Source organism: Vigna unguiculata, chromosome 5 (assembly GCF_037176805.1).
Source record: "Vigna unguiculata cultivar grain cowpea cultivar isolate G323 ecotype 2 chromosome 5, ASM3717680v1, whole genome shotgun sequence".
In the NCBI taxonomy this organism is placed as follows: Eukaryota; Viridiplantae; Streptophyta; class Magnoliopsida; order Fabales; family Fabaceae; genus Vigna; species Vigna unguiculata.
Genome location: NC_140796.1, coordinates 14,312,201 through 14,378,274, shown reverse-complemented (window position 1 = coordinate 14,378,274; position 66,074 = coordinate 14,312,201). Strand labels below are relative to the sequence as shown.

Here is a 66,074-nt window from a genome sequence, read left to right as displayed (position 1 = left end):
TAATTATATGCTTCTTTGATGGGACTACAAATACTTGATCTTCATTAAGTATTGTTATTAATTCTTATTTTGATATTTAAAAAAATCAAGTGATAAAAATAAATTTATTAGTAGAAAATATTAATCATTAAAAACATGCTTAAAATTTAATTTTATATATTTATACACTTTTTTATTTAGAAATTAAAGTTATTGTTAAAAAAATTAATTTTTAAAAAATTATACTTTGTGGTACAATTTAATTAAATATATATTTTACAGAAATCAAATTTATTTACAGTGTTTCACTATACAATTTTACTTAAACTATATTTTAAAATTAATTTTTTACGTAAGTTTATACTTTAAAAAAAGGCATTTAAAGCTAAAAATTAAAAGCAAAATATCTGCGAATATCCTTAAATTGACACAAAAAATAATGCTTTATCAATTAAAAACATAAAATCAAAATAAACGTTCCTGTAAAAATATGATTTATTTGGAAATGAATTCAGTGAGGATTATTCATATTAGTTGTGACAATACATCTGAGTCATATAATTAAGTGGTCATTAAAAGTTATTATATTTATAAGTTGGGTATTCTTTTATTTAAGGTGAAATATTCTTTTCTTACAAAAGCTTTTGATAATTTTTTTTTTTTCAAATACAATGGAAAAAAGTTTAGTGGTTTTCACACAGGTTTATTTTCGTGGAATTAAACAAGTTCTATTAACTATGTCAATAATTTATTTATGTAGTTGTTTTTAGTAGAAAATTAAAATCACAGGACAATAGTTTATTTGACAATTTTTCCTTTTTATATAATAAGTTTGGACATTTTCTATTTTTACTATGATAAAATTTAGGTTAAATTATACTTTTAGTCCCCATTTTCGTAGCAAAATTTGAATTTGGTCCCTCAATTCTTTTTTATCTCAATTTGTTCCCTATTTTGGGAAATTTGATGCAATCAAGTCCTTTCCGTTAGTGGTGTAGCAACGGTGTTAGATGGAATGCCACATGTCAGCTTTTGGATTTTTTGTACTTTTTATTTATTTTTTAAAAATTTAAAAAAAAATTAAAAATTTGCCACGTGTCAAGCTGACATCGTGTCACATGGCAGTAACAGTGCCATGTGTCACTATTATGCCATGTGTCATTTTCTCATTCTCAATTTGGTCCCTATTTTTTAATTTTTGTCTCAATTTAGTTCGTATATTTTAATTTTTGTAAAAATGATGTAATTTCATCCCCTCCAAATTGAAACAAAAATTATAAAATGTTATACAAATATTTTTATTAAATTTTATTTTTTTATTCAAATTGATTTTTTTATTATATATTTTCTATAAAACTAAGTTTATTTAAATTTGTTTCACATTCAATTTTACTTAAAATTGTAACACCCAATTTAATTAAGTACGCAAAATTAAAGGAAGCGTTACAAGAAAGATAACATAAAAGCGTGGTCTGAGAGTTTTAAACTCAACTCCTTACAACCTATGGCACACCACGATGCCCAAAAGAAAACTAGACGAATAGCTTAACCAAAAGTACATAAATCTAAGGACGATCAAATACGTGGGTCGCAACCCTAAAGAAACTCATACGTAAATATAAACCAGTCCACGCGGACTATGCAGCGGAATCTCCACCCCCTGTTGCCCGTGGGTGTTCCTTGCATCTGCTTACACCAACAAGTTGATGATCATCACAAAAGAGAGTACCACACAGCAGATCACACAACAAAGAAAGTAGGATAAGTTAGAGCACAAGAGATTTCATCCATCAAATCAGACATAATTTCACAACATCAACACTCAAATCAATTAAGCATGTTATGACTCATCAGGCAATACACTAGACTCGACTCGACTCATCCGGATACGTATAACCTGGTCGGATTCAGCGATTGCTCGCACTTGTGGTGGATACCTCTGCTCACCCTCGAGCTGCTCACCCCCGAACTATGTGTTACAAGTGTTACAATGAATCAATTTCCCTCACCACAAGGTTAGCCCTTAATGAATTTCAGGCCTGTTGCTACTCTCACCACAGGAGTCAGTCCGCTCTAGATGAGACTAACTGACTCCTTAGAGCGTCAAGATGCAACCTTACCTTGAATCCTTACCTAGTTATACCGATGGGGCACCACCATAGACACCCACTAACAGGGGTCATGGAATTACGTCTCGACCACTGAAGCGCGACCCTGAAAGTCTCACCTAGAGACTCCAAGGATTTACGCACTGACACAGACTAAACACGCTCAACCAATCAAGAAGAAATTCATCATACCGATTAATACATACACACCGCATACTAGTCCTTCATAAACCATTCCTTTCCCTTTTTCCCAGTGAGCTCAAACCAGTTCATCATTCTCAACCAACACAGTGGAATTCCATCTCATGCCAATGCCATGTCAATTCAATGTCAACCACCTCATTTCTTTCACATGCGAAGGTTCACACCCAAATCCATCATTCATAATTCATGGTTCACATCACTCATGCATATTAATTTGTCTCATGCATGTAATAGAATAATCCACACCCAATCAAGCATAAACCGATTCAGAAATTCAAAAAATAACCACAGGAACGCACTGTCTCGCCCAGTCCCTCGCTTAGGTCGAAGGGCCTCGCTCAGGCGAGCCCCTTTCGCCTAGGCGAGGGCTTGAAAAGGACGTTGGAGCACACGCGGGATCTCGCTTAGGTGAGACCCCTCTCGCCTGGGCGAGGTGTTCGCTCGCTCAAAAAGCCAAGTTGGTCGCCTGAGCGACTTTTCGCGCAAAAAGGGTTCTGGGCGAGTCCTTGTTCATCTTGCCTAGGCGAGACTGGCTCGCTTGGGCGAGATTAACAGGTCTCGCCACTGTTTTCCTGTAACAGACACACCCACCATCCCAAACAATAAATTCATGCTTTCCAATCAACATAGTATCATACTAACCACACAAAATTGAAACAACAGCCAAACAATCGTGGAAAACAGAATATATGAGAATGGCCTTAGCTTCCCTACCTGGAAAGGAGTTAACAGCTGGATTCCTAGGTGCGAACAGATAAACGCAACAGCTCCTAGGACGACTTAGTGAACTGGAGCACAAGGACAGAGCGACACAAAAATACTTAGCACAACTCTAGATAGAACTTGAAGCAACTGATCTAAAGGCAATAAGGTGTGGGATGGGATGCAACTTACATGGACTGAAACTAGCTCGAACAAGGGTGACGGAGCTTTAAGACTGAACCCTAGCGGAGCAACGGCTGCGGCTCTAAGCACCAAGAGTGTAGTTTCTGAAAAGTGCACAACTGAACAATTAGGGCAGACTTTGTTTTTATCCCTTAGGCCAGCCCTTAGGCCCAATAGCTTAAGGCATCCCTTACAACTTTAGGGCAGAAACTGGACCTTACAAAAATTGTTTTCAAATTTTAAATTTATTTGTTTTTTATTGTTACATAAACTAGTTAATTTTTCTTAAATTATATAATTGTTATTTTTATACCAACTAAAACATTTGTACATAAATTATTGAATTTTACACATTTTAAAAATATGCAATTATTTAAAATATAAATTCAAAAAACAATATTAAAGTATAATGTAATAAAATTTCAATATAATTTATGAATTTTTTTGTTATTTGCATTATTTTCTATTAACAACTTTAAAACAATTTTAAATAAAGTTTAATGTAAAATATAATTAAAATAAACTTAATCTTGTTAAAAATATTTACTTGAAATATCAATTTTGATAGAAATATTTGTGCACATTTATATATAAATTAAATTTGGTTTCAATTTGGAGAGGGACAAAATTGAACAATTTTTACAAAACTTGAGACTAAATTGAGACAAAACTTAAAATACTGAGACCAAATTGAGAATAGGAAAATGGCACATGGCATAATAGTGACACGTGGCACTGTCACTGCCACGTGACACGATGTCAGCTTGACACGTGGCAAATTTTTAATTTTTTAAAAAATAAATAAATAATTAAAAAAAATTAAAAAATCCTGAAACTGACACGTGGCATCCTATTTAACACCGTTACTACACCACTAACGAAAAGGACTTGATTGCATCAAATTTCCCAAAATAGGGACTAGATTGAGATAAAATAAAATTGAGGGATCAAATTCAAATTTTACTATGAAAATGGAAATCAAAAGTATAATTTAACCTAAAATTTAATGAATTTTGTTTCTAATGCAATGGTTAAATAATGACTGATCTCGGTAGGTCACGTTTTGGTCTCTCAATGGTTTAATGAATGATTTCAATTTTACTGTAATTTGTAATCAATTATGTGATGTTAGATTTAATAATATTTTATTAGGTTTAGTGTGACAATTAATTTTCTATCAATCATTTTCTTCTAAAAGTGATTTGGTAAAAATATTTATTAAAAGTAAACAAATTCTGGAGGCGAAAACTGCCGAAAATGTTAAAAGCAAACAAAACTTATTCAATTTATTTATTCCATTATTTAATTTTGTCTTTTATAAGACAAAAGGCTATAATATTTAATGAGTAAAAATCAATTTATTTTCTTTTCTTTACTAATTTCCGAATTCGAATTACTAATCGAAGAAGTTTTTGAAAAAAAAAATCAATAAATGGTCAAGGAAAATCTCTAAAATTTATCCCACAAAAATAATATTTATCTCATTGAGTTAGCGTTAACACCACGTCCTATATGTAATGTGTCAATTCATGAAATATTTAGCTTTTTATTTTTTTAATTTAAAAAATAAAATAAACTTTCAATTGTCATGACATAATCAGGTCACGTGGCAGTGGTAGTCTGAATTGGCAGTGACAGTGTCATGTGTTAATATTATTGCCACATAGCAGTCGTTGTTTTCAATTTAGTCCATCTAATTTAAAATTTTGATTCAATTTAGTTCCTCTATTTTTTAAACGATCCAATTTTTTTTTCTCAATTTGAGACCAAATTAGTAATTGAGCTTAATTAGAAATTCTATATATATGTTAAAATAATTTTTTGAAATTTATACATCAAATCACTCCACCTAAATATTCAAATTATTTTATTTTTTTACAAGTGTAAAATTGTTCAAGTGTAATTAAACGTGAAAAAATGTAAAAGATAAAATAACTTGAGTATCTAGATGGAGTGATTTGATGTATAAATTATAAAAAATTATTTTAACATGTACATAAATTATAAATAAGTTAATTACTAATTTGGTCTCAATTTGAAGAAAATAAAATTTGATCATTCTAAAAAATAAGGAAGACTAAATTGAATTAAAATTTTAAATAGAGAGACTAAATTGAAAATAATCACTACCATCACGTGACAAGGTCACTGACACATAGCAATTTATGTTTTTTTTAATTGAAAAAATTGAAAATTCTACGAACTGACATGTGACATATACGTTGTTAACGTCAATCTAATTGAAAAAACTAACTTGAACTTTTTTAAAAAAAATGTGAGATTAAATTGAACCTATAAATAATATGAAAACCAAAATAAATTAAACCAATAAATTAGATTACTAAATTACTAATTAAACCTAAATTTCTATTTTGCAACAATAACTTGCTTAGTCAAACACAATTAATTAATTGAGAATGAAATGTAATATTAGACAAACCAATGTAAAATCTTCTTGAATTTTATAATTTCTGGATTAACTTATCTTATTATATTGCATGTTATAATTTCTGGACTAACTTGAAAAGATGGAGTTTTCGAACTAATTAAATTTCTTAAAATCATTGTTAGTTTGTCTGACCAGTATAAATATATTATTTGCGAAATGCAAAAAAGGAAATTTAAAAAGAGTTCACACCTTTCTTCTTTTTGTTTTACTTATTTTTTTTACATTTACTATTAGTCTCATGATTTTTATTTTATCGTTAAATGATGATATAATAAATGAAATATCATAGCATTAAGACATATGTAATGTCACATTATAATAATAACGTATTCACTTTTAGTACCATATAAAATAGTCTAAATAATTAAAATATAAAAACCAAAAAGAAATAAAACATGTTTAAGATTAATTATTGAAATAAAATGACATATATATTTTTACAAATATATATAAACTAAATCCACAAAAATTACAAAGACCGAAATTATAGAATTGAAATTAAAGATACTATTAGAATTTTTCATATTTTATGAAAATTTTCTTGCAAATTTATTATAAAATTTCACAAGAAAAAACTTCTTTTGTCAATTTTTTTAATAGTTATAATTGGTAGTATAAAATTTGTAAGTATTTCCTACAAATTATTTTACAAAAAACTTGATAATAATTTTTTTGTAAGTTATTTTTCATATATTTGTAAGTATTTTAAAAAAAATAAAAACAAAATTAGAAGAAAATAATTGAAACTAACTTTGTAATTTAGATTTTATTTTTATAATTCAATGACGTATGTAGTTAGTATAAAAATTTTACACTTGCCACCAATAACAGTAATGATTGATATAACATTTGAAGATATCATAAAAGTCAATATTTAGATTAAGTACTCTAATTTTCTTAAACTACTCTTTCTAGAGAATAAAAGTTAGTAAAAAAGTGTGCGTGAATACTCTAACTTTTTAAAATCAAAATAATTCAATTAAATATACACAAAAACATAGACAATTCACTATAGATTCCTCCAACACATGGATGGAATATTATTGTGATGATATTTTTAGAAAAAGGAACAGAACATAGATTAGAACTATGATGTTGGTGTTAAACCTAGTGACAACAATGATAAACTCTGTTCTTTTGTCTTGAACGATGTGACGATGAGATTCCACTACTACGAACCTCAAAATGAATCAAAATATCGTTCTGCGTCAACATTCATTCGCAGTTGAAAAGTTAGAATATGAAAACAAAAGAAGAGATAGTGGCATTTTCTTGACGTCACCAAATTTTTAGGGTTTATGCATTCGAATCTGGACAGGAATCAAGCTTGATTCAGTTAGATACTTTTAGATGAAATGTCAACAGCAACTATGAACAAGAGTTGTGACGAAATAAGCTAAATGTGGGTTCATGTTTCATCAATCTAAATCATTGGATCAATGTTTAAGTGTATTAGGGTTTTAGGGTCATTGGATCAAACAAGAGAAAATTTCTTAGACAACCCACAATTTAATTTCATATATTTTACCCACTTTGTGAATTTGGTTCCTCATTTAAAATAAAGATATATTAGGTCACTTATTTAATATAAAAAAACGGAATCATAAGTTAACTTTTTTTTTCTACTTTTATTTCTTCTATTTTAATTAATTAAATGGTTTTTATATCATCTCAAATGAATATTGTGAACTTAAATAAAATACAAAATTAAAAATTTGACAAACGTTATGAATTTTCTGAAATAAAAGACATTTTTTTTTGTTTTAAAATAGAAAGTCAAATTTAAAGATCATAGTAGATAGGAAAAATAAAAATATACCTAAAATTTTATTTTTAAATCATTTAATCCAAGTTTATTTTTCAAATACCTGTGACCGAAAACCCCTAAAAAGTTAATAATTGACGGCTGTGCATTTTTCCAACTTCAGGAATTGGAATTGCATTCTTTTGGGATACGATTATTGTCACTATCATGATGTTGACGTTGAATGCCGATGTTTTAGGAATTTTATCGTAAACTGTGATTTTTAGTTTGAAATTATTTATTGTTTAAATAGTTGATCATCAATTCTGGTAAGTCAACCGAGAAAAGTGATTTTATTAATTTTTTATTAAATATTAAGTATTTTTGTTCCAAGTTTTTTAATTTTGAAATAATTTTATTGTTTGTTTTGAAGATAAGAACAGTTATTTATGTTTTTATATAACCATGAGATTAAGGATTTGAATGCAGAAGTCACGTGATTACATTATCTTGTAGGAATTGTGGTTGATTGAAAATGTTCAAATAATGTTATTGAATTTTGTTTCATGAATTGATATTTTTATTGATTACTTTAGTATCTAGATTATGTATGTTAAGTATATAGTATGTTGTTTCGAACCAAGCTTTAATTATGAGTTCGATAAATAGAATAAATTCCTACATCTTTCTTTAAGAGTTTGATGAGTGTAAATATGCACTCTTTTAGTTAAGGAACCAATGTTTATTTGTAATGAACAAACAATAATATTTGAACAAAGCACAATTTTTGGATTAGGCATTTGAATTAATTAGAAGTTGTATTAAGATATTTCTGGAATTATATTTGAAAATTTGGTTTCATTTATATTATACTAAATGAGGTTGATTTTTTGATATTTTGCTCAAGAAAAAAATTTTGCTCAAGAGAGCATATTTTCTTTCAATCCAAAATATTGTTGCTCAAGCTAAAATTTTATTTCTTCTTCTGGTCTCTTAACTCATTGAATAAAAATGTTTTTATAAATACAAAATTGAATGTTAATTTCCATATATGATTTAATTTATGGTTTTAGTTAAATGAGTTATATTATATAACAATATTTACTAAGGATGGAATTTACATGTTATATGAAAATTATTATCAAGATTGATGAAAATCATGTGAATTTCTAATCTTATATTTGTGATTATATGTGAATTATTTTTTATTTGAGTATTAAGTATTGACGCTTATGTTCTGATGGTCTAACTCGGATAGACTAAGATATCATGTGATAAAAATTTGAGGGGGAGTTCTTTTACACTCACATGTGTAAATGTGCAAAGGTTATAATAAACTTACCTTGATTATTTTTCCTAGATTCGCTTGCAAAATTAAATCTTGCGTATTATGTGTTAGTTTGCGATAGGACATACTTATCACATGTATTTTGGAATGCGTCAATTAATATTTTGTTTGTTGAATATCTTGATATATAGATACACATGGTTTATGTGGTTATTGTATGTTAGATTTTGAATGAAAATGAATTGTTTTGACTTATTAATTAAAATATATTTTTATATATTTTTCCTTAACTTACAAATTTGTTTCAATTTAAGTTTTGGTATTAACATTTTAAAATATTTATTTTAGTTATAATTTTATTTCAATTTCCATTTAGGTTTTAAAAGCATATTTTTCACATTATTTATTTAATGACCGAATCAAATAATTCACTATTATTATTTATAAATAGGTTATTTGTATTTATTATTTATTTCATTTGAAATTTCCTCTTTAAACTTATTCAGTAATAAAAAAATGTAACTACTGTAATGACATAATACAATCTTAAAGAGGTAGTCATCTGCATCGATATTCAATAAACTTCATGGCAAAGAGGGAATGACATGTCCCTAATGAAACTTACATGCCTCGTCTCAAACAATTTATTCATATATTATTGTTACAAAAAAAGTTGACATAAGTACAAACAAAAATGGTTAAATGTACCCTAGTATCTAAGAAATTGTCTAAATTAATTCCATGTCTATATTATTCTAAAAATTTTGGTAGATGCTCGTGAAATCAAACAATATCTAATCTATTCTTTGTCCATCTTTCCATCATATATACATTTTAGTATCTCCCAACATGATGATACTTTTGGCCCTTACACTAACAATAACACTGTTGAATGTTTAACACTTATTATTTACATGTGTGTCATAGTTAGCGATAAGGGTGAATAGAAATTTGGACCAATACCTAATTTAATAACAACCACATAAGAAATACATTAATAACCACTCAAATGAAAATTGTTCTTAAATTTAATGAATGCCTTACGAGTGTTTGAAAGCCTCTAGGTTAACTTCTTTAATATGCATCATTTCCCACTCTCATACTTGTGGATATGTGGTTGTTGTGTCTTTCACATCACATTCTCTAGTTTTTTTTTTCTAGGAACTTGCTATAAAAATTTTATTATATATATTGAGTGCAAAACCTTTTATCAACTTCAACAAGTAAAATTTTAGGGGTAAAACCTATATTTGATCAACTTCAAGTAAACCCCACCAGAATTTTACCAAAAAAATTAATCATATGTTTTCCGGTTGGGTCGAGATATTCTCAAAGGCACACTAGTCTTTTGTTTAGGTCGAGACATATCAGGTAGCTCTATTATCCAGTGTTCTATTTGTTCTTCAGATAACAAGTCTTCTTCACTACAGATGTCAGGATGTTCTCTTCCGATGAGGATGATGAGACCTTGGCGGGGGAGATTGCAAAGACACTTTCACGCTCAAGTTAATTACTAGCAATAAGATAACAAGATTGTAATAAATGATATCACTTATATACTTTGTGAACGATGACTATTTATAATACCTGGATTGCCCCTGCTTGTTGGGCCTAGGGTTACCTTGCTTTTAGGGTTTCCATATATGTTTACTTCCCTATGACTTATCATTTTGCTTATGTGGATTCGTACTACAGTAGTGATACACGTGTCCATAACTTTTTGGTGTAGGTCGAGCACAAAGGTGTACTAGGCCCATGTATGTACACTAACCCCTTAGAGTCGAGACGTGTTAGGTGAGAGTTTTGTTTAGGTTTCTTGGGGAAGTAGGACAAGCACCCTTAAGACCCTTGGATCTGGTCAGATTTGACGGTTGGGAGGCGAAGGGGTGCGACTCTTTACCTTTGGTCATTTCCCTATAAATAGGCTAGTGGGGGTACTAAGGGGCCACTTGTACTCGTTGTGATAGTTGGTGAGATTCCTAATTACTTATTCTTTCTACTTTGTAGGTATGTATCCATCCTCATCTTCTTCTGATTCTAGTTCCCTAGCCAATAATGCCCATTTAGATCGTGTTAGCATGTCTTCGGTAGTCTCTTCCAGTAGTTCCAGTAGTGTCACCACCTCTTTCACGGAGATACTAAGACAACCGAGCAGAGGAACAAACCTATGTACAACAGGTAGGGCTAACACATCCAATATGCTCCTAGGCACAAGGAGGCATCCTCTCATAGATGGTATTGTTGAGACGCTTCTCCCCCTTAGATGGAAGGCGCTCCATATGAATAAGTATATTGGCAATACTGACTCGGATGACTATACACATGTCTACCTTACCCAATAAAAATATTATTAAAAAAAAATATTGATGAAGATAAATTTTGTCACTACTAATATCCTATTTGTAACAAATTTTCTATTGTTACAAATATTTTATAATAGCTGACAAAATGAAAAAAAAAATGACATAAGTTTATTAAAATATTAAAATACAATTTTACTAACATGTAAATTAATAATTAATAATTAATTATTATTATTTATTAAAATATTTGTCTCAATAATAACGTGTTACAAATTATTTTATATTTAATAAAAAATTTATTATTATATATAATATTTGTGGAAAAAAATACTAAATTTGTGTTATTTTGTCAATGTTGTTTTTTGAGTAATATAGGTAACAGTGATAAATTTTGTATTTGTCACAAATTTATTAAAATTTATAAAATATATATATCACAAATAATTATTTATTAATGAAATGTTATACGATAAACTTATTTTTATTAGATAAAAATATAATTAATAAAATTTTTAAATATTTATAAATTAAAAATAATCATATAATAGTAATAATTATTAATTGCTAATAACAAAATTAAATTAAATTTGTTCTAACTTCACTAAAAAAAATAATTTTTATTAGCGTGTTTTTTGTTGAGGTTATACTAAACCGCTAAAAAGAATGTTATTTCTATTATTTTATTCTAACCGCAACACATTTATATCATTTAAATATTTTTAACTTTTTATTAAGATGTAATTTGAATATTTCACATCGTTTTTTTTTTCTTGTGTACCGTCTTCTTCATCTCCTTGCTTGGTTTTTACTTCTTGAGCTCATAATCAATGGACTCTCACATGTTTATTCAATTTGTTGTCTAAAGTTTTCAGAAGCTTCTGAAATTTCTGCAACCATCCAAAGAGGTATGTGATAATGTTATTTTTTTCAAATTTCATGTGAGATTTCTCATCTTCCTTTGAAGCAACGTGACCTATTTGTTATTGTCTTCGTAAAATAGTAGTAATTTTCTACTCTACTATTTTTTTTTATTTAGTGTCAATGTTTGTAACTTTCAATTCTATTGATTTTTTTTCATTTTGCAACAAAAGATCTAATCACGAATAAGCATGGCTAAGTATGGATTTATAATGAGAAATATAAATACATGCGACATGAGTCAGAGCTAAAAACATGCCAAGAAAAAAACAAACAAAGATAACACTCACAAAGTAATGTCTAGACCTCCGCTATCCAAAACACCAAGATTCACTAGGTACACCCCTTTGAACGCCCCCAAGTTTTTGGTACTACAGGAGGCTTTGCATGCCGACCTTCTCACTACCTTGAGGAAGGGAAACTCACCTCCCAATGCAGACACACTCGACAATGCTTTGCATGCCACTCTCTCCTTCACCAACACAGATTTTAAGGCCATAAATACTAAGCAGGATGACCCAACGATGATAAAGGTGGAAATAGAATGTTTTGCGATCAAGAAGGTGTTAGTTAATCAAGGAAGCTCAATAGAGATCCTCTACTGGGAAATGTTCAAGAAACTACAAATCCTGAAGGACATGATGTGTCCATACATTGATGAACGTTGAATTTTCAGGAGAAAGAGTAGAAACCTAGGGATATATAGACTTGTACACCACGTTTGGTGAAGGCAACACCAAGACTATATCCATAAAGTATTTTGTACTTGACGCAAACACTTCGTACAACATTTTCCTCGGACATCCCTCCATAAATAGCTTAGGAGCTATTATATCAACACCTCATTTAGCTATAAAATTCTTATTCTCGACAGGAGACATTATCACAGTTCATGTGAATCAGAAGACATCGCGGGAATGCTACATCGCTAGTTTGTAGCTTCCTACACCACAAACTCCTCCAACAACGTATAGAAAGATACTCCCTAGAATGAGCATGAAGCTAAAGATATCGACCCAAAGGGAACACCAAGTCTTTTACAATGATCCCAGAAAAGTGTTTACAAATTAAAACTACTCTCTCAGAACAAGATGAGGAAACGTTGGTTGTCGTTCTAAAAGACAATATTAAGTCATTCACCAGCATAGCAGCAAAACTACCCGATATACATCCTAGAGTAGCGTGTCACAAGCTAAGGAGGTCAAGCCTGTAGCCCAAAAGAAAATGTTGACTCAGCTCGACCTTCGGCCTAGACCAACTAAGGTCGATCATCAACCCAAGCCAACTCAAGTCGTCTATCAACTCAGTTGACTTAGCTCAACCATCGGTCCAGACCGACTCGGCTTGACCTTTGTCCCGGACCGACTCAACTCGAACTTTCATCTCGGGCTATGTCGTCCCAACCTACGAACCGACTCAAATCGTATATCAACCCTGGCCGATTTAACTTGGATCAACCATTGATCTAGATCGACTTGGATCGAGCATTGGTTAAAATCGTCTCTGCTCAACTTTTTCGTCATGTAATAACTCAATTCGACTTTCGCCACGTACTAACTTGGCTTGACTTTCGTCATGTACTAACTCGACTCGACTTTTGTCATGTACTAACTCGACTTGGCTTTCATTACGTACTAACTCGACTTGACCTCAATCTCAAGCTAACTCAGGTCGAGCTTCATGAATAGAGTGATAGTGAAAGGAAATGAGTGGATTTTTCAAATTTCTTTATACTTATGAAAGTATTTGAGATTCTTTTATTTCATTCATTTGAAATACTTCTAAATTTTCTTAAATTTAAATTTCTTTTTAATTACTTTATCCAAACAAGTTATTTTGGTATAAAATATTTTAAATTTTTCAAATAAATAAATTATCCTTCTAAAAACTTCATCCAAATACAACATTAAGAAAATTACCCCCATAGTTACAAATAAATGAAACTTTGGAGTCTAATTGATGGGTATATCTCATTTCCTTAAAAATCCCTAATATTTCCAAATAACCCCATCTATTTACGTTATAGGACCATGTAAATAACTAACAACATATTTCATTTCATACATATTAGCAAACTCTCCCATGGTCAACTTCGAAAGATCCCTTGTACCTAAAAATATAATAGTTATATAACACTCTCAGATACGAGAATTCACAAATAAACTATAAATATTATAAATAAAACCAATGGCACGTACACTGACAAACAAATAGTGAACCACTGACTAAAAGTATTTGGGTGTTGTGTGACAAAGTGAACTAAAATTACAACTCATAATTAATTACTCAAGCCAGCCAAAATCCTATCTGTGCACTATTTCAATCTCTTCGTTAAGCAGTGAAAGAAACATCACAACATTAATCAAATAGTCACAAATGATATTGACCTTAAGAAGTAAATGCAAAACCAGCGAACTCCACAAACCCATAACGACTCAAAGACACCTCAGATACCAAGCAACGACCACCAATGTATTCTTCAAAAATCTCACCAACAAACCACTGATCCAAAAATATTTGTACTTCACTTTAAGTGACCAATTAATTTCCACCCAGAAAACAATGTCAAATTACTATCACGGTTCACTCTATTGCTAACTAATGCAATGACATCAAAAGAAATTACATTAACTCCTTTTATACCTTGAAAATGCCCATAAGTTGACGCTCTTAAAGGTTAATCATGTGAGGCTCATGACTCTCCTCAAGATGTTGGAAGGATAGAATCTCTAAAGCGTGAGGGAATTGTCTTCAGCATATAAACTATATGCAAATTGATCACTAGCACATTGCAGGCAGAAAAGGACTTCATTAATTTATCAAAAATAAGACTAAATACACATTTTTTTAAAAAAATATACTAAAATATTAATTACTTAATTAACTTATAAGCCATTTAGTTTAATTAAACTTAACATAGATAATTATGAAAATAAAAGTTTGTAATTTAACAATTGAATTGAAAAAACATTCAGTTACTAATAATTTAACATTCGATAAGAATTTATTATACCTGTTAATTCAAACAGTATACTTTTTATCATTAACATTATTGTTCACATGAATGAGTTGCATTAATAACATATCACTTCGAAGCACTATGAATCTTAAACTACTTATGCATAGATGGAATTCACAATTTACAAGCTCCAGCGTCCATGAAGGCTGTCTTCGTAAAACATAGGAATACACATGGATTTATTTGAACCCCGTAAGTTTATCAAAGAAAAAGCTACTTTTTGATTAAAATAAAAGCCATATATAAACCAGATACAGATAAAAATATGGTGTTGGCAACCATAAAAGTTGAAATGAATTACAGCAATCATAACCAAGATGCTTTGCAACTAAATCTAAAGATGAACAAAACCTTGCCCATTTCAATTTCATGACAAATGAAACATAAAATACTGCCTAATAATGCTGGATCATGAAGCCACATCACACTATCAACACAGTATTCTTAAAACATTAACCCCACTGTCAAGGCAAGCATTTAGCAAGAATGACAAGAGCACCCTTCGCAATCATGCCTGGTTTGCACCACCCCTTGTACGTCCACCCATTCGGCCCCTCCCACGTCCATAACCCCTTCCTCCACCTCTGCCTCTTTCATAACCACCACCTCTTCCACCTTCATAACCACCACCTCTGCCGCCTTCATAACCACCACCTCTGCCGCCTTCATAACCACCACCTCTGCCACCTTCATAACCACCACCTCTGCCACCTTCATACCCACCACCTCTTCCACCCTCATACCCACCACCTCTTCCACCCTCATACCCACCACCCCTCCCACCCTCATACCCACCACCCCTCCCACCTTCATAACCACCGCCCCTCCCACCCTCATACCCTGCACCTCCACCCCTGCCACCATCATAACCTGTACCTGTTGCAAAATGCGACAGTTGAAGGATCAGATTAAACCTGGACGAGAATCTTTCAGGGCATACATCCTTAAAAATTTATAACAAGTTTTTCCTTTCTGATAGGATCGATGCGAACACTGAGAAAAGCATATACTTCAGGCATAGACACAAGACTAGGTCAAGAGTAGAAAAAAAACTCTATCCATAGACAACAGTTGAAAATAATCCCATAGATGGAAAACCTCATAACACATCACAAAAAATAGGGAGAATAAATATCTAATAAACTTACCACGATAACCCCAACCTCTACCTCGCCCACCACCTCGTCCCCGGTTTGAATAACCCCCATTATCTGCAGTGGACAAAGCACAAATAAAAATTCTAATAAAAGAGAAAGGTATATAAGCATCCAAAATTAAGATGAACAATCAAAGCAAATGAAATGCCCAATATATTGAAAAGTACATAAACCACCAAAAATAATATGAACAACCAACGCATTACAGCTCAATGAACAAAATGGATAATACCTTGATAATTTGCATAACCCCCCTGGTAGTATCCATATCCACCTTGATAATTTCCATAACCACCTTGATAGCCATAACCGCCTCTTCCCCAATTCCTTCCTCTTCCTCTCCCCCGACCCCGACCTCGTCCTCGCCCATATGAGTCTAAATTAAGATATTAGATGTGCTGAAAGTTAGAAATTATTGTATTTAACAATTTCATTATTAATTATTGTAGTAGCTATATCCAGAGCACCTTCATTTACAGCATTATATGGAACACGTGCTGGTTTTATAGGTTGCTGCTGATAATTGGTGTGTTGCTTTGGTTGTTCAACGTTACTTGGAGCTTGATACCTGTAAACAAAATTGTATAGAAAACATTCCAGATTTGTCAGATCAAACATCCAGAAGAGGATTCCAGATTTGTCGGAAAGACCATTTTTACTGGCAATAACTCAACCGAACAAAAAGATTGAAAATAGGGCCCCAATTTAGTTAAACTCACCCAGGAGAATTTTTGTTTAATTCTCTAGCTGATAAGGTGATTGAGATCATAGAAACATGTCGAGTCATTTCCACACTGCATTAAAAGTAGAAGTTCAATCTTAGCCACCAAACATACATAAATGCATGCAGGTTAAAACTTCATATAACACTTACGGTACAAGACCCTCTTCAATGGGTTCCCACACATCTGTTATGCTAACTGAGCTGATGCCAGTATCTTGGTGCAGCCTGGGAATTCTCTTCTGTTTAAGATGAGAGCCAACTATGAAAACCAACCTCGATTTTAATGTTTCTCATATCCTCTAGACTATATTATATGAAATTTTAACCAACAAGTTAATATAAATTTATATGCCTGGTAACTTTCCAATTTCCACAGCCAATTAACTTAGTTATTTGCAATTTTTGTGTTCAACTCCAATTCACAACATAGACCTAACAGTCATTTGCATGCATTTCAAAGTATATACAAGAAACACAAGGATATCTTTCAAGGAAAAGTAACCTTTAAAATCTCTGCAATGGCAACTGTCTTGCTGATTGCTTGTCCCATTGCCTTTAAGACAATCTCTCTTGCATGCTTTTCCTGGATAAATTACAACAGAAATCAATAAGAAAGGATAAGCATGGATAATAGGCATAATTAATTGAAGTGTATTAAACATGATAAAAAATACATGGAGAGATGCACGTACATGAGTGTATATAGTTTTAGTCATTCATGACTATGCAGACACAACAAATATACTTAAAAATAACTCGTACATATTATATTTACTACAAGGACTACGTCAATTTTATAACTAACCAGGCCAATCACAAGCTTCAACAAGTCAACCAAAACTTTTTTTTTTTTCCATTTAAAAAGTGTATAAAGCTTGAATCAATATATTTTCACAATCTAAGTTGAGGAAAAAGTGCTCACAATCAAACTAATATCATAAAGATAAATGTGAGAGATAAACTAACTAGAAATGTTCTTTTGTGAATGGAAAAACAAAACTTATCATATAACAGGTTAACAAAATGATATATAACTTGGAGTGTGTGTGTGTGTGTGTGTGTGTGTATATATATATATATATCAGTATCTGGACATAAAATGAACAAAAGATATCAATTCACAATAGCACAAATAACAACACATTACACCGGACCAAATGTTTACCAACATAGGTTTAAACAAGTTAGGCATAAGTCAAAACACACATTCATAAATCAGAAAATAAAGCAACATGCATGAATCTCGAGCAAATTTTGCATAATGTCAATTATGCAACAATATTAAGCTATGCCATTTGGAGAAGAGAGTTGGACAGTCGAGAAATAACCTAAATTTTAAGAGGATTGGAAAAACTAGCACAATCAACAGATTCTTTTATTGGCTATGTGAATTTTCAAGTGATCATATATGCTCATTGGGGAAACATCAACAAACTAAATGTTCTGTCAATTGTGGCACAGCCTGGGTTGGATGTGACCAATCAATTTAAAGCACTTAATGGTATTCTAACAATCATAATTACAATTTACAAAAGATTCCTAATTGAACTTCGGATTGGAATTGTTGCAATTATTTATTAGATTGAATTGGACAATTTGAATAAAACATTGTATATTATCCGTTACTGTGGTTATTGTTATTAGTGCAACAAAAGTGAAAAATGGAGTAAGGAAGTAAAATAAAGATAAAATAAGATTGGTAAAAATTCAATCAGAATAATGTAGAATAAACACCTATACATGAGAAGATCAGACTAAATCATAATAGAAAGTGTGCTAACGTTAGAGAACCAACCAAGGCATCAGTGCAAAAAATATCAATTTTGATCTTGTGAATTTCGTATCTGACAGGATTCAAAAGCATTTATTGATCTATGCAGCGAATGCCATCATGTGCAGTAACGTTTGACATATTGATTTAGTCCTGATACTTCTATCGCAAAACTTTCTAGTTAACAAACACAACATACTTAATTTGTACTATTCTCGGTCTGTATATATACACACGCACACACATAAATAACACGCACGATTGAATACATCCGTAATTAATAAGATGAATCTTAGAGAAACATAAAAGAAGTAAGGGTTGAGTAAAGGAAGAGAGGGTAATAGAGTGTGCTTGGTGGAGTTTGAATAGCAGGGGGCAGCAATCAGTAGGGTTGTAGAGAACAGATAATGCAGGTGTTGGCCATAAATAGTAAGGTGATCAGTGGGCTGGAGTTCTCGACGACGGATTTAAATTTGCTGCAGTTTGCTTTAAATGTGAATAGGGGAGAAAAATGAACACAAGGCTTAATGTTTTCTGGTGCCATATATGCTGGGGATGCTACAAAAATAATTTAAAACAAATAATATGGTGAAAAAAGTCAGTGAGAGCAAAATAGTGCTTCAGAAAGGATGCAATAGCATCGCAAAGAGCTCTGAAATGATGCAATTGACGAACAAGACCTCTAAATGCTTCCTGACTGAAAATCCATAGCGGCCACCAGCCACAAAGAGCTTCAATGGTATACGATTGGTCACACGTTTTAGCATCGTTTCAAAAGCTTGGCTGATATACAAAACCCTAATTCCATATCCATAGCACAGCCTTTTAGTGTACTTCCCCTAAGCCTTCGAATTGAAGCCACAATACTATGACTTTGAAGGCCTCCGCAATAGGATAGGAACCAAAATAGAAGCCGCATGTCACATTTTCCCAAAATTTTGGCAAATGCCAAACAACCGCTACGTCAAACCTTGACATTTCCTATTGCAAGGAATAACTGCCAATTTAAATCAGTCATGGAACAAACAGGCAAAACACGCACATCGTACATCACCCCATTCCGCAATTACCATATGTAAGCGCCCATGTTTGTTATCATCATAATAAAACATGACAAATCGATCATCGATCATCAAAACACGAACCCCAAATAGTGAAACAAAACAAAAACATCATATCAAAGCATGTAGCCAACAACCTGAACAATAAAAAAACCGAGACAATCTCCACACTCAACCCACAGAAAATGCATTCTAACACAAATAAAGGGTTTCCATAACCAAAGACCAAACAAAAACAAACCCAAACACAAAATGCCACCAATCACAAACCAAACCCAATCAATCGAACCCCGACACACCAGCATTGAGCAAACAACCAGAAGAACAAATAAAAAAAAACGAATCCCAAAGCCAGGAAATGCAACCCTCAAAGAAAACCCCAATCAGTAGAAAATGCGAGGGTTTCTCATTCAGCGGAATCATCGACTCATTCACCAAACGGTAACTGAACATCAAAGGACCTGAAGAAGCGAAGTGGCGTAGGTGATGTAGTTGCGAATAGCGCCCTGAGTCGTGATTCGGATCTCATTCTCGTTGATAGGAGACTCTGGCTTTGGTTTCTCCACCTTCTGGTACCTATCCATGGCTATGCCGAGAGAGAGAGAGAGAAACAGAGTAAAAGAAGAATAGAGAGTGAAACACTGAAACCCTAGCGTTAAAACCCTAGGGAAGAAGAGAAAAGAAAATAGAATAGAATAAAAGGGTAAAGTGTTTTCTTAAACCTCAGGCTCCGTATTATTCTCAGGTTTGTTTACTCTGCTTTGCAGGTGCAGGCGGGTATCTTATGCTCCTCTCTCACCCGCGCGCGTGCATTTCACGCACTGCTGCGATTCATTTTCATTGGGACCTTCTCTCTTGTTTTCGGATAAAGGACCTTTTATTTCATTCCTTTTGCGAAAACGGGTAACGGATAGGTTGTTTCGCAAGCGTGGTACATGTGCTTTCCTTTGTTAGACACATAATTTTACTCTTTTTTTTTCATTTTTAAGAGATTATGCAGATCATATATGTTTCAATTAAAAATCAACGTAAATTATGAAGTTAAAATCTTAATTTTCAATAAAAATCATTGTAACGTTTAGAAAATTCTACCTGAATTTCACGTCTTAGGTACAAGTTTAACAGACTTTATTTTTTATTAAAATAAAACGATTCAATTAAATATAAATTTTTTCCAGTACATATATTATCACTATCAAAATTCAGTTGTGACTTAACGTAAGATGATGAGATTTATATAAAAATTAGAAAGCACAAATTAACCAGGTATGGTATGTATGCAATTGGATTCAATTTTTACAATAAGAGCCAAAATCTAAAGAAATCACAATATTTTTTTAGGTATGACTATTAAAATGGTTTTCTTCAATTTAAGAGTCCCTAAAATTTTAACATAATTTTTACGAATTTTCTTGGAAGTCGAAAACTTGTGAAAATCTTGCCCCTTATTTAATTTTGCGCGAGTACCACTTTTATTTAATTAATTACAGTTATAATTTTGTAGTATGAACTTGTAATTAATTTTAACTAAGAGGACATGATCAGTTAAAAATGTTATTAGCGCGATGAATTTAAGTAATTGGAATAGATAAGTTGGAATAGTAAAATAGGAAAATGTTATATAACAATCTCTCTGACGTAATATTTTCAAAACTCGATTATTCACAAAGATTTATTGAAAATCAGGTGGCTTGATGAATCTTATTTTTTATTTAATTATTCTCCATTATGATCTTTTAGTTTTTAATAATTTTTTAAATGTTAATATAGATAATTTCTTAAAAGAAATGAGTTAGAAAGCATGATGCGCTACATTTCATTATATATATATATATATATATATATATATATATATATATATATATATATATATATATATATATATATATATATATATATTGGCGGAGGATTAAAAGGGCCTGTTTTCTTGGGTGGATTAAACTGTTCACAGAAATAACCGAGCGCGGATTGATGAATATAGTTGTGTTCCATTGCATTGATTTGGACGGATAAGCGAAGGCGGAGTTGAGGGATCTACAATTTTTTTCATCCATCATCCAAGGAGAAGATTAGCGAGTATTATGAGCACATTATCATATTGCCCTCGCTTTTCATTTCACACGCAGTACAATATTGCATGAGAGGTGTTGTGGTTGGGCTGTGATTGGTGTTGCGGGGTGGTGGCGTGAATGGTGTTGGAGGTGGAGTGGCGCACCGATGTGTTGGGGTGGTCATAGATGGCACTGGCAGGTGAGGGGTGGTGAGCGAGGCACCGGTGTCATTGTTGCGTGAGGTTGGATGGCACCAGTGTGGGCACCGGTGTTGTGAGTGATGTTGCAGGGGGCGTGGCAAGTGTTGAGGTGGTGAGTGGGTGGCACTAGCAGGTGAGGGTGGTGAGTGAGGCACCGGTGTCTTCCAGTGGTGGTGAGGTGTTGTGTATTTGCGTGAGGTTGGGATGGCACCGATGTTGTGCTGAGAAGAGAGAGGGACGACACCGGTTACGTAACCGGTGCCTTGTTTTCGAAGGGGTTACGTAACCGGTGTTTTCATAAAATTTGACTTTTTTTATTTTAAAATTTTAGGTATAATTAATCGTATAGTACCAAGTTTGGGGCTAGTGTGTCAAATAGGTACCCGGTTTTTAAAAAGTGTCAATTGCATCCCAATTTTTGAAAATTGCTTCAATTAGGTCCCTTTCAAACAGAGTTGACTAACGCCGTTAGTCAACGTGCCACGTGTCAATCTGTGGTTTTTTTGATTTTTTTTTTTTAAATTTAATTTTTTTTAATTTTTAATTTTAATTTTTTTTAAGAAAAATTAAAAATGCCACGTGTCAAGTCCCTGTGTGTGCCACGTGGCATTGTCAGTGCCACGTGACATTGTAATGCCATGTGTCAGTGTTTTCCGTTTCAATTTAGTACCTACTCATGTGTATTTGATTCAATTTTGACCTAATAATATTTAATAATTAAAATATTTTTTTATAAAATTAAAAGTAATTAAGTATAAAAGTTTTACAAAAATTAAATATTTGATATTTATATTAAAATTTAGTGGTAAAAGTTATTTTATTAAGTCATTTTTAATAAAAAAAAATTAGTATAAAATTCATACCAATAAAAATTTTGATTTAAAATTAGTAAGAGACAATATTGTTCTATTTTGAAAAAAAAATAAAAATTAACAAAACATGAGTACTTAATAAAAAAGTAATTAATAAAGTAATATGTTAAAAAGTCGTTTTTAATTAAAAATATTAGTATAACATTTATACAAATAATAAATTTGGTCTGAAATTGAGAGAAACATTATAAATATTAGTACTTAATTTTGTAAAAATATTTATACTTAATTAATTTTAATCTTATAAAAAATGGATTACAAAATATTTTAATTATTAAAAAAAAATTGGGATAAAATTGAATCAGATACACATACTTAGGTACTAAATTGAAACAAAAAGACATATATGGGGACTAAATCGAAATCAACACAATGACATCTGATAGTGACACTGACACGTGACACACACAGGGACTTAACACGTGGCATTTTTAAATTTTTTTTTAAAATTAAAAAAATTAAAAAATTAAAAAAAATAAACTTTTTTAAAAAAAATCAAAAAAATCATAGATTGACACGTGGCACGTTGACTAACGGCGTTAGTCAACTCTGTCTGAAAGGGACCTAATTGAAGCAATTTTCAAAAGTTGGGATGCAATTTATACTTTTTTAAAACCGGATACCTATTTGACACAGTAGCCCCAAACTGGGTACTATACAATTAATTATACCAAAATTTTATATAATTATAATATTTTTTTAATTCGTATTAATTAATTATAATTATTTTTATAACATCAAATTACAAAATCATTTTCTTTTTTTACACAAGAGTATTATGGTAACTTAATAAATATATCTATTTTAACATATAATTTTATCTATCACATCAATCAAATCTTTCACTAACTTTCATAAAAATTATCTCCAAATCTACTCACTTTACCCTCTAAATCCACTCAAAAAAACGCAAATATTCATCCACCTAAATCTACACAAATTCATCTTCACACTCTCCCCCATATCCCTCTACACAAAGGAACACACCCTAAAGGGGCAAGCAGGGGCCACGCCCCCCTCCCCCAATCTTTTTTATTTTTTTTTCATTATTTTGTATTTATTTTTTTAAAAAATTATATAAATTTTTAAAACTATTTGTATTTTTTTAAATTAAATAATATTATATTCAAAATTAATAAAAATTAAATTAAGTATTTATTTATTTATTTTATAAAGTACAATAATAAATAATAAAATATAAAATTAAATATATAAAGAAACAAAATTATTAAGATATTTTTTATTTTCTTTTTTATTGTCTTTTGAGTTTTTCATAAGTTGTATTCTTCTTTCATGCTTATTTATTTTCTTTTATTACTAGAAAAAGTTAGACATAAACTCAGTATTTTTATTCTCATCTTTTCATATTTTCTCTTCCATTATTAAATAAATAAATAAGGTAATTTTCTCCTATCTCACTTGATAGTGAACTATTTGTTTAACATTTAACATTATTTTTTATCTCATAACCTTTTTGTATATTCATTTTTTATTAATATAGAAGAAGAAACAATGTACTATGTGATTTTTCATAGTCGATTTTTAATTATAACTTGATTATCATAGTTTTTTTTTAGTAATTATGTCTCTCAACTTTTGATTAGATGATGATAAATTATTTTTTAGTCTTAAAATTATTTTTTAAATAGGTATATTAATGAAAAACAAAAGAATAAATTTATTTTTTTAAATTGATAAAGAAACTACTAGTGAAAATGAAAACATGATAATATGGTTATTTATCGCATAACAATAAAATAAAAGCTTGTGAATATTTTTGAATCAAATACATGTTAATAAAATGGAAGATGAATATTTTGCAGATAATATGGTTATTTACATCGAAAAAAAATTAACTGAAAAATTTAATTATAATTTAATTACTCTCAGTTCAAAAATATGAAAAAATGATAGACATTTCTTTATATATGTGTAATTTCTTTGATAATTATAAATGTACTAGATTATGTATTCATTTTTATTGAATTAGTCATAATAATATTAAATATATAAATTTTGAGTATATTATTTTGGCTACTCCAAAAATTTTGGTGAAGATCCGCCATTATATATATATATATATATATATATATATATATATATATATATATATATATATATATATATATATATATATAAGTTAAAGAAACAAGAATTAGTAATTTATATTGCTCACATATAGTTTTATAATGGTAGTTAGTTTATATTTCTAACAAATTATTATGACAAGTAAATTTAACAATTTTTTCAAATTTTAGTTTTAATAATTCTTTTACAACCCAAGTATCATCTATTATCAACAATTTTGCATAACCTAAATAAGATACTTTTAAATAATTATGATCATCTGTATTTCAAATGATTTTATCATTGTTTAAAATTTTGATTGTCGATGTTTAGTATTTATCATTGTTTAAAATTTCGAGTGTCGATGTTTATCATTGATATGATAAATATTAATAATATGAAATAAAAGTTATATATTTTTTCAAGCAAATTTTAATACATGTGTCTAGTTTTATTTCTTTTTCTTCGTAAATAATTTTGTGAGATAACAAGTGTCAAATTGACTTAATGTATATTATTTATTGTCAAAATCTTAAGACTGTAGGATTTACTTTGTTGTAATAAATTAACGTTTGATTGATATATGTTGAAGTTTGAACGTAATACTATTCCGTTAGTATTATCAATTTATCTCTTTTTTTAAACTTTAAATTATAAAAATGGATGTTGGTGAGTTACAACGGTAAGAAAGTGTTTAGAAGAGGTGACATTGCAACAATGAGAATCTCCATGATAGATATTGTCATAAACAACAATTATATTATCGGAGCCAAGTGTTGAGTATTAACAAAAAATCCACCTTGACTTGAGTTTGAAACAAATTTAAATGAGTGATATCAAGCAATTGTTAGCATGAGTTTGCTTTAAGGAATAGGCTTCATGAATATACCAATTGGATTCTGCTTCGTAACAATTTTTCACCCTTCAACTTGTTTATTTTGTGAGAAGAAAGTGATCACTAAGATTATTTAATTACTTAAGAAAAATAAAAACATATTTAAATTTATATTTAGTATTTAATTATTGAAAAATCATTCAGATATTACAAATTTTGTGAAAATTAAATATAGTTTTAAATGAAATTAAGGATTAAATATATTTTTGTCTCTCAACTTTCCCGATTAGAATTAGTTCTTTTTTGAAACTTTTGATCAATTTAGTTCTTCATCTTTATAAATGCATCGATTTAGTCTTTTAACCAATTTTTTTAAAAATTTATTTGATGTTTCAAATGTGTTTCTCAACTAACATTGAACTGAGTGCAAATATGTCAAACGGTGCAAACAACTCAAATGCTATCATAAAACGCGTTTGAAATGTCAAATAAACTTATCAAATGTTGGTTACAATGACTAAATCAACACATTTATAAAGATGAAGTACTAACTTGGGCCAAATTTGCGAGGAGAGACTAATTTCAATTTTCACTTAAAGTTATGGGACCAAAAATATATTTAATCCTACAATTAATGTAATAATTAACATTATTAACATACAATTTACACTATTTTTGTTTAATATATAATTTGTAAACAAAATATTTGACAAAGTATATTATATCACCGTGAACGATATAAATTATAAAAAAGAGTTATGTTCTTCCTATATGGCTATAGTGGGACAAGAAAAACATTCATGTGGAAAACATTGGCTTCAGCTTTGCGTAGTCAACGAAAAATTGTCTTAACAGTCGCATCAAGTGGAATTGCATCTCTATTGTTACAAGGAGGAAGAACAGTGCATTCAAAATTTAAAATTCCAGTACCAACACTAGATACCTCAGTTTGTAATATCCAACAAGGAAGTGAGGTTTCTGAATTATTACAGCAGGATGAGTTCATTATAAGGGATGAGGCACCAATGGCACATAAATTATGTTTCGAAGCACTAGACAGAACATTGAATGATATAATGAGAAAAGAAAATAAATCTAAGTTTGTATTTGGTGGAAAAGTAATAGTTTTTGGAGGTGATTTCAAACAAATTCTACTTGTTATTCCTAGAGGAAACAGATATTGTTCATGCAACAATTAATGCTTCATATCTTTGGGACCAATGTCAAATATTAACATTTACAAAGGATATGCGTTTATTTTAAAACAGGTTACAAAAAGTCAATGTAAGACAAATTCAAGAATTCTCTGAATGGATAGTGAAACTCGGAGATGGTAAATTATTTGAACCTAATGATGGTATAGCTGAAATACAAATCCCGCTAGAATTGCTAATCACAAACTTTGTTGATCCTGTTGAAGCTATAGTTACAAGTACTTATCCAGAATTAATTGAAAACTTCAGAGATCTTAATTTCTTACAATGTAGGGCAATATTGGCTAGCAGAATTGAAATAGTTGATCAGATCAATGACTATGTTTTATCGTTAATACTTGGAACTTTTACATGACATATCCTAAAATTTATTTTATTTAATGATATACATATTTATAAAAAAGTATTCCATATCAATAGCTTTTATTGACTATTTTTGCAGGAGAACAAAAGGAGTATCTTATCTCTGATATCATAGACAATTCTGAGGGAATAGAAGCCGATGTTTTTGATCAAATTACTCCAAAGTTTTTAAATTCATTAACCACATCAGGTATTCCAAACCATAAACTTAAGTTGAAAATTGAAACACCAATAATGCTCTTGAGGAACTTGGATCAAACTCAAGGTTTATGTAATGGAAGTAGATTGATAATAACAAGGCTAGCAAATCATGTTATTGGTGCAAAAGTTATCACAGGAAGCACAAGTGGTGATGAAATATATATTTCGCGAATGTCTATGTCTCTATCACAATCACCATGACCTTTTAAACTTATTAGAAGACAATTTCCTATCATGGTATCATATGCTATGATAATAAACAAATCCCAAGGTCAATCTTTAGCTTCAATGGGACTATATTTACCAACACCAGTTTTTAGCCACAAACAACTGTATGTTGTTGTGTTTAGGATTCAAAGCAAATATAGATTAAAGATTCTTATTCATGACAACAACAAAAGGGCTTTGGACTCTACAACTTATGTGGTTTTCAAAGAAGTTCTCCAAAATTTATAGCAAATAAGTACACACCAATAACTAAATTAATATTGCATAGTCTAACACTAATTTAACTTGATTGACAAATTTTGTTCTAAATGTAAAGGATTTTAAACAACTTCAACATTTACCAACATCCAATAAACATTACATGGTGCTCTTCTATTCAACCTCAAGTTATTTTATTCACAACATTACACTATTCATGGCGGTCTTTCAAATCCCTTGCTCATGAATCTTTGTTTGGTTTATATATACTTACCACTTACCATGTCTTATGCCTATACGAACTTAAAGATCCCCTTATTCTAATATGTGTAAAAATATTAAATAAAAATTAATATAATTACTGTTAATAAAATACAATAATATAGTAATAGTAAAGTTTAAATTAAAATAAAATATATTAATAAGTGAAAATTATGTTTTTTATACCTACCAACATCTTAATATTTTTTGAAAAATTTGGAAAAAGTAGATTGATCGAAGCAAGTTAAAAATATATGAAAAGAACTTTACCAAAAGAAAACGACGAGAATAATCGAGTAAATCAGAAATCAAAACCTAAGAATCCAATATGATAGACTTGCTTCCATTTATGATGCGTTCCTAGTTGTTGAAATCCAGATTTTTTGGTTTGGGTGATTCTTTGAGCGGCGTTTATTCTTGAAGAGCGAGATGGGAGAAAAGTGTTTTGCTTTTTACCTTTTTGAAGTAAGATCGAAGAATGTGCTATGTAATTGTTGAATATATTCAATTATAATAATGAAATTTTACAGTTGTTTATATATTTTTAAATTAGGTTAAAATACTTCGTTGGTCCTCGTTTTTGTCGCAAAATCTCAATTTGGTCCTCGTATTTTTATTAGTCTCAATTAGGTCCTCATTTTTGTAAATTAGTATCAATTAAGTCCTTTCCGTTAGTAGAGAACTAACACCGTTAAGTAGATGCCACGTGTCAGCTCCTCGTTTTTTTGATTTTTTTTAAATTTTTTTAAATTTTTAAATTTTTTTAAATTTTTATTTTTTTTAAAAAAATATTTATGCCACGTGTCATGTCTGTAGTGTGCCACGTGTCAATTTAATATGGTGACACGTGTCAAATTATTGTATGAATATCAATTTGGTCCTCATATTTGTTAATTTGATTTGATTTGAGTCCCAATTTTTTTTAAAAGTTTTCAATTTCAAGCACTCCATATTTAGACCAAATTTTACTTTTATATAATGTTATTTATATAATGTTATGATTATTTTTATTAAAATTGATATTTTTATTAAATTTTTTAATAATATTAATTGTATTTAATATTAAAATTTTAAATATATTTATTTTAATTTGTTATAAAATTATTTTAAAATTTTACATTTGAATTTATAAAATTGTTATTTTTAAGTCAACTCTAAAATATTGTTGATATTGAATATTATACAAATATTTCGAATATAAATTTATTAATCTATATATTTATAATTTTAAAATAAAATTCAAATAAAGTTTAATGTAAAATATAAATATAAATATAAATAAATTAAATATTGTTAAAAATATGTAATAGAAAAATCACTTATAATAAAAGTATCATCATTAAATTTATAAAAATATTAAATTTGTTCTAAATTTAGAGCACATGAAATTAAAATTTTTAAAAAAAATTTGGGACTGAAATCAAATAAAATTAACAAATATGAGGACCAAATTGAGATTCATACAATAATTTGACACGTGTCACCATATTAGATTGACACGTGGCACACTACAAACCTGACACGTGGCATAAATATTTTTTTAAAAATTAAAAAAAATTAAAAAAATAAAAAAAACGTGGAGTTGACATGTGGCACCGACTTAACGCTGTTAGTTCTCTACTAACGAAAATGACCTAATTGATACTAATTTACAAAAATGAGGACCTAATTGAGACTAATAAAAATACGATGAACAAATTGAGATTTTGCAACAAAAACGAGGACCAACGGAGTATTTTAACTTTAAAATTACTATTCCACTTTTTATACAATTACTTTTATATACTTATACACTTAAATGTTTTATTACCATGACTTATTTTTATACATTTACAAATTATAATTATAATTCTAAATGTAATATAAACTAAATTTAACATAGTGTAATAGAAATTTTAATATGTAAAATAATTATTTTTAAAATTACTATATCATTAGTTATTCAATTAAGTTGTTTTAAGCAATATGAAGATTATTATGTCACAATTTATTTTTTATTTTTTTATTTTTTCAAAAATCTCATTTAATAAAATATATATTATAAACAAAATTTAATATAATACAATACAAATTTTAATATAAATAATTATTTCTAAAATTACTAATACCGAATTAATATTATTAAACTATAACAAACATTTACCACTGATATCAACTAAATTACTCTTAATAAAAATATCTTAATAATTATACACAAAATATTTAAACAAAATCAATAAATAAAACATGAATTACCCGTGCCTAGTAAATTATAAAAACACATAACCTCAATAAAATATAAAATAATATTGAAACTTTAAAATCGTCATTTGATTGAATAAGGCATAAAGGCAAAATCTATTACAAATTTTGTTTTTCTAATATCCATTTCCTTTTGGTAATTTTCCACTTAAACTCAAAAGATTGACTAATCTCCCTTGCAATTCTATGAACTTCACTTTTGGAAGGATACCCCAATGGATAAGAGAACACCTTCCTCATGTCATCTGCAAAGTCATCAACTTTTGAATATTCCAATCTTTTCAACTTTAACTCAATATCCTGCAAACTCATTATCTTTTTGTTTAGATCATTCTTCTTGAAAACCCATGCATATCTTCCCACCATCAAACGCTTCATCATCGTCCAACACTGCATCCTTTTGCAATTGTCCATTCTCGTTGCATCTTCTACCTTCCATTTCTTCTCTCTTTTCTTCCACTCTTTCTGCGACATTTCCTTATCTTCTCTCTTATCACACTTCTCGTACCTAATTTTTTGATTACTCTCACAAGAGTTTGATGTATTTTTCACATCAACCCATATTGCTGTTGCATAATATTCTCTTTTATTCTTCAATTCACATACTCCTTCATGATTCTTAGGACATGAAGGAGAAATTTTTATGATGAGTTTCTTCTTATATTGTTGTGTTTCTTCCATGAAGAAAATGGGTATAGAAAATGAATAAAGAAAGTGTGAAGAGAATTCAAAATATTGAAAGCTATGAGTGAAATGAATATAATTATACTATGTTATTATATAGAGATTTAGAGATATGAAAATATTTACAAAATCATATTATCTACTTAAATATGCTTTAAATAATGATGATAGTGAACCTAAACGGTTAAATCATTCATCATATATAATCTAACATAATTTAGTTAGATACTGTAAGATTTAGTAAGTCATATTTCCGCCATCATCTTATCTAATCATATGAAAAACTTAATTAAATGGTATTCAATTAATAATTGAGTGTAACGAAATCTAGTTTAGTTAGATATAATAGTAATAATTAACCATATCTTTTTTAGGTAATTATCTTGTTAAATAATGTAAATGTAGTAACATGTATAATTAGTTATATTATCTAATCAGATTTAATTTAAAAATAGATTAAGTAATTATCTTTCGGATTAAAATTATTTGATTTCGTGGTAATTAAGTCAAATTAAAAATATTATTTGATCAATTGAAATCTAATTTGTATATGATATCGTGATAATTGGTTAAATTATCTTATGAATTTAATTAAATTGTATTTAATTTATTCACATGTTATAGAAATTTTATAGATGATTATGAGAATTGAACATTGTCGAGTACGTCCCTAAAACTTAATGGTCGACGTAGGATGAAACGACAAACACGTGTGTCACTGTTGCAACGGATCCACCTAGACAAAATGGTGAGTGACAAAACAATTAAGGGTAAGTTAACATGTTAAGCGAAACCTTAAGATGATCTAATCATGCATAATCCCATGCCTAACAATTTGGACCCATCCAGATAGTATAAATACGACGTTCACGATGTGAGAGACTGATCACATTTATTGCAAACACTCTATTTACTGCAGAAATTTACTTAAGCGTCAGAGTTAGGTATCCTCGCCGTCGAGGACTCTACCCTCTTATATGAAAAGGATATCTCATATAGAAGAAAATGGAAAGGACTAGTAACTTATAGAAAAGATTGAAGAGTGGACCCAAGTGTCGACCTGACCCGAGACATGTTGACCTTGATAAAAGGTTTGTCCCTTTGCGAACATTTTGGTCCTTGCAGGAACAATAATGTTTTTACTTTTCTAAATTATTACAAATTTATATTTTATTTTATTGAATAATAATATGTTAAATTCACTATATAAGAAACTAACATAGAATTAATATATGTGAATTCTTATTACATTTAAACAATATTAAATTCACCTTTTTCTTTTATCACAAAACACGGACCAAGTTAAGAAAGAAAGAGAAAATGATACCTCTATATTTCAAAGATATATATAAACTTTAAAAATATATGTATAATCATAAATAATATTTTATATTTGATATTTAATTATCAAGAACAATCTAAACATAATAAATATTAGAAATAATTATTTTAAAATATGTATGATGATTCAAGTCAATTTATTTTATTTTTGTTATCTTATTTGATTAAATAAACTTTAAAAGTTACTTCTTTAAACGTTATTTATTTATTTTTACTATTTAAAAATTACTTAAGAAGAATAAAAAGATATTTAAATATAAATTTGGTATTTAATTATTTAAAAATCATTCAGATATTATAAATTTTATGTCAATTAAATATAACTTTAAATGAAATTAATGATTAAATATGTTTTACTCCCTTAATTTTCCCAGCGTGAATATAGTACTTCATCTTTAAGTTTATTTGATAAGTTTATTTGACGTTTCAAACACATTTTATGATAGCATTTGAGTTGTTTACACCGTTTGACATATTTCCATTTTAATGTTAGATGAGAAACACATCTGAAACATCAAATAAATTTTAAAAAAATTTGGTTGAAAAACTAAATTCACTCATTTATAAAGATGAAGAACTAACTTGGGCCAAACGTGCGAGAAAAGACTAATTCCAATTTTCACTGAAAGTAATGAGACCAAAAACATATTTAATCCTAAAATTAATCTAATAATTTACATTATTAACATACAATTTACACTATTTTTGTTTAATATATAATTTGTAAACAGAATATTTGACAGAGTATATTATATCACCGCGAACGATATAAATTATAAAAATACATAACCTCAATAAAATATAAAATAATATTGAAACTTTAAAATCGTCATTTGATTGAATAAGGCACAAAGGCAAAATCTATTACAAATTTTGTTTTTCTAATATCCACTTATTTTTCGTAGTTTTCCACTTAAACTCAAAAGATTGACTAATCTCCCTTGCAATTCTATGAACTTCACTTTTGGAAGGATACCCCAATGGATAAGAGAACACCTTCCTCATGTCATCTGCAAAGTCATCAACTTTTGAATATTCTAATCTTTTCAACTTTAACTCAATATCCCGCAAACTCATTATCTTTTTGTTTAGATCATTCTTCTTGAAAACCCATGCATATCTTCCCACCATCAAACGCTTCATCATCATCCAACACTGCATCCTTTTGCAATTGTCCATTCTCGTTGCATCTTCTACCTTCCGTTTCTTCTCTCTTTTCTTCCACTCTTTCTGCGACATTTCCTTATCTTCTCTCTTATCACACTTCTCGTACCTAATTTTTTGATTACTCTCACAAGAGTTTGATGTATTTTTCACATCAACCCATATTGCTGTTGCATAATATTCCCTTTTATTCTTCAATTCGCATACTCCTTCACGATTCTTAGGACATGAAGAAGAAATTTTTATGATGAGTTTCTTCCTATATTGTTGTGTTTCTTCCATGAAGAAAATGGGTATAGAAAATGAATAAAGAAAGTGTGAAGAGAATTCAAAATATTGAAAGCTATGAAAAATATCGAAAGCTATGAGTGAAATGAATATTATTATAGTGTGTTATTATATAGAGATCTAGAGATATGAAAATATTTACAAAATCATATTATCTAGTTATATTATAAATTTAAATATGCTTTAAATAATGATGATAGTGAACCTAAACGGTTAAATAATTCATCATATATAATCTAACATAATTTAATTAGATACTGTAAGATTTGGTTAAGTCATATTTCCGCCATGATCTTATCTAATCATATGAAAAACTTAATTAAATGGTATTCAATTAATAATTAAGTGTAACGAAATCTAGTTTAGTTAGATATAATAGTAATAATTAACCATATCTTTTTTAGGTAATTATCTTGTTAAATAATGTAAATGTAGTAACACGTATAATTAGTTATATTATCTAATCAGATCTAATTTAAAAATAGATTAAATAATTATCTTTCGGATTAAAATTATTTGATTTCGTGGTAATTAAATCAAATTTAAAATATTATTTGATCAATTGAAATCTAATTTGTATATGATATCGGGATAATTGGTTAAAATATCTTATGAATTTAATTAAATTGTATTTAATTTATTCACATGTTATGGAAATTTTTTAAGTTGACACAAGATTAATATTTTTATTGTTTTCAATAATATTGTAATTTTTTAATTTTTTATTACATATTCTCTGAAAGTATTCTTGAATTAGCTGTTTTAATCATTTTGATTTGCCAAAAAAAATGTACTCATTTATTTTGTGTGATGAAAATTTTTCACGCATAAACATTTATTTAGCTACTCTATATTTCAGTGTGTGTAAAAGAAACATCACTTTTATAAATTTTATTCGTGAGGGTGATTCTTTCTTTTTTTCTTTTTGTAAAGCTCATTTTTTTCTCTTTTAAAGATTTGATTTTAAATATTTGATTCCAAATCTAATTTATCTTTAAGTAATTTAATTAGTTTTGAATCTTTCTTTAAGTATGGTGATTGTATGTTGGTGTCCTTGAATTTTAATCTTGCATGCTTCATGTCTAACAATTTGAACTCATCGATGTAATATAAATAGTATTGTTGATGTAATATAAATAGTATTGTTCACGAAGTGAGAGACTGATCACATCTATTGTAACCACCATATTTACTGCAAAAACTAACTTGAGCGTCAGAGTTAGGCACCCTCGCCACTAAGGACTCTACCCTTTGAAAAAGATATTTCAATAGAAAAAATGAAAATGACTAGTGACTTATAGAAAAAAATTGAAGAGTGAACCCAAGTATCAACCTGATCTGAAATATCTTGATCTTAATTAAAGATTTGTATATTTGACTCTTTGCGAACGTTTTTGGTTTCTTTAGGAACAATACTGTTTTTACTTTTCTAAATTGTTACAAATTTATATATTTTATTTTATTGAATAATAATATGTTAAATTCATTGTATAAGAAACTAACATAGAATTAACATTTGTGTACTCTTATTACATTTAAACAATAATTAAGCATATCTTTTTTAGGTAATTATCTTATTAAATAATGTAAATGTAGTGACATATATAATTAGTTATATTATCTAATCAAATCTAATTTAAAAAATAGATTAAGTAATCATCTTTCAGATCAAATTTTTTTTTTTTGGTGATAATTAAGTCCTTTTTAAAAGGTTTAATTATGCCTTTGGTCCCCATTTTAGAGTCAAAATCTCAAAATGGTACCCATATTTTTAAAAGTCTCAAAATAGTCCTCTTTTTTGTTGAAACGTAACGTTTGCCCTTGCCGTTAAGTCAAGGTTGACGCCGTTAGAGGAAGTGCCACGTGTCAGTTCCTCGATTTTTTGAATTTTTTTATTAATTTTTTTTTGAATTTTTTTTTATTTTTTATTTTTTATTTTGAATTTTTTTTAAAAAAATCAAAAAATTGCCACGTGTCAAGTTGTCATCGTGCCACGTGGCAGTGACAGTGACACGTGTCAGTATTACGCCAGGTGTCATTTCCTTAGTCTCAATTTGGTCCCTTTATTTTAATTTGTCTCAATTTAGTCCCAATTTTTGTAAAAAATGAGCAATTTTGTCCCTCTCCAAATTGAAATCAAATTTAATTTATGTATAAATGTACACAAATATTTCCATCAAAATTGATATTTCAAGTAAATATTTTTAACCAAATTAAGTTCATTTAATTAATATTTTACATTGAACTTTAATTAAAATGGTTTAAAAGTTGTTAATAGAAAATAATGTTCATAGAAAAAAATTCATAAATTACCTAGTTCATGTTACAATAAAACACATATAAATTTAAAATTTTAAAACAATTTTAAGTAAAGTTAAATGTGAAACATAATTTTAACTAAACTTAGCTATGTTAAAAATATATAATAAAAATATCAATTTGAATACAAATATCAAATTTAATAAAAATATTTGTATAACATTTATATAAAATTAAATTTTGTTTCAATTTGAAGGGGGACAAAATTGCTAATTTTTACAAAAATTGGGACTAAATTGAGACAAATTAAAATAAAGAAACCAAATTGAGACTAACAAAATGACACATGTCAGTATTATGCCACGTGTCACTGTCACTGCCATGTGGCACGATGACAATAAAAAAACTATTATTAAAAGAACATATTATACCCACATTTTCTATGTTATTAATAATACTATTTAAGGATGTAAGTAAAGAAAAAATATCAATAAGTATCAAAAATATATTTTACAATGAATTTAAGTAAATTTTTGAAAGGTCTCTTTTTCAATAACAATCAGGTATATCAAACATAAATCAATCCTAGCTTCACAACCAATCATTACACTAATTAAAAGTCAACCACAAAATTTTAAACTTTAACCTCAAATAAAATTTAAAATAATCATAAAATTCAAAAACACCGAAATACAAACACTGTACTCAGATAAAGATTCGAACCTAATTAAATAAAGTAATTTTGAAATCAAATATTTTAAATCAAATCTTGAAGAGAACAAAAACTCACAGAGTCTACAAAAAGAATAAAAATTGCAACAACTTCACGAAATAAAATTTATAAAATTGGTATGTATTTTTTATTAACACTGGAATATAAAGTAGCTAAATAACTGTTTATGCGTGAAAAGACTTTCATCACACAAAATAAATGAGAACAAATTTTCATTAAAATACAATGATGAGAATAGTTAATTAGAAAACAAATTACCACGTGTCATTAAAATAATATTAAAACACTTAAAACAATTTTAAGAAAAATTAAAAAGCTATAATTTTATTATTGAAAAAAAATAAAATTATTAGTCTTGTGTAAACTTAAAAGATTATACACAATTTATTTTAGTGAGTAAATTAAATATAATTTAATTAAACTCAAAAGATAACAATGGTTAAATATAATTATCACGACATCTTATTAAATTAGATTTCAATAGATGAAATAATATTTTAAAAAGGTTTAATTATGCCTTTGGTCCCTATTTTTATTATTATTTTTTTGAATTTTTTTTTATTTTTTATTTTTTTTTGATTTTTTTTTAAAAATTGTCACGTGTCAAGCTGTCATCGTGCCACGTGGCAGTGACAGTGACACATGGTATAATACTGACACGTGTCATTTTGTTAGTCTCAATTTGGTCCATTTATTTTAATTTGTCTCAATTTAGTTCCAATTTTTGTAAAAATTAGCAATTTTGTCCCCCTTCAAATTGAAACAAAATTTAATTTTATATAAATGTTATACAAATATTTTTATTAAATTTGATATTTGTATTCAAATTGATATTTTTATTATATATTTTTAACATAGCTAAGTTTAATTAAAATTATGTTTCACATTCAACTTTACTTAAAATTGTTTTAAAATTTTAAATTTATATGTGTTTTATTGTAACATGAACTAGGTAATTTATGAATTTTTTTCTATGAACATTATTTTCTATTAACAACTTTTAAACCATTTTAATTAAAGTTCAATGTAAAATATTAATTAAATGAACTTAATTTGGTTAAAAATATTTACTTGAAATATCAATTTTGATGGAAATATTTGTGTACATTTATACATAAATTAAATTTGATTTCAATTTGGAGAGGGACAAAATTGCTCATTTTTTACAAAAATTGGGACTAAATTGAGACAAATTAAAATAAAGGGATCAAATTGAGACTACGGAAATGACACATGGCGTAATACTGACACGTGTCACTGTCACTGCCACGTGGCACGATGATAGCTTGACATGTGGCAATTTTTTTTTTTTTAAATTCAAAAAAAAAAATAAATAAAAAATTTTCAAAAAAATAAAAATAAAAAAATTCAAAAAATCGAGGAACTGACACGTGGCACTCCCTCTAACGGCGTCAACGTTGACTTAACGGCAAGGGCAAACGTGAGACGTTTCAACAAAAAAGGGGACTATTTGGAGACTTTTAAAAATATGGGTACCATTTTGAGATTTTGACTCCAAAATGGGGACCAAAGGCATAATTAAACCTTATATATAATACTAATTATTTAATATAAATATATTATCATTTACTATTATAAATTATTAAATACATTAAAACATGAATAATAGATATAAAAAAATATTATCATTGAATAAAATAAAAATATTAAATCTTAACAAAATTTTTATTACTATTATTAATTATTATAGACATTTATATAAATTTTAGTTTTATTGAATATTATATACATTATTAAAAAAATATTATATATATTATTTATTACATCTATTATTAATTAATATATATATATATATATATATTTCAATAAATGTATTGTTTATTATATATTATTTATTACATCTATTATTAATATATATATATATATATATATATTTCAATGTATTATTAATTAGAACATAAATTTTTAATAACTAAAAAATATACTAATCATTATTAAATAAAATATTTATTATTATTATTTTATTATATATATATATATAAATAATTAAAATTATTAATAATTAATAATATACAATAAAATATTTATTGTAAATAAATGAAATAATAATATATTATAATTAAGAATTATATTAATAGATATATATTTATATAAAATTTATAGAGGGTATAAGTGAAAAATATTTATTGATCTTCTCAAATCTTTAAAAAATAAGTGGGATAGATTTTTAAATGTTATTGGCAAATCTATCCTCGTTTTTTCTTTCAAAAATCATGCAATGTGAACATAAATTCTTTTTAAATTAATCATTGGAAATCGTTATACACATTACAATCTATCATCCAAAACACAGTACAATCTATCATCCAAACAGGGTTTTAGGGCATGTTCTCATGCATAGATTTATTGTAGTGGATGAAATAAGATAGATTTATTGTAGTGGATGAAATAAGGGCGATGATTTAACAAAGATTTGATTGTTCATTTTTAGTGAAAACAAGTGATTGACAGGCGATGATTTGCAAGATTATAGCATGTGATCTATCTTGCTGTTTTAAAGAGATTAACAAGATTAATGTGCCAAATTACCACTCTATTCTTTTATTATATTGCAAAAAAATTAGCTCCGCGCTACTACTTATCTGATTACAAAATTTATGTATCCGATTCCATGCTTCAGTATCCAGATCCATATTAATTATATCCGATTCCACTTCTTTTTAATTTTTTGATTGTATTATGTGGCATGAAGTTTGGATAGTTCTAAAGGAGTTCAAAACACTTTTTTGTTTCTGTATTGAAAAAATTTAAATATTTTATTTTTCAGTTTAGATACATTAATTTTTTTTCAATTAAAATTTATCTTTAATATTTAAATTTATGTAGAAAAAAAATTCAAAATTAATTACCACTTATCTAAACATCATTTTATACTATATTTAACACTAAGGACAATTTGGTAATCTAACTTTTTCATACGTTAAATTTTATTTTTTATTAGTCACATCATTCAAATCCTACACAAATTTTTACAAAATTTACTCTTAAATCAACTCTTCTATCACCTCCAAATCCCTTAAAAAAAACAACACAAACTTCACCTTTAAATCTACTCAAATCAATCATTCCCTCTCCCTTAAATCAATCCTTTTATAAGAACACACCCTTAGGCAGTGTTTCTTTGTGCCATCCGCACTGTTTGAATGCATGCATTTCCGCTGATGGATTTATGTGCGGGTCGTTGTTCTTTTGAGTGAATATGAATCGATTTATAAGAGCGGATTTGCGGGATCCCTATCATATTCCATCTTTGTATATATGCAACGATTTGAAAATGTTATAATTACTTTTACCAAATTAACCTACAGTTTTACTAACATGTGACCAAACTTGTCTCTCATTGTTTGAAGGTGATGCACGGGTTTGGATGGAGTGAAGCAGTGGTGGTGGTGTTATGTAATGGCATGCATTGGTGTGGGGAAAGTGAAGTAGTGTTGGTGTGAGTGTGTGAGTGAAGGAGATGGGCAAGAGTGTGAGTGCATGTGAGGGTTTCAGAGTGTGAGTGCATGTGAGGGGTTGTGCACCGGTGCAATGCATTGTGTGCAGTGGCGAATTTTGACTAAAAATGTTGGAGGAGTCAAAGTAATATAATTTTAATATCATTATATTTCGTCATTAGTATAATGCTTTGAAAAAATGTCTTATCTACTAAACAATTTGATTATAATGTTTCAAAATATGTGAATTTATCTTATTTTCATCAATAATTTTCTTTTTTTTTATCACTTTTTAGTAATGAATTTATTCTTTTATTCTTTATCAACATATTTTTTTACATAATATTAAAAAATAATTTATCAAAATTTAATAAAAAATTGAGGCACAAAATTATTAAAAGAAAAATATATTATAGTTAAGTCACAATTAGAAATCAATTATGAAAAAATACATGATACATTTTTTTCTATATTCATAAAAAATGAATAAACAAAAAGCTAATGAGATAACAAATAATGTTTTCATTATCAAGTGACACAAGAGACAAGATAGGAAGAGGATAAAGATAAATGAAAGCAAAAATAATTTTGTGTCTAACTTTTATTTCTTAAAATACAAAAAGAAAATATATGAGATGAGAGATTATTACAATTTGTGAAAAAATTAAAAAGAAAATAAGAAGGAAAATAAAAATTGTGTTAATAAATATTTGATTTAAGTACTCTTTTGATTTATGTTTCCGTTTACAAATATTAAATTGGTCCTTCAATTTTTTAGTTTCAATTTGGTCCCAAATTTTTGAAAAATTAATACAATTTGGTCTTTTACTTAAATTTCTTGAAACAGGTAGATGATTCTTTCATTAAAATTGAAATTTTTAATATGAATGATTTACTTCGTTGATGTGATTAATATAATCCTAGTGTCAATTTTTTGACAAAAACAGGAACCAAAAGAAAAGTTAAGCCTAAATATTTTTATTCTTTACTATCTATTAACATTAAATATTGTGTTTTATAAAAGAAATAAAAAATACACCATTTAATGTAATTAATATACACCATTCATTGATGTGATTAATATAATCCTAGTGTCAATTTTTTGACATAAAAAGGAACCAAATGAAAAATTAAGTTTAAATATTTTTATTCCTTATTATTTATTAATATTAAATATTGTGCTTTATAAAAAAAAATAAAAAAACACACCATTTAATTTTCATCAATTCCTAAAATATATTACCTATAATTTAAAAAATTTAATAAAATTTTAATATTATATATATATATATATATATATATATATGTAATTAAAAAAATTTAAAATTTTGGGAAGACCATGGCCCCTCCCTACACTAATAAACATCCGTCCCTGATTGTGTGTTTGTATGACACCGGTGTAACCGATGCTTTTGCAAAAAAGAGGGTGACACCGATTATGTAACCGGTGTCGTATATTTTGTTTTGTTTTGTTTTTTTTTTACTTTTTTGTATTGTTTAACATTTATTTATATAACCAATTTTTTAATTTTAGTTGTACAATTTTTTTATATTTAAAAAATTTAAATTTTTTTATTTTATAATTTCATATAATTTTAATATTTTTTTAATTCATATTAATTATTTATAATTATTTTTATAACATCAAATTACAAAATCACTCTCTTTTTTTTATCAAGGGTATTTTGGTAACTTCCTAATTCTATCAATTTTTATAATTAATTTTATCTATTCCATCAATAAATCTAACTTTCATAAGACTTATCTCCAAATCCACTCACTTAAAACACACAAAAATTCATCTACCCAAATCTACACAAATCCATCTTCACACTCTCTTCCATATCCATCCCCTCAAACGAACATACCCTTGGGGTCTTAATCTATCCGTCTCTTGAAATCAGCTTGAATAATCAACTTAAATAGTGTAATTGGCACAAAGGAACACTACGTTAAAGGAACACTACATTAATGTTGACAGAATAGAATCCAGAAAAACCAGTCTCAACAAAAATCTTATATTTAAGATTGAACTGGGACAACGTTCATGTTGAAAGAGTAGAATTAAGAGGAACTAAGAATAGAATCAGAATAGAAATATGTAGAGATCCAACTATGTTACTATCAGCATTACCCAAAAATGATTTGAGTAATTCATTTTGATTGTAGACTGAAGTTTTCAGTTGAATAGTCTTTCGAACGGTGATACAAGAAAATGGATCACTCTTGCAATTTTAAAATGTAGTTATATCAACATGAAACTAAATAATTCACATGATTATTAATTAAAATTACAAAATGTCAACATCCATGCTTTGTAACAGCTAAACTAGACATAAAATACATATAGAACTATTGCCTATTACATACTTTATGTCAGCTTCTGTTCCTGATTCTGTCAATGTTGCACATACTTTTCGTAATTCTTCAAACTCATATTTTCTTCTTTCAGAAGTTGTGTTCCGTTACTTTTCTGATTAATAGATATAAAAGGAAACAACATCATATTGCTGAATGTTGAACAATTGAGAAATGGAGTACTTGTCTTAAAAAGGGAGAAACCAAGATCATAAACTTTCACAATGGAGTACTTGTTTTAAAAACCCAAGCACTTTACTACAACCCAGATGCTTCAATGTAGAAGATCATACACAAAAGCGTATTTCATACCCAGTTCATTAACAATTCAAACCTCTAAGGCTTATTTCACTAGTTCATATGAAAAATAATGAATCTTCACCATATTTCGATCATAAAAGGATTTTGTTCATCAAGAAAGATTGTTTTAGTCAATTCTAATTTTCTTCAGCCCTATACGGTAAAGTAGTGAAGATTAATTGTTCCTATGATAACAAGTGGGAACAATTCCCACTTCACATGAATACCCTTAAGCCAACTAATAAGAAACTTATCTATAATTGAACCAAAGAGATGATAAGATAATTGGGACTACAAATAATATCATGATCAAAAGGCACAAACAGAACATTTACAAACAAGGGCAAAAGAACACACATTTAACTTAATTTCACAATCACAAGCCACTATAATCATTGGTAAAACAGAAAAAAAAAAGACATTTTATGAGGTTAATTAAATTAAGTGCTCCCTAAAAAACTATGAACCGAAAATTGGTAATGTCAAGAAACAAAGATACCTAGAATTGAAGAGCAGGGCCTGGAAGTTCACGCAGAACACTATGCAGCGAAACTGTGGAACAAAAGCTACTAACTTTGTGAAACCTGTTCATCAGTGATGGCAACGGTGGCACTTTCCTCCACACACACCTCCCACTCTCCGCATCAATCTCACACACACAAGCAGGGTACATCCTATGATAATCCTCATTGTAAACATATATAAGATCCCCCAACCCAACACACTTCAAGCTTGCAAATTTATCATCCTCATCACCATCAAACAAGCTACAGAGCAAATCATGTGGCATGACATCAATCTGGGTGAGCCTCATGGTCCTCTCATCAACCTTCCACAGCACAAAGGAAGAAGATCCATGGGGGAAATTGCAGACCCCAGCAAGCACCAGCATCTCCCTGCAAGCGACCAAGAAGGAGAACACAGCCCCATGAGGCCTAAGGGTGTGAACCTCACTCCAAACCCTATGATGCAAGTCAAAAGAGGAAACAAAGCAAGAGTATATCCCAAAGACATAAAATTTCCCTTCGAAGAGGGCAGAGGATAGGGAAGAGGAGGAGTTTCCTGATCTGAAATCAGGAGGGAGAGGAGGCCCAAGGTCCCAATTCCCCAGAAGAGGGTCATAAATCTCCACATCCAAACGGTCCTCTATGTCAACAAGGTTCCCGATGAACTTGACCCCACCAACGACAATGAAGTTGGGGTGATTAAAGTTGGTAGCTTTAGCATCGTGGAAGACACCCATGAGAGGATTGATCCTGGGGAAGTGGAGGGGCGGGGCGAGGTGCCAGGAGGGGTGGAGGATAGGGGTGTAGAGGAAGTTGGGGGCGGTGATGAAGAAGAAGGAGTTGGTGCCGATGAAGGAGGTGTTGGGTTGGTGTGGATGGTGGTGTTGGGGTGTGGGGAGGAGGAACCAGGTGTTGGAGGAAGGGTCAAAGGCAAAGGTCTGGTTGTTCTTGGAGGAGATGTTATGGATGCCATGGAGGAAGAACCATGGGTGGTTGGAATGATTGGAGAGAGTGGAGAAAGAAGGAGAGGAGATGATGGAGTGCCATAGCTTGCACACTGTTGAGACTCTGATGAGGTTGGGGATTGGGAGCAGGGACAGGATCAGCTCTACGAGGTCGGAACTTAGGTTTGTGATCTCTGTCATCTCATCTTCATCAGATTTTGCAACACAGAAAAGGGAAGAAGAAGGAAAGAGAAGACTAATGGTGAGTGGTTGAAGAGATGATTGGTGCCGTGTTGAAGTGTGTCACACTTTATCATAAATTCAAGTTTCTTCCTTCTGGCAAGTTCTCTCGTCAGAAACCACACGTGTCTATTGGAAGCAGTTGGGTCTGATTCCAACACAATCACTGTGTGAACATGATCTGATTAGCATTTACTCTAGAACAATTCTCGCGTTGAAAAATAATGCGAATTTGCTTTACTATATTATACGATTTTTCAAAAATTTATATTTAAAATTATATTTTTTTAATGTTTTGATTTAAATTTAATTGTGATACAAAATAATATTTATTATTGAAAATTTACGAAAATTTAATTATCTTATTATAAAAATAAATTATATTTTCAAAAAATTGTTTATTTTTTTATAATTTATGTACCACACCTAGTCGGCTTAGTCGAATAATAACCAGAAAATTCGTCCATGTAACTACCAAGACTATAAATAATAACAATTACCATACACATGTTAGGGTACCCCGACTAAACCGCTCAGGGGCGACATTGATCAAACAAACCAACACAACAATAGCGGCTTAAGCCGCTAAAGGGTAACCGGCCTAGGCCGATAACTCCACGAAACTAACCAAGGACTTGGCAAAAACAAAATATTTCAATAAGATTCATCAAGCCCACAATAATCGAACTAAGAGCCTGGACTAGGGCCCAGGCCCATCTACAGCTCAAACAAGGGCCCAGCCCATGACGTGACCAGACATAATTAATAATCTATAAATATGTCTGGACCCCACAAATTAAAGGTACGCATTAATTACTTCCCTAATCACCAGATTTGGATTTGACTTTCTTAGAGATTTCGCTGACTTGAGCTTCGAAGTCCCTTCTACAGGTAACCCCTCTCGGGTCCAAACCGATCACACCGAGATACCCATAAGCGACATGTATCAACCGGGAAGAAGCCTACTGAGGAGATAGCGGACCAGGACAAGGTAATACCTGTGTCTAACATATCTTGTTTGTTCTCTGCAGGGACAATTTATAATAATATCATAATTTAAAAAAATAATACAAGTATTTAGCATGCATAACGTAAAAAGTACACACAAAAATCTTTTACAAAATAAATTTCCATTATTTTCTCTTCTGTGTTTTTTTTTAAATATATTTGAAATCTTGATTAATTTAGAAAGAATGTAGATAACAAATCTAAGAATTTAAGAATGATTAACTATAAGGTGTCATGTTTTATTAGATTTAATCAATATGATTTTGAATTGAGATTGAAATATTTTAGATATACCTGGAATTTTTTTAACTTATCTTTGTTATTATTATATAATGAAATTATTTTCACAAATATATAGTTTTCATAAATTCATAAGTTTTATATTTTACTGTTTTAAGAATGATACTCTAATAAATTATTTCCATGTAATTGGATAATTTTTTCATACATACAACTAATTGATTTTAATATATTTGGAAATTCGAATCTCTCTCTAGTTTTTAGTTTTTAGTAGTGAATTGGTGCTTTGTTGTTCAACCTCTTTGCCAATCATCTTTAGATATTACAAAACATTCTTGTACAAATTCTCAGTAGGAAAGTCATAAGTCAATACACAATACTATCAATAGTGTTATCGTTATCATCACCAAAAATCAATACAATTTCTATAAATAGATTTGTTTGCATGTTAAAATAATGAAAATGAGTTTTTGTGTACACTCAATCTTTTGAACAATAATTATGACCTTTCTTCTTTAATTGTCATTACTAATGTTATGACTTATTGTTGGGGCTTAAATATTAACCTGATGATTTCTTCATCAATAATGGTTTTTCAAGATTTTAATGTATGCTTTAACCCAACGTTGATATAAAATTCGTGTTTTTCAAAATTCATGGTATAAATAATTGAAACAAAAGCATGTGACAATGAGATAACACTACAAAATTACATAGTTTTGTAACTATTAGTTTTATATTACTAGGTTTTTTACAATAAATACAAATAAATTTGTTAGTTATAAAATTGATTAATTGATAATATATAATAATATTTTAATTTAACAATAATTTCAATTACATAAAATTTAAATAAACACATAACAATTAAATGATTATTACATTTTAAACCCTTATTTTCTACCTAATAAAGTCAAAATATTTTTCATGGTCTTTCCATTTCTTTAAAGCATGTTAAATTTATCTTTACGAGAATTTCATATGCCAAACACATTTTTTGTTTTTTTTTAATCTTTCGTGAAAATTTCATGTGTGAATGACATGATATTTGTCTCAACCCAACCATCAGTACAAAAAAAATTACATTTAACGAGGGTTATTTAGCAAAGGTTAATATAACCTTAGCAATGAATTAACTTAACTAAGGTTTTTAAAATCTCTGTTAAATTATAAAGGTTTAGTGTTAAACTTTTATAAAAATAGTGTAGGTTTTCAAAACCTCCGTTAAATTACAAAGGTTTAACTTTAAACCTCTAAAAAATAGTATACGTTTTTAAAACCTCCCTTAAATTACAAAAGTTTAGTGTTAAACCTCTAAAAGGTAGTATAGGTTTTTAAAATCTTTGCTAAATTACAAAGATTTAGTTTTAAACTTCTAGAAAATAGTCTAAGTTTCTTTCAAACTCCATAAAATGTATACAATTATTACTAATAATATTTTTTCCAAATATATGTAATGTTCCTTAAAAATTATTTATTAAAAAAATACATGTAGATTATTTTCTTTTAAAAAAAACCTTCCACAATTAATTCACGTGAATTTTATTATATAAAATTATCATAAAGTAATTATACTTATTATGATTTATTTTTTAATAATTAAATTAAGTATTGTTATCAAATTAAAGAAAAGATGTTTTATTTTTATGATAATTTTTATTTTAAGAAATATGAAAGTAATTTTATAATAAATAAAATTAATTTGCAGCAAATTAAAGATCCATTTTTTAAATTATAAGACATTCTTCCTCAAGCCAAATTTCCTCTCACAGTCAACCACCCGATCACATTATCAACCCTTCCAATCCTCTTTATCTCCATCCTGGCGAAAACCCGGCGATTGTTCATGTTACTTCGCTTCTTACCGAAAGCAACTTTTATCAATGGGAAAAGGAAATGATGGTTGCCTTAGAAACCAAGAATAAGGAAAGATTCCTCTTTCCTGATTTTGTTTGTCCTCCAATCTCCGACCCTCTACATGATGCCTGGAAGCGATGTAATAGAATGGTGATTTCTTGGCTCACTCGATCCATGACTCCAGCCATCAAGCATTATGTGATGTGGATGGAGACCACTGCTAAAATTTGGAAGGATCTCAAAGATCGGTTTTCCCATGCTGACAAATTTCGCATTGCTGATCTTCAGGATCAAATTCAAAATTGTAAACAAGGAGATTCTTCTATTTCTGAATACTATACTCGATTGAAAATCATGTGGAAAGAACTTGAAATGTATCATTGTGTTCTTTCTTGTTCTTATTCACCGCCCTGTTCTTGTGGCCTTCTTCTCAAACTTCAAAAAGAGCGTGAAGACGACCATGTCATTCGGTTTTTGCGTGGATTAAATGATACCTATGCGCATGTTCGTTCCCAAATTATGTTGATGGACCCAATGCCTACACTGGTCAAAAGCTTTTCTTTGGTTTTGCAACATGAAAGAGAATTTATTAGTATTTCTCCCAATATTTCTTCACAAGATTCAATAGCTTTCACTGCTTCCTCAAAAGGCACATCAACTTCAAACAAGAATGGTTCATCTAGCAAACCTACGGGTCGCAATACAAAATATTGTGACAATTGCAAGAAAACCAATCACACCATAGATACTTGTTATTGGCGTATTGGTTTTCCTCCTGGCTATTGAAAATCTGTTCGTAACACCATTTCCAACCCAAATGCTTCGACCAGTTTGCCAAACGTAAATTCAGCAACCTCCTCACAATCTCCTTCCTTGGCTGACAGTTCTAGTCATGATCACTTTCAATTCTCTAAAGAGCAATATCAAGCCCTCATGACCCTTCTCCAACAGACCAAGGATCCTTCTTCTTCCATCAACCATACCACTACTTCATCAAACACTACTTCAGGTGCTGGTTTTTATTACTCTCACTGGATCTTAGATAGTGGGGCCACATATCATATTTGTCCCTCTAAATTTTCTTTTGTTTCTTTACATTCTATCGCACCCATTCCTATAAAATTACCAAATAAAACTACTGTGTTTGCAAAATTTGCTGGCACCATTCATCTTGGTTCTTTAACTCTCAAAAATGCTCTTTATGTACCAAATTTTTCTGTTCATTTAATCTCCATTCCTAAACTCATTTCCACTCTTAATTGCATGATTTTATTTTGTGACATTCATTGTTTCATCATGCAGACATCCCCTCTTCAGATGATTGGTACAGTTAGACAACAACATGGCTTATTTTACCTACAACAATTCAGTGACTCGGTTCTGAACAGAAACATTTCTCATAAGCCTTGTTTTCCTGCACATTTTTCTTCTGTAATGACCATTGATAATTCTTAGTTGTGGCATCTCGCTTAGGCCATACATCTCATAAAGTGTTGAAACATTTATCTTCCATATATACTGATATTCCGTTTCAGTCTTTACCACCATGTGACACTTGCCATTTTGCAAAGCAAAAGAAATTACCTTTTTCACACAGTCATAATCGTGCTTCCAAGTTTTTTGAGTTAATCCATGTAGATATATGGGGTCCTGTTTCTCATACTTCTCTTGATGGTTTTCAATATTTTTTAACGGTTGTCGATGACTTCACAAGATTTACATGGACACATTTTTTAACTGTTAAGTCTGCTGTTAAAACTATCCTACCATCTTTTGTTCAACTAATAGAGACACAATTTACTGTCAAACTTAAGAAAGTTCGTTCAGATAATGGAAGAGAATTTTTCTTACATGATTTCTTCTCTAGCAAAGGTATTTTACATGAGGTATCGTGTGTTGAAACCCCTCAACAAAATGGGATTGTTGAGCGGAAACATCAACACTTGCTTAATGTTGATCGTGCTTTACTCTTTCAAGCTAAATTACCGATATGTTTTTGGTCCTATGCCATAAAACATGCCATTTATCTTATTAACAGATTACCAACTCCTTTTTTAAAATTAAAATCCCCTTATGAACTTGTACATGGTAATCCACCTGATTTACATCTCTTACGTGTTTTCGGATGTTTAGCTTTTGCTTCTACTATTAAGGCTGCACGCACCAAGTTTGACAATAGAGCCTCTAAATGTGTTTTCTTGGGTTTTAAAACTGGAATTAAAGGTTATGTTTTATATAATCTCACCCACAAATCATGCTTCATATCACGCAATGTTCTTTTTTATGAGACACATTTCCCATATGACAAAGCGGATTGCCATTTCCCACACACTGATCAGGTCAAGGACATTATCGATCCACCTTATTTTCCCAATTTGATACAATTTGAAACAGATTCTGTTACTACCCTTATACATGATGAGGTTTCTGTTTCTAAATATGATGCACCTTCAAGTTCTGTTCATTTTCCAGCCACTGAATCTGTTGCACGAGTTCCCACTCGAGTAAGAAAGCCACCTTCCTATCTAGCTGACTATCAATGTAACAATGCTTCTTCCCCTATATCTTCTTCTACTGTTCTTTATCCTTTGGATTCTTACTTATCTTATTCACAATGCTTTTCTAACCATATTGCTTTTTGCCTTTCTGTTTCTGGTACAATTGATCCCACTTCCTACAAAGAAGCAAGTCAACTTGAATGTTGGAGGAAGGCTATGATGGTTGAATTGCAAGCTCTTGAACGAAATAAAACCTGGTCGTTGATTACTCTTCCTCCTGGGAAGAAAATTGTAGGTTGCAAATGGGTTTACCGCACCAAACACCGTGCAGATGGCTCCATCGAATGTCATAAAGCACGCCTAGTCGTGCAAGGTTTCACACAAACAGAGGGGGTCAATTTTTTTGAAACCTTTTCTCCTGTTGTCAAGCTAACTACTTTCAGGTTTCTCTTATCTTTTGTTGTCTCTTCTGGATGGTTTCTCCATCAATTAGATGTAGACAATACATTTTTACATGGTGACCTCCATGAAGAGGTTTATATGCGTCTCCCTCCCGGGCTCCAATCATCCTCCCCCAACATGGTTTGCAAGCTGCATAAGTCTTTATATGGGTTGCGTTAGGCCAGCAGGCAGTGGAATGCGAAGTTGACATCTGCCTTACTTTCTTTTGGCTTTGTTCAAAGCACCGCTGACCATTCGCTTTTCACACATAATAAGGACCATTCTTTTACGGTCTTTTTGATATATGTTGATGATGTTGTTCTAGCCGGCAATGATTTATCCTTCATTAATCACGTCAAGCACTATCTTCATGCTCAATTTCATATTAAGGATCTTGGTGATCTTAAATATTTTCTTGGTTTTGAGGTTGCTAGATCTCGTCGTGGTCTTGTTCTCAATCAACGCAAATATTGCCTTGACATTTTATCTGAGTTTGGTCTTACTGCATGTAAACCAATCAACACACCTTCTTCACCCACTGTGAAGTTAAATGATGATACTAGTGATTTGCTAGATGATCCTATCAATTTTCGACGCTTAATTGGCAAACTAGTTTATTTGACGAACACCCGTCCAGATATATGCTTTGCTGTTCAACAGATTAGTCAATTCATGTCACAGCCGAGACAACCTCATCTTCAAGCTGCTTTTCGAATCCTCAAGTATCTCAAAGGTGCACCGGCCAAAGGTCTATTCTATCTCGTCAATAATCCCCACAAGCTTCAAGCTTTTTCTGATTCAGATTGGGCAACTTGCAACACCACAAGGAAATCTATAACTGGTTACTGTGTTTTCTATGGTAAATGTTTGATCTCTTGGAAGTCCAAGAAGCAGAATTCTGTCTCACGCTGCTCCACCGAGGCTGAATACAGGGCTCTAGCTTCCCTAGCTTGTGAATTACAATGGTTGAAGTATATTGCTGCTAATTTAACCATGTCCATTCCTATGCCCTTTGCAGTTTATTGTGACAATCAATATGCTATTCAACAAGCCAAAAATCCCTCATTTCATGAACGTACGAAACACATAGAAGTGGATTGTCACTTCATTCGATCCAAGGTTCATGAAGGTCTTCTTATTCTTTCTCATGTTCCCTCTAAACATCAACTCGCGGACATGCTTACGAAATCTCTCTTTCCCACTGCTTTTCAGACCAATATGAGCAAGATGAGGTTGCTTAACATCCACACTCCATCTTGAGAGGGGGTATTAGGACAAGATTTATAAATAACTGTTTTTCAGTTACTTTGTATATGGTTATTTTCAGTTTCGTTTCACATTTATTGTGTTGGGTATATAATTCATGTATCTTATAACTTTCTGTGTTCGTTGATCAATAATATTTTTGGCTTTTATCCTTTAAGCCATTTTTCATATCATTATATCTGTTTCTCCAATATGTGTCTATAATCTAGGTTTTATTTGTTTGAATTTGGATTTGTTGCTCCCCGAGTATACAATGAATCGATTTCAACTTCCTTTCAATTTCTTTATCGATTTTGCAGAGCTTTTTTGCCTTCATTGTCAATATTTAGTTCACTGCAAAAGTTTTCAGAGGGAGTATTTTAAGAATTCCTGCTTAGTAAGTGAAATTTATTCTCTTTATGTTTTGGAAGCATTTCTAATTTTGAATTGATTTTTGTTTGCTCTCTCTGTTGTCAGTTAATCAATTCGGCTGAAACATTTGGTGACATCGTTATTGATTATCCGTAAGCTATCAAATGTTTGCTAAATATCATTTTTTGTATTTATCTTTTATTTCTCTTACTCCACTATTTTAATTTTTTATTTTAACTTGATGGTTCCTTATGTGCTCTATAGTTATGTGGAATGTACATCAACAACAATTCAAGCTTTGGCATCATTTAGGAAATTATCGCCGAGAAGAAATACAATGTTGTATAGAGAAAGCCGCTGCCTTCATTGAAAAAATACAAGCTTCAGATGGTTCATGGTATGCTCCGCCTATTTGGGAATTTTCTACTGATATTGTGTATAATGGTAAAGTGTGTTTTTTGGGATATTCACACATCTCATATTTGGTCTATACGCTTTTTTCTTCCTTCCTGCTTCTGTTTCTGCATGGATTTGAAATTAATATTATGCATTGATTTAAGTTGTCAACATTCCTTCTTATTTTTTTAGCTAGTATCTTTTCATGTGCGTGTCTGTCTTTTGTTCTACAGACTAACAAGAGAAAAGACCCTTGTAGTGTTGCTGATTCAAGATTCTCAATATAATGTGGAAGTTAATTGAATCATTTTATGTTTTGAGAATCATTGCAGTACTTCATGATAGTTTTTGCTGACTAATATTGTACTTGAATTTGAATTTGAATTTGTATATTTGTTATACTTTGATATACATTTAGTCATCTATAAATAATTTGTCAATTTGATGAGTTTATATCTATTTATGTATAATTTCATTAAATATAGATTAAAAAAATAAAATAAATGTAAATAATTGTGATTGAAAAAATATATATGAATACATAAATGATAAATGAGTAAAAAAAATATAATAATAATAATTTAAAAATCTATGGTACTTTACGGAGGTTTTGAAACCTATAGCATTTTACGGAGGTTTTGAAACCCAGGGTATTTTAGGGGGTTTTGAAACCCATGGTATTTTATGGGGGTTCTGAAACCTATGTTATTTTATGGAGATTCTAAAACCCATAGTATTTTATGGAGGTTTCAAAATCCACGATATTTTACGGAGGTTTCAAAATTCATGGTAATTAACCGGGAGTTTTAAACCCACAAAACTTAACTAAGGTTTTAAAACCTATGTTAAATACAAGAGGATAAAAAATCTCCGTTATTGATTGGTGTTTCCTGGGGTTCGTAGAAACCCCGACTAACACATTCTCCAGGGATGACTTAGCGGGAGAAATCGAAACCCCGGGTAAAGAACTTAGTATAGATTTTAACCCTGGGTAATGTAAAAATAAACCTCCGTTAAAAATATTTTTTCTTGCATTATTCCTTTATTGATTGTTTCTTTACACTTAGTTTATTTCTAACAAAAATAAAAAAAATATACATGTATATTTTTCTTTTCTTAAAAAATTTTAATATTTTCATTTGAAATATAAGTAGTTTTCTTTTTAATTAACTTCTCTTTAAGAGTAAAATGGTAAGTCTAATTTGAATTCTATTCTTAAGTGATAATTGATCTCAACTCTTTACTAAGAAACAGAAATGACTCGTCCGTAATAATAATGGAAGTTATTTTTAAACTATTCGTATGATTGTATATTATCAGTTACCGGCTATAAATCTTTTTTTTAATCACTGACAACTATAGAATATATCTTTTTTTTCTTCTCATTTTTTGTTTTATTAATAAATATTTATAACGATATATACCTAAACATGTTCTTAAATATCTCCACTTATGGTTATAAATATCTTTGTGATAATGACCCTTTATTCTTTAACTTCTTATAACTTATGTTTAAAAAATAATAGTCACCCTCTCAACATATCTTAAGAGTTTCAAAATTAATAAAGAACTTTTTATACGTAATTTCAAGAATGCCAACATTTTTTCTTTCGGCTTATTTGTTAGGTAGAAAAAAAAAGACAAATATTCAAAGAAAATTAAAATAAAAAATAATAAAAATTATTAGAATAAAGTAAATGTAAATTAAATTACATAAATAAAATATTTAATAAAAAAGGGGAAACAAAATAGAATTTTATGAATTTTATTTGTTAATCCTTATTTATCTTTTTTTTTTCTCTCGTTTTTTTTTTTTTTTTTTTTTTTATGTTTTCCAACAGAACAATACAATTACTAAAGGCCCACATTTAATTTTGGTATGGATAACCTTAGTTTGGTTATTGCTTTCTGCACCACTCAATTATTAACTGTACTTGTGTAATAAGATGAAAAAAGACAAACACTCTTTATCAGTGTCCCACACCATCACTATTGGGTTTTTCTTCCTGCAACCCCAATATTTCTTCTGCACCTCCAAACTTTTCATAAATTCCAAAACTACCCTTTTAGTATTTTAAAATCTTAAATCAATCAATTTCTATTTCTCTCTCCTATTTAATGCCTCACTTTCTTTTCACTCAACCCTAGCCGCCGTACACCCTCCAGTCTCTCATCTGCCCACTTTCCTCCTCTCTAACGTGCCCCACTGCTGTCTATTTTTTTATCCGCTCTCCCTCTTCCCTTCACCATTCCTCTCCAACAGGTAAGTAAACCTATCCCTGTTGTATATTTTAATTTTTTAATTTTTTGTTTGTTTCTGCCATGTTTGTTGTATGGTATGTAGTTATTTTTTTATTTGAATATAGATTTGTAAAAACACGGGAGTCGATTACGGAAGTAGACTTCCATAAAACCAATTTCGGTAGTGTAGACGACGCAAAAAAAAATGGCACTTACGGAAGTCGACTTCCATAAGCCATCAATACCGGAAGTCGACTTCCGTAGTTAAAACTGAGTGACTTCCGTAAACATTATTGACTTCCGTAAGAGCATATGATCGGTAGAGTGTGGTGCGACTTTCGTACGCGACTTCCACTTCCGTAACGACGTGTTGCGTTATTTTGTTTTACTTAATTTTAATTTTAATGTAAATAATTTTGATATTAATTAATTTTAATTATTATTAATTATAATTAATTATAATTTTAAATAAGTAAAATTTAGAATAATTAAAATTTTAGTTATTTACGATTTTGAATAATTTTAATTTTATTTAATTTTATTATTGAGTAAATATAATTTTAAAAAATTAGAATTTTAAATAATTAGAATTTTAAATAATTATAATTTAAAATAATTAAAATTATAGTTATTTACGATTTTGAATAATTTAAATTTAAATTAATTTTATTATTGAGTAAATATAATTTTAAATAATTATAATTTAGAATAATTAAATTTTTAGTTATTAACGATTTAGAATAATTTTAATTTTAATTATTTTTATTATTGAGCAAATATAAATATAAATAATTGTAATTTAGAATAATTAAAATTTTAGTTATTTATGATTTTGATAAATTTTAATTTTAATTAATTTTATTATTGAGTAAATATAAATTTAAATAATTATAATTTTGAATAATTAAAAATTTAGTTATTTACGATATTGAATAATTTTAATTTTAATTAATTTTATTATTGAGTAAACATAATTTTAAATAATTAAAATTTTAGTTATTTACGATTTTGAATAATTTAAATTTTAATTAATTTTATTATTGAGTAAATATAAATTTAAATAATTATAAATTTAAATAATTATAATTTTGAATAATTAAAATTTTGGTTATTTATGATTTTTGAATAATTTAAACTTTAATTAATTTTATTATTGAGTAAATATAATTTTAAATAATTATAATTTTGAATAATTTTAATTTTAATTAATTTAATTATTGAGTAAATATAAATTTAAATAATTATAATTTTAAATAATTATAATTTTGAATAATTAAAATTTTAGTTATTTACGATTTTGAATAATTTTAATTTTAATTAATTTTATTATTGAGTAAATATAATTTTAAATAATTATAATTTTGAACAAATTTATTTGAAATTTATTTTAATATTAATATAATATAATATAATTAATTAAAATATTAATTAATTTTATTTATAAATAATTATAATTTTGAATAATAATAATATATTATAATTTTGAATTTAATAATTATAAATAATTATTATTTGTAAAAATTATAATTATTATTTATAATTTTGGATAATTTTAATTAATTATATTGTTCGAATAATTTATTTTTAATGACAGACATGGCTGGGACAAGAGGAGCACATCGTGGTGGCTCAAGTTCTTCACATGCTGAGGCTTCTGAGCAAGAGCCTAGGCAGAGACCTACTGCATCTGTTCGTAGAAGAGGTAAGGGTCGTCATAGAGAGAGTGGTCCATCATCTCATGGGGAAGCTGGTTCATCAACTGGTCATGGAGAAGCTGGTCCATCATTACCAACTCCTACAGATATTCATGAGGAGCAAGAAAATATAATTCACCATGAGAAGGTTGTTGCTAGGCAGGACCACGATGTTTTAGGAGGATTTCCTGGAGGACCCGAGGATACATCTTTGTTGACCGAATTTGCTGATCATGTTGCATGTGCTATTTGGGATGACCAGGTTAGTATTATACTTTAATAATTTATTTGTTGAAATTGGTGGATGAATTTAAAATATTTGTATAATGGTTTTTATCAGGACCGAGTGGACATGAAGTTAGTGTCCCATGGCAAGAATACGATATTAAATGCATTCAACAATTTAACAGAATTAGGATGTGTCCAAAACAGATCACTAACCACTTCAGATTCTTCTTGACATCTACTCTAATGGATGTAATTATCACGATCTAACAACATCATCAAGTGTTGTAATTCAGTTCTTGAACCTCTCAACGATCGTTTATAAGTGTATCTTGCATTATAAATTTGCTTTATCGTTGTGACATTACACTCACTATTTTCTTTGAGAGTGAGTAGAATATTTGCTGGCTTGACTTGACTCTTGGACATGTCAACAAGCAAGGATTGTTCAGAAGATTTTAACCTCCCAGCAAATGGGTGACCAACTAGTGTATGAGACACATCATGGTTATGATATCCACACATTACCTTCAACATCCAACCATCTCCATTACAAATTGGTTTGCCTATGAGTTTAAATGGACAATCACATTTTCTTGTGCCAGAGACACTAGGCTGAACATCAGATTTATACTTCCTATACTTACCACCCCTTTCACAGCCTAACAATACATACGTTTTCCTCCCAGGTTGACCGGTAGCTTTGTCAGATCTGATAGTGACAACAACAAAACCAAGATGAAATGCTATTCCTCGAATCCACTGAATCAACTCATCTCGTGTTGAAAATATCTGATCAGTCGTAAAATTATTTGTATAGTCTCCATCACTCATCTCATTTATAAAAGAAGAGAAATCTGAGATGAAACTCGAATTTACTTGTGAATCCATGAAATTTAAAGGGAGATCGTCCATCTTAGATAACTTTAACCACCTATAATCTAACATTAGTAATCAATACCACTTTTTACAAAATAAAATAAATATAAAAAAATTAAAATATTCCTCAAACAATTAAATAAATATAAAAAAATTAAAATATACATAAACACTCAACCATAAAAAATCAAAATAAATAAAATTAAATCAATAAAAAAATAAAAATATTCATTCAAAAATATAAAACAAACACACAATAAATAAATAATAAACTTAAACAAATAATAATTAAAACACACAAAAATATAACAATAAAAAATATATAAACAAAAAATAAATATTCATGTAAATAAAAGTTAAATAAATAATATAAATAAATAATAAATAAAACATAAGTTATTATTCAAATCCTAACAAAATTATAAATTACAAAATAAAATAAATTAAAATATCACTAAGACTAAAAGCATGGAAGTAGAAAAGTGAAAGAAAAAAGAAAAAAGAAAACTTAGTGTAAAAGCATCTACGGAAGTGGAAAACTGAAAAAAAAAAAACAAAGTAGTCTAAAACCATCTACGGAAGTGGAGTGGAAAAGTAAAAAAAAAAGAAACCATCGGAAGTGGAAAAAAAGAAAAACAAGATAAACCATTAACTACGGAAGTGGAAAAAATTTACTCACCACACTACTTACCAAATAAATACTCGACTTCCGGGCGAAAAATTCACTTAACAGACCGGAAGTCCACTTTCATAACAGTCTAAAAATTTTACTTCACCGGAAGTCCACTCCCGATTTAATCATACACTTCCAGAAGTCGACTTCCGTTTCACACATACATTTCCGGAAGTCGACTTCCGTAGAAGGGAAAAAATAATTTGATTTCGTGAAATTTCACTTGCCTTCCGGAAGTCGACTTCCGTTTTACATATACACTTTCGGAAGTCAACTTCCGTATATGGAAATAATAACTTGACTTCATGACACTTCCGTAAATAAAAATGACTTCCACAAACGTAAGAATGAAATATTAAAAACGCAGCAACATAAGCAACATTTATCTGAGACATAAACTTATCAAATATAAACTTCTATTCTAAATGCGCGTACCTTTTTCTGAGAAGAAATGAAGCAAATGGTAAAATAGGAGTGGACCCTCGACTGAAAATTACAAACCTCAACCACCAACGAAATTTTTTACAGTGAAAGTGAAAGTGAAAATAAGTGTAAGTGAAAGTGTAAGTGAAACTGAAGAGCGGGTGCAGGGTATATAAACCACTGGCTGGTAATTAATTCAGGCTGCCAACTAACTCTGCCATTCATTATTGTTTAATTATTGTGTCTACCTAATTAAACTTTTTTTATTTATTTAATTTTCCAAGGGCATAAATGGAAGAGCATGAATATTTGGAGGTGCAGAAGAAATATTGGGGGTGCAAGAAGAAACCCCCCACTATTTCTCTCATTACTATCATCATTGCTGCCACGAATCTAGGGGTGGCAATGGGACCGGCCCGACCCCTTTAGGCCCGACCTGCACAACGTGAGCTGGCCTGCCCTGCCCATTTTTTTTTTTTTAGTTTTTATGATAAAACTTTCAATGTTTAAAAATTGAGAAATTTTAAGAAGTTCACAAAATTAAGTAAAGACTTTGGGAAATTAGATGATAAATTGATAATTCAACATTTTCATCATATTCATACTATGACATACACAATGTATTCTTTAAATTTTAGCACATTAAAAGTTACATAATACTTGTCTTTTCCAGTTATACAAGAATTTGAAACGTTAATACAATAGTTCATAAAAAAAGTAATTAATATACATAAGTGCAATTTTTTTTTAATTTTATGTGGGCTTGCAGACCGGCCCGTGCAGGCCTATGCGGACCTGCAGGCTCACTACCCTGGTCCGCCTCGACGGGCTAAGCCATAATTGCCACCCCTAGCCACGAACATCACCATTGTTGCAGAGGAAGAAGAAGAGTGAAAGAACGCCAACAGAAAAAGAAGGGAGAAAATACAAAAAGAAAAAACTCTCTCTTTTATGGTAACCATGGTGGGGATGTTTTTGGTTTCCGGTGGTTGGCAAAAAGTTGTGTTAGAACTAAAGATGTTCAAGCTAAGTAGTGTGGTAAGTGTTATTATGTAATTCACAAAGCATCTTGATTAATTATGAAGTTTTTGACATTGATTTTTATATTTTTCAAATTGTGTAATTCATACTATTGTATATCGGATAATCTAGGATACTAATTAAGATGATTATTGTTATGAATTTTACTTTCTGAAGTATGAATGTAATCTTCTGAAAATTATATATGTAATAATAACATGAGATTTTTTTTAATAACTTTATTTAAGAATACCAATTAAAGTATTTCAGATTATGCAACCTAATTTCATTTTTTAAATTTAGAATAGGTTGATATAAAAGATAACTCAAAAGGGTTATATTGGACAATGTAATTAGGTAGATACTTCATAAGGCATTTATTGATTATTTAATCTCTTAAATATGTTTTTGTCTTTTAATTTTTATCGAAAATTAGAATTAGTCATTCTTCAATACTTTGACCCAATTTAGTCATCTAATCTTAGAAATGCGTAGATTTAGTCATTTTAACCAGAGTTTGTTAGTTTATTTAACGTTGAAAATATGTTTCTTAGATAACATTGAAGAGACATTAAAGCGAAAATGTGTCAAAAAATATAAACAACTCAAATGCTACATGAAACATGTTTGAAATGTTAAATAAACTTAACAAAATTTGGTTAAAAAGATTAAATTCACGCATTTTTAAAGTTGGAGGACTAAATTGGGTCAAAATTTCGAAGATGAATCAATTTTAATTTTCACTAGAAGTTGAGGGGTCAAAAACATATTTAACCCTTACTTAATCTTAAAGTGAATTTATGACTTTGAAATTTGTCAATTGAAAATATATTTTGATAATTTTGTTTTCACCAATTGTGTCATGGATTCTATAATCTAGTTGATTTTTTATAATTTTGAATTACATGTTTTAGAATGTAATTTGTTGTATTGTATTTCATTTGTTTGATTAATAAATTTTCGAATAAAATATCAAACAAAGTTGATATATGGAATGGTATGAAAGTTGATGATGTTATGACATGTGGTTCAACAACAAAATAATTAGTTAAAAGGTCATAACAAAAATTACTTTAGCAACAACATAAAATCATGGTTTGAAGTATAAAAATTGTGGCCTAAAGTTTAGGCAATGTTTTTTAGTCATGGTCTGGATTTGTGTGGTTGTAGGTAATATGCCATAGTTTTTAATATGACAATATTTTCAAAACCGTGGCTTAAAGTTCTAAGAATGACCATGGTTTCTAATGGACTTTAGACCACACTTATATGTGTATTGCCTTTGAGTTTAGGCCATTAGTTAAACTCTTGTTTTATACTTTAGACCACACTTACAAATGTGTTGTCTTTGGATTTAGGCTACGTTTATTAAACTATTTTTTTTATGTGAACTAAGTGTTTTTAATTTTGTATGAATCGCTCATAGAAGACTTGAAGATGGACAATTTATTAAATATGTTTTCAAATCACAACATTACACAGCTAAAGGCCACACAACATTAAGTGAAAACAACACTTAAATGTTCATAGACAAAATATATAAAACTGAATCCATAAATTGTTGAAAATATATTTCAAGGTTATAAGAACCAACATGACATGACTAAAATGGTTGTCTTCAGCGGGAAATCTTGACCAATAAGTTTGGGAGAGCCAAAATAATATACTCAAAATTTATATTTTTAATTATTGTCACTAATACAATAAAAATTAATACATAATTTAGTATAATTGTAACTAGAAAACAAATCACACATATATAAAATATTGTTCTTTCTTGAACTCATCAATAATTAAATTAGAACTAAAATTTTCAACTATTTTTTTCCAACTTAAATATGAAAACCTTTCCAAAGAATTGATACGAAATTTCTCACTTGTAATTTATTGAACATTAAGAGAAAGGCTCATCTAATTGAACGATATGATCATTAGTATTATGTTTCAGAATATGTAAAAAAGATAAATTTGTTTTGTTTTCATCCTCACAAGTAGTTTCCCTTTTATCACTTTCAAAAATGAATCTATTATTTTATTTTTCATCAATATTTATGACAATCTAATCAAAAATTGAGAGTTCCTAAAAAAAGTTTAAAATAAAAAATAAGTTATCACAATTTAATCAAAAATTGAGAGTTCCTAAAGAAAATCTATGAAAATCAAGCAACAATTAGAAGCCGGTTATGAAACAACACATAGTACATTACTTTTACTTCTATATTCATAAAAAATGAACATAAGACTCATGAGATAAAAAATATGCTAACTATTAAACAAATATTCTAAGATCAAGTGAGACCAGAGAATTACCTTTTTTTTTTCTTTAATAATGGAAGATAACAAATGAAACCAAATAAAAAATAATGAATGTGTCCTGTTATGAATTAATGATTGTCCATTAATTTGATACATTTACTCATATGATTGATAGATTGATACTCATATGATTCATTACTCTTTATGTAAATATTTTGTTTCCTTTATGGATTACATGTTGTATCTATAAATAGGACTCTTCCTATCAATAATAATACACAGATGAGTTGCTCCCTATTCTCTATTATCCATTGTTTCTTCTCTTCTCTATTATCTATTATTCTCTCTCTATTATTCGCTTTATTTCATAACACGTTATCAGCACGAAGCTCCAACCAATTGAGGACTAGTGGAAGTTTTTTATCTCTAACGATAATGTTCTGCATGTCTCAATTCAGGCTCTTTCTATTCTTTTCTCAAATTATAATTTTACCTTATATTCTTCCCCTTGTGATAGAATTGTTTGACTTTATCAATTTTCATCTCCATCTCCATCTTATTATTTTTATTATGACGGTGATTATTATTATTATTTTGATGATTATTATTATTAATATTATTATTTTATGTTATAGTTCTAAACACGCGGAACGTTGCAAAATTTGGATTTGTGACCCTTTATATTACAAAAAAGAATTCCTTATATCGGATTTTAAATGTTGAAATACATTTAGATGCAATGGATATTGGGATACCATTAAATAAAGAATTAAAGCATCTAAGCAACTAATTTGCTCATGAGACAAAAATATTGTGAAAAGAGATTTCACAAATATTATGAATCTATTTCATGCCTATGTATGGTTGGCTGGACAAAGCAATAAAGCTTTTGATGAAAAATCATGAAACCTGTCCAAATTGGTTCTGCTCCATTCCCAGAAGTGAATGCAACAACATTTGATTTATATTTTCATGATCGTGATCATGATCTTGATTTTGGACATGGTTATAAAGAAAATTTCAAAGACACATTTTGTCACTAGAAGTGACACAATAATGTGAAAAAAGGAAAAAGAAAAGGAAAATGTGAAAATATTGACAAAAAGATAAAAGTATATATTATTATTACGGTGGTAAAGGCCATTTGAGTTGTACTTATTGTACACCAAAGCATCTTACAAATAATGAGAAGAACATGGAAACACACTTTGCGTATGAAGATGGTGATTCTGATTACGACCATATGGATGCTACTCATCTTGATATTGTTATTTTCTTTGCTAAAGAAAATGGGAGCATTGATCACCTCATTGATTATGCGAGTGTTAAAAAAAAAATCTCATATTGATATTTATGTTTATATGAAAAATGAATGTTTGCACTAGTACCAAAAGATATGTGTCTTATTGATAGTGCAACAACTTATACAATTCTCAAGAGTAATAAATTTTTCTCTTGTTTGATAATGTGATACATCGATGTTAGTATTATTTATAGTACTACATATATTTTAAGACTCTAGAAGAGCTATTATACTTCTACCAAGAAGTTGAATAGAAACTTATTAAGTTTCAATGATATTTGTCTAAATGGATATTATATTGAGAAAAACAATAAAAAAATATGAAATATCTTTATATCTCTATGATTGAGTTGAAAAAGAAAGTGTATTGGAGAAATTATCAACATTCTCTTATAGTTTGTACTACAAGTTTATTAGTACAATTGAAATGCATGTCATGGTAAACCAGAAATTTACAAATCAAAATGATTGCCTTGTTTGACATGATCAGTTATTATGATGCGAAAAAAAAAGGTTGAAAAACTCATGTGGACACGTTTGAAGCATGGTAGACCTATTGGTTCCAAACATAAAAGCTCTTGAATGAAAAAGGGAGCTAATATGTAAAATGACCTAATCGAAAAGGTTGAAATCCCAAAAAGATTCATTTGACATAATTAATGGTTCGTTCTAAAAGAACCTCAGGTACCTGAAATGGTTGAAAATGATGAGATCTCAATAAATTATGTCATGAATCATATAATATGGAACCAAAATGAAGTCAACATTGATGAAACTTTTACATATAATATAGCGATGAATGCTATGAATGACAATGAACATCAATAGCCAATGATCATTGAAGATTGTCGACAAAGACATGATTGGCCAAAATGAAAATATGCAAAGAAGCATAATTGCTTGCTAAATGAAAGATTTTTGGACCTATAGTTCTCACACCTGAATGTGTGAAACCCGTTGGGTACATATGGATTTTTGCGCAAAAATCAAATAAAGAATGATAAGATACAAAGCACAATTGGTTGCTCAAGGTTGTTCACAAAACTTTGTATTGATTTGTGAAAAAAACATATTCACTATTATTGGATGCAACAACATTGCAATATTCGATTATCCTAATTGCACAACAAGGTTTGCATTTACATCTAATGGATTATGTTACAACCTATTTGTACGGTTCTTTTGAGAATCATATTTATATGAAAATCCTTGAAGGATTTTATTTGCCTAACAATGCAAATTTTAAAGAGGATTATTCAGTAAAATTGAATAAGTCCCTTTATGGATTGAAACAATCAAGACGTATGTGGTATAATTGTCTTAGTGAGTACTTGTTAAAGGAAGGGTATAAAAATGACTCTATTTCTCCTAGTATTTATATGAAAAAATTTGAAAATGAATTTTCCATAATTATTGTTTATGTAAGTGACATAAACATTGAAACTCCTAATGAGCTTACAAAGGCAATTGATTGCTTAAAGAAAGGATTTGAGATGAAGGATCTTGAAAAGGCAATTTTTTTTTGAGATTACAAATTGAGTATTTAACAAAGATGTTTTCATACATCAAGAGGCTTGTATAATTAAGGTGTGTAAAATGTTCTAAATGGACAAGTCACATTCATTATGCACTCTAATAGTTGTGAGGTCGTTAGATGTTGATAAATGCTCTTCTTAGACCTCTAGAAAATGAAGAGATCTTCTTGGTCCAGAAGCACCATATTTTAGTGTCATAGAAACACTAATGTATCTTGCTAATTATACTCGATATGATATTGCATTTGCTGTAAATTTGTTAAGCAAAATATATTTCTTCAACTACAAGAAGAAAATGATTTGGAGTAAAACATATGTTTCATTACCTTAAGGGTACTATGAATATGAGATTATTTCATCCAAATGATTTAGAATCAGACCTAATGGGTTATGTATATGCATGTTATTTTACATATTCTCACAATGTCAGAATGGTTGATCACAACAAGATGTTTGTTCACATGTGGTAGCATAATGGTTTCATGATGGTATATGAAACAAACCATAGTAGCAACATCGTCTAATCATACAAAATTACGAGAAAAGTTGTGAATATGTTTGGTTAAGGTTTATAATTCAACATGTGCAAGAAACTTGTGACTATCCCCGACAAAGATGGAATCAACAACCATATATGAAGACAACAGTGTATTATTCAATTGGTTCAATTGAAAGGATGATATAGATATCCAAAAATTCATTCATCTGAAAATATGGCAGGTCTATTTGTAAAGTTTTTGCTAAGAAGAACTTTTGAGCAAATGACTCACAAGTTTGAACTCCGTCACCTTAATGATGTAAGTTTATATGAGGGGAAGAAATAGAATATGTGATGAACAATATTGTATTAAAGAATACATAATGTTGTACTCTTTTTCCTTCACTAGGTTTTTTATCCCAACGGGTTTTTCCTAGTAAGGTTTTAATGAGGCACATTCTCTTATATCAATGGACACTTAAGGGGGAGTGTTATAAATTAATGATTGTCCATTGATTTGATACATTTACTCATATGATTGATAGATTGATACTCATATGATTCATTACTCTTTATGTAAATATTTGTATTAACTGATTTGATTTGTTTCCTTTATGGATTACATGTTGTATCTATAAATAAGACTCTTCCTATCAATAATAATACACAAATGA

The 66,074-nt window shown here is 29.2% G+C and overlaps 5 protein-coding genes across 7 annotated transcripts; 1 reads left to right on the top strand and 4 right to left on the bottom strand.

Moving 5' to 3' along the window:
- Window positions 1–15,094: 15,094 nt before the first annotated feature.
- Window positions 15,095–20,338, bottom strand: LOC114183027 (Alba DNA/RNA-binding protein). Its single transcript, XM_028069858.2, has 8 exons — window positions 20,072–20,338; window positions 17,281–17,361; window positions 16,929–17,017; window positions 16,774–16,848; window positions 16,522–16,622; window positions 16,287–16,430; window positions 16,046–16,108; window positions 15,095–15,773 (listed from the first exon to the last, which is right to left on the bottom strand). Exons 1-8 carry the CDS (start codon window positions 20,192–20,194, stop codon window positions 15,406–15,408), a joined length of 1,044 nt encoding a protein of 347 aa, XP_027925659.1. The 5' UTR covers window positions 20,195–20,338; the 3' UTR covers window positions 15,095–15,405.
- Window positions 20,339–30,440: 10,102 nt separating this feature from the next.
- On the bottom strand, window positions 30,441–30,815 carry LOC114184382 (transcription factor GTE12-like). Its single transcript, XM_028071694.1, has one exon. It carries the CDS (start codon window positions 30,813–30,815, stop codon window positions 30,441–30,443), a length of 375 nt encoding a protein of 124 aa, XP_027927495.1.
- A 2,415-nt stretch (window positions 30,816–33,230) lies between these two features.
- On the bottom strand, window positions 33,231–33,605 carry LOC114184381 (transcription factor GTE12-like). Its single transcript, XM_028071693.1, has one exon. The coding sequence runs from the start codon at window positions 33,603–33,605 to the stop codon at window positions 33,231–33,233; it is 375 nt and encodes a 124-aa protein (XP_027927494.1).
- Window positions 33,606–42,524: 8,919 nt separating this feature from the next.
- LOC114185269 (Galactose oxidase/kelch repeat superfamily protein) lies at window positions 42,525–44,736 on the bottom strand. The gene is made up of 2 exons (XM_028072899.2): window positions 43,426–44,736; window positions 42,525–42,741 (listed from the first exon to the last, which is right to left on the bottom strand). Exon 1 carries the CDS (start codon window positions 44,575–44,577, stop codon window positions 43,426–43,428), a length of 1,152 nt encoding a protein of 383 aa, XP_027928700.1. The 5' UTR covers window positions 44,578–44,736; the 3' UTR covers window positions 42,525–42,741.
- A 10,065-nt stretch (window positions 44,737–54,801) lies between these two features.
- Window positions 54,802–59,940, top strand: LOC114186106 (uncharacterized). 3 transcript variants are annotated; one of them, XM_028074129.1, is made up of 3 exons: window positions 54,802–54,936; window positions 56,509–56,870; window positions 59,578–59,940. In XM_028074129.1, exons 2-3 carry the CDS (start codon window positions 56,511–56,513, stop codon window positions 59,659–59,661), a joined length of 444 nt encoding a protein of 147 aa, XP_027929930.1. In that variant the 5' UTR covers window positions 54,802–54,936; window positions 56,509–56,510; the 3' UTR covers window positions 59,662–59,940. The 3 variants fall into 3 exon arrangements, with proteins under 3 accessions (XP_027929930.1, XP_027929931.1, XP_027929929.1); XM_028074130.2 differs by having other exon boundaries at window positions 59,093–59,940; XM_028074128.2 differs by lacking the exon at window positions 59,578–59,940 and adding an exon at window positions 56,949–57,969.
- Window positions 59,941–66,074: the final 6,134 nt, after the last annotated feature.

Excerpts from the sequence above, each read along its gene's own strand:
- LOC114186106 (XM_028074128.2), top strand. The coding sequence starts at position 56,511 with ATGGCTGGGACAAGAGGAGCACATCGTGGTGGCTCAAGTTCTTCACAT. Across the intron at positions 56,871-56,948 it reads GTGCTATTTGGGATGACCAG|GACCGAGTGGACATGAAGTT; the intron begins GTTAGTATTATA and ends GGTTTTTATCAG.
- LOC114185269 (XM_028072899.2), bottom strand. The coding sequence starts at position 44,577 with ATGACAGAGATCACAAACCTAAGTTCCGACCTCGTAGAGCTGATCCTG.
- LOC114184381 (XM_028071693.1), bottom strand. The coding sequence starts at position 33,605 with ATGTCGCAGAAAGAGTGGAAGAAAAGAGAGAAGAAACGGAAGGTAGAA.
- LOC114184382 (XM_028071694.1), bottom strand. The coding sequence starts at position 30,815 with ATGTCGCAGAAAGAGTGGAAGAAAAGAGAGAAGAAATGGAAGGTAGAA.
- LOC114183027 (XM_028069858.2), bottom strand. The coding sequence starts at position 20,194 with ATGGATAGGTACCAGAAGGTGGAGAAACCAAAGCCAGAGTCTCCTATC. Across the intron at positions 16,431-16,521 it reads ATATAATGCTGTAAATGAAG|ACTCATATGGGCGAGGACGA; the intron begins GTGCTCTGGATA and ends ATCTTAATTTAG. Across the intron at positions 15,774-16,045 it reads TAGAGGTTGGGGTTATCGTG|GTACAGGTTATGATGGTGGC; the intron begins GTAAGTTTATTA and ends ATTTTGCAACAG.